Genomic DNA, 72,089 nt, shown 5'->3' with positions numbered 1-72,089 from the left:
AAATTCCATATGATGGTATAATAAAATCATTCAATATAAGACAATGGATACCCGACGACGCTGGTATGGACACTCAAAGCTGCACCCTTCATTTCAACTATAAATACTCCCTTCAGCTTGTCTGCTCGTCAATAAAGGCTCCCCTTTTCAGAATTAATAAATTTATGTGTTAAATGCATTTAATTGGTTAATCTCTAATGTAACTGAATATATTTTTCAGCCCAACCTATGCTTTTTTTCACCTTGGATATGAAATTTACTTGGTCCCTACAAGTTCGTTATAACCAACCTTGACCGTATTAAGTAAATATTCAAAATTTTAAGGTCTAGGTTGTTTTATAGTAAGACAGTTAAAAATATTACACTCAATCGTCACCTCATCTACTTCGTTTCCGCGAATAGTTTTTTCGGATGTTTTGACTCTCTGTGAATATTTATTGATATTCCAGACATGTAGATTGAATGTCCAAATCTACGCTATAACTACCCAAATGTTATTTCATTTAATAATTCTATTAGCCTAGACCAATTAGGCGAAATTTGGCATAGGTCACTTATATATCGGCCCAAGGACGACCCTTTAGAAATTGAACGGTCCATATTTCTATGAAAATCAGATTTAGATATAGCTCCCATATATAGTTTCGTCCGATTTCATGCAAATGGTGCACCAAAGTCCACATATATCTTTCGCCGAAGGCGGTCATTTCATGTAAATGGTGCCGCTTTCCAATTTCAAGTACAAAAGCAACTGTGCATTTAATGATACTTTTATTTTAAATTTGGTGATTTTTTTATAATAAACGTAATTCTTGAAATTGGAAAGCGGTCAAAATGACTGCCTTCGGCGTTCTAGTGTTAAAAACGTTGGGGTATGGGGAACTCTTTATTAGAGTTCCTTTCGATATCACCGTTTGCATTGAAGTATGAAGACGAATTTTTTATATATACCCAAACATTTTACCTATCATTTTTCATTTTATAATACTGTGTTTTTTATTATTTAGGGTGATTTGCCAAAGATAATGCCACCACGTGTACCACCATCTCCCGTGGTAACGGCTGGTGCTGTTCCCGCGGCTGTACCCACTGGTGATTGGACGATTCGTGTCATTGATCGTCTCAAATATGAACAACTTTTCGAATCATTAAAACCGGTTGGTGGAATGTTACCGGGCAATAAAGTCAAAGGTGTATTATTGGATTCTAAACTTCCTATGGAAACTTTAGGAAAAATTTGGGATTTAGCCGATCAAGATAAGGACGGCAATTTGGATAAACATGAATTTATCGTGGCCATGCACTTAGTTTATAAGACACTGGAAAAGCGTACGGTACCGGATGTATTGCCACCAGAATTACGTAAACCAGGTGTGCCACCACCAAAACCAGCACCACCTGTTATAGCTGGTGGACCGGGAATGCCACGTGCACCATCGAATGATGGATTTGGTGATGGTGGTTTTGTTGCAAACTTTCCCAAAGATATTGCACCACCACCGGCCATACCCATACCACCAGCCATACAGCGTGTTCCACCCGTTGGCGGCCCAGCAACAGTTGGACCGTTAATATCGACAGATCCATTAATACCCATCGGTGCTCCACCATCGGTTACTGCCAATGCTGATTGGGTTGTCGGCGCCGAGGAATTTAAGCGTTTCGAAGTCATGTTTAGGGAGGCTGATCGCGATAAAGATGGCTTAGTATCTGGCTTGGAAGTAAAGAATGTCTTCTTGCAATCGGGAGTGCCACAAAAGATGTTGGCCCATATATGGTATGCACACAAAAATTTTGAAATTATTTACATTTTGTTTTACATTGTATTGTCGTCTTAGGGCTCTTTGCGATACCAATCAATCGGGTAAATTAACATTGGAGCAGTTTGCTTTGGCCATGTGGATGGTAGAACGCAAACAGAAAGGTATTGATCCACCTCAAGTATTGACTGCCAATATGGTACCACCATCGATGCGAGGTATTGTGTCCGGTGTCGATATACAGCCACAGGTATGAACGTTGTAGCAAAACTGACAAATATTTTTGTTAATATAATTTGTTTGATAGGAACCAAAGCCTACATATACCAATCCAGAACTGGAAATGATTTCAAAAGAAATTGAAGAATTGGCGAAAGAACGAAGAGCTTTGGAAACTGAAATTGCTCAAAAGGAAGCTGATATACGCATCAAGAATGGTGAAGTTAGAAGCTTACAGGTGGGTACAAAAATTATCATACAGAATATCGTCAATATAGTTTTACCTGTCGATCGTCTAAAAATATTTCCTTTACGGATTTCCTACTACTGAGTCTATAAAGAGGATTCTTTTTAGCTAGTCTATAAAAAGATCCTGCTTCAGCAAAAAGTGGCTCCCTTCAGCTGGTCTATAAAGACTCTCGTCAGCTCGTCTATAAAGACTCCCTTCAGCTCGTCTATAAAGACTCCCTTCAGCTCGTCTATAAAGACTCCCTTCAGCTCGTCTATAAAGACTCCCTTCAGCTCGTCTATAAAGACTCCCTTCAGCTCGTCTATAAAGACTCCCTTCAGCTCGTCTATAAAGACTCCCTTCAGCTAGTCTATAAAGACTCCCTTCAGCTTGTCTATAAAGACTCCCTTCAGCACGTCTATAAAGACTCCCTTCAGCCCGTCTATAAAGACTCCCTTCAGTCCGTCTATAAAGACTCCCTTCTGCCCGTCTATAAAGACTCCCTTCAGCTCGTATATAAAGACTCCCTTCAACTCGTCTATAAAGACTCCCTTCAGCTCGTATATAAATTTTATACTTTATTTGTTTGATTTTATTTCAGAGTGAATTAGATACACTTTCGGCCACATTAAAACAATTGGAAAATCAACGTGGTGAAGCCCAAAAACGTTTGGATGATCTTAAAGCTCAGGTAAGTGTTGTAAACCCACCCTCTCCCTACATACACAACATATGTTTATTTTCGAGTTTTTATTGTTTTTATTATTTGATTACTTTTGCTAATTTTGTTTTGTTTATTTTTTAATATCTAAACCTTGGTTAATATCTCAATCTGCCCATCCTATTCCAAAACACCAACATCGTCTTTTGATTCCCTTACCCGGGAAAATAATTGTTTCAAAAAACATCCAAATCGAATTGAATTTCACTGAAACCCTTCCCCCCAATACATAATACATAGAGCCTTGAATATGAGAAGTCACTGCAAATCATAAATCTCGAAATTCCTAAAATGAGAAATCAGGTTGGTTTTGTGTTATTCCTTTGCAGATTTCTGTTGTGTATTTTTAATTGTTTTGTCTAATTTAAATTTTGTGTTTTGTAATTTAGTTTTTTACCACTTTTTTGTTCTATTTTCTTAATATTCTTCTTTTCTATCCAATTTGGTATACCAACCAAAGTAAACCAATGTGTTTGTATTAAAACAAATATGTTTGTGTTAGTATTAACGTGTGTTCGCTGTAATCACATAACATTCTGCTTTCTGAAACGTCGTTGTAAAATAAAAACCTTGTGCATGCGTCTCTACTCTCTAGCTAGCTAAACGGACAAACTAATGTGTGAAAACTGCGGCAAAATCATCTCATCGTTTACATTCATACGAATCATTGTTCACTACTAATCCCTTTTTATTCCTAATTCCTGTTTTATTTCAGGTTAATAAGATTCGTGAGCAGTGTCAGAAGCAGGAAGAAACTATCAACGAACAGGAAGGCGAGTTAAATGCCAAACGTTCAGAGTTACAAAAACTCAAAGATGAGGAGAACTCATTGCAAAAAGAATACGATGAAAATAATCGTGAACTACAAAAGCTTACCAATCATTTGCAGAATACACAATTACAAATTAGTTCGGTTAGTATTTATTCCTGACATTTTAAATTAAAAAAGTAACTAACTAATTTCATTTTTTTATTCAGATACGTTCCATGGTAACACAACTAATGGAAACCCAACGTCAAATGACTGATGCTTTGCTTATGTGTCGTGCTGCCATCGATTCTGAAAATGCTGAACTAGTTTCGGAATATCAATTGAAAATTGAACCTGACTTTAGTGAGGCACGCATTCAATTGGAAAAAGAAATTGAAATACCAAAAGATGATCCATTTAATGATACAAACAGCACCACCACAGCAATGAATAATAAAAATAATGGCTTTACCAGTAATGGCTTTGATAGCGATCCCTTTACCAGCAACACAACAACTGCAGCACCGGCGAAAGGTGGTTTTGATGATAGTTTTAATACAGGTTTTGATGCCAATTTCGATGCTTTTGCCAGTACCAATACTAGCGGATTTGGTGGGGATGCATTTGGCGGTAGTGCTTTTGCGAATAAACCAGCAGAGGTATGTAAAAAAGGCTGACGCATAAATGTTAATATTTTAATTTTTAATTGACTCTTTTTATACAAAAAAACTAGCCCGCGAAGGATACCTTTAACAACGATCCATTTGCTGCACTACACGCCCCAACGGGTCAGGGTCAAGTATTAAGCCCAAATACGCAGACACAAACACAAAATCTAACCACTGCAAAATCAGGACCTCCGCCAAGACCAGAATCGCCTAGTCCAGCATTACCTCCGAAGAAATCAAAGGTGCCCCCACCAAGACCAGCTCCACCCAGACCAATGCAGGTAGAGTATATTATTATTATTCAAAACTTGTACCCATCTAAAAATAACTTTAAAAATATTTATATGTCCTAAATACCATCATAAATCAAATGAGACCAAAATCGTACAATTGTAAACGTGTTCCAAAACAATGAACACTTGTAAGAATCGTAGTTCAAGGGAAAGCAATCACACAAACACTTTCAGCATTTCCTATTACTTTGAACAATTTCACACCAAAGTCTGGAAAAATATGAAGCCGCGTAAAATACACCAAGTGACATTGAAATACTAAAGTCGTAATTAAAATCCGGGAATCTATATTTTAAAGTAGCTGATGCAGGACAGGTGCATTAACTTGAATTTTCCCGTACAGCATTTCTCATTTTCACATCCTTTTACAACTAGGTTTGTTAACCTCTATTGTTTTGGTTTTTTTTTAACCTGGCACAATGTTAAACATTCACTGGGGATGGTATGCAGAGCTGTTGTTATGTTGTTGTTGTTGTAGCAGCCCTATTGCTTTTACACAATGGGCTGAGGTGATGTCGTGGAAACGAGAGCTGTTGTTATCGTTGTTGTTGCTGTCCATTACTATTAACTACAATTTCTTATTTAGTTGACCCTTTTCCGAGCGGTTTTTTTCGGCTGGGAGTTAAAAAATAATGGGGAGTAGATCGTGATTTTAATAAATTACATGAAAGATGAAGATTTGCCTAGGGGAAAGGAAATACTTTTTCGAGATCTCAATATGATTTTCGATGTGAAAACATACTATACAGGTGGTAAGGTAAGAGGAACTTAATAGAGGTTCATATAGGTGGTGAGAAGCTTTATATAGGTCCGTATAGGTATTGATAAGCTCTATAGGGGTCCGTAGAGGTGCTGCAGTACCACAAATGTTGGTATTGCTGATATGAAGGTCAATAGAGGTGCTGAGGAGCTCTATAGTTGTTGTTGTTGTAGCAGCCCTATTGCTTTTACACAATGGGCTAAGGTGACAGACGTTGCCCGGGTAAGACTCGGGTCGTTTCGGATCGTAGACCCCTCTGTCGTGGAAAACCCTCTATAGTGCTTCGTATAAGTGCGGAGGAGGAATATAAAGGTCTGTGTAGGTGCTGACTAGCTCTGTAGACGTCCATATGAGAGCTGAGGAACTCTATATGTAGTGAAGAATTCTATAGATGTCCGTATAGGTAATCAGGAGCTCTACAGATGTCGGTATGGGTGCTGTGAAGCTCTATAGAGAAAATTAGGAGCTTTATAGTGGTCCGTATAGAACTAGACCTTATCTTTCAATCAATATGTTATTTTCCAAATTTAATTTGACGGCTAACATGTACTACTTAAGAAGCTATACATATTTCAGTACACCTTAAAAATCTATACATATTTCACAACGGCTAAAGTTTTTACAGTCCTTGAAAATTCGTATCAGATTCCAAGATATTTTTCTAAATCTTTTATTTTATAATTACTTGCCTTTGCACTTACTGGTATAATTTATCAGCATACATCGCTCATTTGCTGCAAGAGAGGCATAACTCAAAAGTTAATGATGCACGATTGTTCGCTATAATAGACCTCATGTTGTGTAAAAAAATCATATGAATATCTCTTACACACTCTAATTGAGAAGCTGTAGAAGTTCCTCTGTCCCATATAAAGTGTGAGTAAATTGAAAGCTTAAAACGCATTTTCTACAAAATCGCTTTTTGAGTTATGCCTGTCTTGCAGCAAATGAGCGATATGATCTGAATTGTCGCGAACAGGCCTCAAACATCCCTCATGTCTCATGACGAAGTAATTGAACTATTGGTTGAACATATTGGCGGGTTTGATAGTATAAGTATGGTAAGGGTTTGTTAATATGATTACCAGATAATGCTAAATGTGGCATTTTAGAACCGTTTTAATTTCATTACATATTTTGTCTTAAACACATTTTGTCTTAAATACATTCAACATTGTTTTATTTTTCTTCATTAAAGGCTCCTAATCGTCCAGCTCAACCAGAAGGCTTTGGCTCCACCACAGGATCAGGAGGTTTTGCTGATTTTGCCGATTTCGATACTAAGGTTGGTAATTTTTCAGTACGTTGGGATCGGTGGTAATGCATGCACACCGCTTATTACATATTTCGTTTGTAGTTTCAAAAACAAAAACAAAAAGACAACGAAATGTTTTGTTTTTATAATTTTTTATATTGTTTTTATAGAATTTTGTTCTGTTTTATTTTGAAATTATATAGTATTTGTTTTTCTGGCTTTTTTTTTCTTTGTTGACTAATTTTACTAATAAATTTTTATGTTCGTTATATCCTTCATTCAATAATGGCTTTAAAAAAACCATTAATCATACATTCTGTTTTTCATTTTGGAGTTTCTTTTTGTTTACTAAAAATATACATGATTTTTTATTACAAAGCTCAAGAAAGATTCCCTTCCCTTACTCTCTTTCTATGAGAAGAACTCAAACTAACTAACCGTATGCTTTTTCATATCTTTTCTCTTGAAACCAATTTTCTATTTTCAGTGAACGCCATAAACAAAACATAGTATCATTAAAACAAACCACATCTCATTGTCGCGTATCTAATCTAGTTTTATTTTTCTTTATATAGTATAATTATTAACAATTAACACACACACAAAGAACATATACCATCAAAATTAAAGAAGAAACCAAAAAAACGTTAAAGGAAAATTAACTCTTTGAACAAAAAGCAAACAAATAAATTATAATCTATTTATTATAAATGTTACAAATGTTTTCTCTTGATTTTCAAATCATTAACAAATAACAACAAAAAACTAATCCTCAACTTACGATGTATGTAATTCAAATAATAAGTAAAAGTAATTCAAACATATTTAGCATCAATTAATCAAACCTACTAGTCATAACATATTACAATTGTAGCTTCAAATGTTCGTTTCGAATTGCAAATACTCAAATTTCGTAATGGCGTTGATATGTTTCCCATCTACTTTTATTAAATATTTTATTGAAGTTGTAGCAGAGAATTTAATGGTTTTGAAAATAACGTTAAAGAATATTGCAGAGGTGACAAAGTAGGAAAAATATATTCAGAAGTTCGTGATTATTGTGATTTTCCCCATGAAAAAATAGTGAGGAATATGTAGAAAGTGTGATGTGTCCAGGAAAGTTTGGACCATTAGTCCATTAAACAAGTGGGAAAAGTATTGAGATTCGGAATTGAGTGATTTTATTTGATTCGGTTTCATAAACGAACAAGCATGGAACAATGGGTGTTCAAACGTTTTCGTTATTTCGTTATCCTCTTTTAAATTTAGATTCGGGCTTCGTCGCTTTCTTGCCCCCCTCCACGTATTTGTATACCCTCCATAGTAGTAACACATCGAAATAATCATTTCCGATCCTATAAAGTATAAAGATTCTTGATCGGCGTACAAAAAAATAATGTCATTGACTATTGGTTTCAGTCTGGATATCACATTATTTGTGCACGGGACACAGGATGCTGAGGTTCCAATCATTGGGCATGCATTCCTCTAGCCAAATTGTACAAATCAGCTGGTGCACGCTCCTTACCAGTTTCTGACCACCAGACATGCATAGTTCGGCTAATAACCCATCGGCACCTGCTGCTTTGTTATTCTTCAGCCGATTGATTGTTATTCTGATCTCATCTGGGCTACACACTATCCCGTCATCTCTTATTGGTTCTGGGGTATCTTCTTCACCGCCACTATTTGATACCAGAAGATTTTCAAAATTCTTCCTCAACACGCTGTCTGTATCTGTCACCAGTTTTCCTTCTTCATCTCTACAAGAGGATGTGCCTGCACCAAACCTAAGGTTTTTCTCTTGAAGAGATGGGGGGATAGTCGTTACTCGAAATTGTCTGTTTTCACCCTACAAAGTATAGAATTCTAAAACGATTTAACCATATGTTGTAATCATTCCGCCCTCTTAGGATGTATTAGGAATAGCCCTCATATAATGATAACCCCAAAATATTCTCTAATTCCTACACTATGTAATATGATCGCAAATATTCAAATATTATTTATATAAAACACATCGCCCCGAGTAACATTACATTCAGCTTAGTCCGGTATAAATTCTCTGCTAATTTCAATAAATGCTCATTCCATTCCTGCAAAATAATTAATTTGTGTTTATTATAACAAAAATGTGACTTAACAATATTTAGTACATTAAATCATAATAAAAAATACTATCTAATATAATAAAATTGAATACAAAATGCAATATTATTAGCCTTTACATACATCTGAACACAAAAAGGAAACTTAATCAAATCCTAATACATACTCATTATTCAACTTGGATATACCTTTAACACTTTAACGAATACATACCAATATATCAATTATTAGTCTTCGTGTACCTTACATAACCTATAAACCGTTATACAGTATATTTTCGATATGGCAGACAAAGAAATTTAAATAATATTCCATATTCGATTCAAACTGAAAGCGACGATTTACAAATTTCATATAATATTTCAGTAACACTTTATTAAATTTGTTATGAAATCACTTCCCATCTTGTCAATGTATCTAAAATTTTCCGTGTGTCTTGTGATTAATATTATTCTCTCACTTGCGAGTGTCCTGTTATTATCGAAATAATATTGTACTTTTATGCTCTAACAACTATTATTTCCCCCCTAAAAATATTTGTTTTATAATTGTGAGGAATGCAACAACAATTATCCAAACAACCTATCCAATTAACAAAATAATATGCAATAGGAATGTTAGTAATTAAATACCAAAAAAATACACATGCTGAACAAATACTGCTAATTAGAACAACCATCCATCCAAAATATAACAACAACAAACAAACAAAAAATATAACTACATCTAGTCAAATTAATTTCTGTTCGTTCAATTGTTTGTGAATCAATCAAACTCTAATACATTTCATTTTGTTATAAAAACTATAAATTTATTGAAGTTTTGAAATGTTGAATTTATTTAATTGTTAGCCAAAATTGTTTTCAGTTTCGTATTAATCCTTACATATATCATATAACTTACATATGTTCCATTTAATCTCGTGTAATATGTAATTCCATATTCAAATACTACGATGCGCTGCTCTACATGTACATGACGAATTAGTTATTCGACAATAACACAGGAAATTCTTGAGTGTGCGAAAAAAAATTATGTTTGAAAGCCGTAATTGATGGTTAGCTAGACGTTTTTGGTGTGTAATTTCAACATAACGAAAACCGGTAGCGTATGTTGTACATGCCATATTTTATAAGATATTCAAATGTAGGCAGTACAATTGAAAATCTATATATTGATTTCTTTCTGTGTAACTGTTTTAACTGCAAGGGAAGAGTTCATTCTCTGTGGCCATTTCCTCTGCCAGTACTGAAAAGTCTGACAGTAGCTGATAGTTAACGTCTATCATGACGTCCTAGGGTTCAAAGTTCGCTGTCAATAATTGTTTGTGTCCGATGAGGTGACGATTTCAATTTGTATCTGGGCAGCAGAATACACTGGCACATTATGTTGCTTTATTTGTATCATCCTGATCTTCTTATGAAACTTATATTCGACGGAAAACTAGTTCAGAACAGTCATTTCGCTCGATAATTCCGCAGCCTGTTATAGGGCTTAACAATTGTTTTAAAAAATAAAGGATCATAACAATTTTCTGTAGTTCGTACTGACAAAAGTTGACCAAATAAAGGGTATAATTAAGCTGATATAGGTATTGACCATACATTTTAGCCGACCTTAAAATTAGTCGCTGCAGCTCGATACGTTGGACAATGCCGATGTCAGAGAATAGATGGTACAAATCATGGTTCATTCGTAGACGACATTCACTGTCGACGCAGGTCGGCTCATATATCTTCCGGATAATTTTTCTCTCAAACACTGCAAGAGCTGCCTCATCTGCTAGCGGAGAATTTTTCTCTCAAACACTACAAGAGCTGCCTCATCTGCTTGCGCAAATACCCATGCTTCAGATCCATATAACAACACGGGTAGTATCAGCATCTTGTAGAGTGTGAGTTTGGTCTGGGGGAGGTGACTCTGTTTCTAAACTGCTTACTTAGACCATGATAGCATCTGTTGGCCAACACATTCCTTCTCCGAATTTCAAAACTGATGCCATGAGTTCTTTTTTATGGCGGTGCCAAGGTATATCAAATCTTTGACTACCTCGAAGCTGTAGTTCTCAAGTTCCACAGCTGGTCCGAGTCTACTGGACGTCTTGCGCGTTGTTACCATCAGCCAGACCCACTTTGGCAGATTCCTTCTCAATTTGTTCAAAGTTGGCTGTTAGGTTAGGGATTGCAACCGTTCACTCAGAGGCATTTGTCCATTGTGATCATCCTTGGTACCTGAAAAGAGAGGAAAAAAGAGATTAGAAGAGTGAAAAATAGTTTAGAAAGTGGTTATTTTAGCCATGCCAGAGTCGTAACAAAGCTTAGGATCTGCTTGGAGTCTATTCCGGAGAAGAATGCTAGATTATCAATTTGCCAAAACTGTCTGTGTCTTCTGCCACTTAGCGATGGACAACTACAAAGGATATGTTCAATTGTTACTAGATCTGTTACCGCTCGCAATGCTCGTACCATTATATCGTATATATCCTGCATAGCCGTATTATGCAGGAATGTCAAACGCAGACATGGCTTTAAACAAAAGGGCTGTCGAATGTAGCTTTATAGTCGACAAAAATTTGGAATGTGTCGATGTGTTTTTTTCGTGGATCTTTTACAGGATCAGTGTGCAAATCTGAAAATCTGGTCAATGGTGGAATTGACAGGTCTGAAGCCGTATTGGTATGGTCCAATAATGTCATTATGTCAAATTGTACAAATTCACCAGTCTTGAATAGACCGGCTGATAATCCATCGGCACCTGCTGCTTTATTATTCTTCAGCCGATTGATTGATATTCTGACCTCATCTTGGCTAGGTGGTATACCCCCTATACCGTCATCTCTTATTGGTTCTGGCTTATCTTCTTCACCGTCACCATTTGATACCAGGAGCTCTTTCCAGATCTTCAAAACGCTATCTTTATCTTGACCAGTTTTCCATCTTCGTCTCAACAGGAGGATGTGCTTGCACCAAAGCTTTCGCATTTAAAACATTTTCACTATAGTGGGGGATTATAAGTCTAGGTTCGGTCATCTAGGATGAATTAAATAAATTTGTAGCTTAACGTCACAGCTGTTACATTTACATCAAATCCCACTACTAAATTTGCAATGTTCACATACCTTTAGGCGCTAACATAAACAAAATTCATTATTATTTTCAAAAATGGTTATTGATTGAATTTTTTATAGGGCTTTGTAAGTTGACTGTCAATAAATCGATCAATCGATCTCTTGTAATGACAATATCATAGCAAAGCTAGAGAATGTAAAGTTTTATTGACACAAGACCAAAGTACATATTTTTTCTAGAAGGCTATAAATAACATTTAATGAGAGTATAGAAAATATATAGAAAACCATATGTAAGACGTTTCTATATATACAAAACTAAAGCAACTGAAATTGCAAACCGAATAAATGATCTGTAACTTTTAAAAATAATGTTATAGTGAAAGTTTTTTAGAAATAAATAGATAACTTATTAATAAAAAAAAAAACACACACACAATTTATTTCGAAATAAAAAATATTTTTTGGAAAACTAAATTGACCCAATTTCTGCTTGGTCAAAACTAAACAACTTTTTGATTTTTTGACAGCATAGCCATTATTTTTGATTACGGCAGCACACCTAACAGACATTGAATAAATAAAATGCTCAATTTGATCCTTGGGTATACTTTTCTCCGCATCCTGAAAATTTGAGAAGAGGTTATGTCTGTTTGTTTCACAAACAAACATCGTAATATTTCTCCAATAAGTCGGATTCCAATTAATATGAGCTTTTGGTTTTGCGATTCTTTCAGAAATAAAACGGCTTTATTGATGATTTCAGGGCAAGTTGACCTGCTACCATAGCTCGTCCACGATCTGTTCTTGAGGTTATATCTAGACATCATTTTCTGTGATAATTATTTTCACAATCACTGATAATTAGCTGTTTTATCGGAGTAATGTATTTGTTTCTAGCATTTAGACAATTCCCTTATCCATAAATTACTATTTATTTCATAATGAATTTTGCATTTGTTCTTTTGCTTTTTTTAAGTGAACAAATGACCAGTTTTAAAACTTAAAAAAAAAACCCAACACGATGTCTTTATTTTTGAAAAAGTTATGCGGCATTTATTATGCTTGCAATTTTAGTTGGATTCGTTTCGGCCACCAGTGTATCTTCCAAAGAAGACTGACCTTCATATGTCGTCTTTCTATACTTCGAAAGCATTTAGAAAACGTTAACAATATTTGTGGCCATAGGACTGAATTATTTTTCTATGAAATTGTAAAATGAATCCAATTTTAAATCTAAACGTTCAAAATCACTCCATGTAATTGAAAAAAAGATAACAACTAATTCGAAATACAAATGGTGGAAAAAAGATAACTGTAATTACAACATACACCCACTACCATAATAAACTGACAGTGCACACAAACTCTCATTTAAGTGATCGTTATAATTCAATGACACTCTCGTATTGTTATCATTAATAACAAACAGAAAAAAGAAACTAAACAAAAATATGGAAAAATATTTATCAATTGCAAAAACGACAAAAGCTATAGTTAAATTTATTAACATTCTGCAAATATAACATTATAAATATATGCATACATTTACATTATTATTAATATATATAAACCAAATTATAACAAAAAACATTAATTTTTTCTCAATTTATATTTAACAAATGAATGGAGAAAATATTTAAGCGAAAACATAAATGCATAAATCAATTGCAAAAACAATAAATGAAATAAATAATAATAAAAAATAATTATGTATTAAAAGAAAACAAATTGCTTTTATTAAATTTCTTTTCAAGGTATTTTTAAAAACACTGGGAGTTATTTTTTATTTATATGTTTTTTTTTGTTTTTTTGTATAAACTGTTTTATCGTTTGAATAATATTATTAATCCCTAATTTGTGTGATGTCTATTTATTTATTTTGTTTGTTTATTTCATTAGTTTGCTAATATTCAGTATGGGCTCAATCACCGCAATACTATTTAATTTCTTTAAAATGAAACAAAAGTGTAACCTTATGATTTCGTTTTGGTTTCCATTGCGAAAATTTAATTCCGAGAAAGCATGAGAATTGTAATAGGAAGAACATTAAAATTTGGTACGATTCCGACCAGATTTGCATATATCTTTTATACATAATTTTGTCCGATTTCTTGCAACGACTTTTGGTCTCTGAAATCTAAACCAAATTCGGTATACAAATAAAATTAACACGAATAATATGTATCCCTAGGGCAAATTCTACGTATCCCCTGAGGGTAATAGGGTATCGTATAATTTGTTTTTACCTTAAATACATTTCTTTTTAGTGTTTTTTTATATAAAAACCAAAAAAGTTTTCCTGTTGCAAGTCTGGAATCCATACGCTATCTTGTTTGTAAATTTATATTTTTATTTGCATAATTTATTTATTTTTATATTATTTCTATCATTTTTTTATTTAAATAGATTTTTAATTTTAACATTTTGATTTTCTTTTATTTCTTTTTTATTTTCCTTAATATCAAACCATTTAAAATAATCTCTAGGCACCCATAATACCACCACCCCTGCCAACGATACCCTATAAATCAGCCATAAATTCCTCAAAGACAAAAACATCCAACATCTCATCATCGCCATCGTCCACATCAAATCTATCGTTATTTGAAAATTTCACACTAACTCCACCAGTCACAACGAACAGCATTAGCTCGCTTGCTGCTGCCACCATTTCGACAACCACTTCAAACAACAACAATATTTCATCAAGTTCATCGACAACTATAGGCTCGAATATCTCCTCCAGTAGTACAACGAAACAATTGGATGACTCATTTTCTGATTTATTTAAAAATGTCAATACCACTACAACCAGCACGAACATCACATCATCCATTGACACGGATACGAACACGAACATTTCAACATTATCATCATCATCCACATCATTTGATGTCACAAATAGCAATAATCCATTAACACGTTCCCGTTCCAATACACCAAAGCAGCTGGCTGCAAATACAACGGTGACTATGGTAGCAGCAACAAGTCTATTTGATGCCTTTTCGGCGCCGGCAACGACATCAACAACGGCAGGAACAAAGGTTGTGGATCCCTTTAGTACCATAAAGTCTACATCTTCAGTAATAAGTGGACCCACCGACTTTAATGATGATCCATTTAAGGATTATCGTTACGAGGATCCATTTAATATTAAGGATCCATTTGCCGACGATGAAGATGAGTTTTCAACGGATCCTGAAAAAGTATTTAAGGATGATATAAGTTCAGATGGTAAGTTATAGTTATTCATCTTCAATGATACGATAATTTCTATTTTTATTTGGAACTAATATCTGCTCTGCACATTTACATGGACGACAATAGTCGTTTATCCAATATGGAGTGGGAATATATATATATATATATATTATCGCGATTTCTATACGGAAAAATATTTTTCCGGAACATATTTAAAAAAATCCAGATATGAAGCGAATTTCAGTAAGTTTTGTTCCTATCGGTCTTTGGTGCACCACTTACTAAAAATCGGACGAAAATATATATGAGAGCTATATGCACACGTTAGGCTATACTAACTTCAGTACGTTGTGCAAAATTTTGTGTCAATCGGCCTAAATTTGACCCTTTGGGAGCTATATGAACCGATTTTCACGAAGCTTAACACACATAATTCTAGACTCAATTCAAAATTTCGTACAAATCGTACACTGTTTACATAAAAACGGACGAAAATATATATGACAGATATATCTAAAACTGAACCGACTTTCACGAATCTTAGCACACAGTACACTAGACTTAAATCAGTACGCTATGCCAAATTTCGTGCAAATCACAAGAAATATGAAGACTTTGGTGCACCATTTACATTAAATCGGACGAAAATATATATGGGAGCTATATCTACATCTGAACTGATTTTCATGAAATTTAACACACATAATTCTAGACCTAATTCAGTACGTTGTTCGTAATTTCGTGCAAATAATAAGATATATAGGGACTTTGGTGCACCATTTACATTAAATCGGACGAGAGCTATATCTAAATCTGAACTGATTTTTTTTGCCAATTTCCATAGGGTTCGTCCTTGGGGCAAATAAATGATATTTGCCAAATTTCATCTCATTCAGATAATAAATTCGACCTGTACTTTGTTTACAAGAATACATGGACAGACGGACAGACATGCATAAATAGACTCAGAAAGTGATTCTATGCGCATTCTTAAAAGGAGCCATGTGTCTACCTCGTTTCTTTTTGTCTGTTACAAACATATGCACAGTGTGGTGAAGGGTATAAACATGCAGAGCTTCACATGTCCTTTACAGGTCACATATTTCCCCCCTTTTATTCCCCTCACCCAGTGTAACAACTAATGTTCAACTAAACTACAACATTATCATTTCCCTCCCCGATTTAAACTACCTAATAATTGCTTTTTGTCATTTCTTTTAGATGATAAACATAAAACGAACACTAACAATACCACACAAGATTCCATGCAAACCATATCAACATCAACCTCCAATATTTATAGCACGGCCAAATCGAATTCGACCGTTAGCAGTGATTTCCTCAACCAATTCGAATCTTTCAATCTGAATAACAATCCAAGTCCAGTGCCATCACATCATTCAAGTTCATCAAGTGCTTTTACCGGCATGGGTGCCATGGATGGCATCAATAACAACAATAACAAATCGAAAAGTAATACACCCTTACCAACCACCACCACCACCACCACCAGCAACACAACAACATCGAATTCATCAAATCTATTTGATAATTTTGCCGATTTTGATGCATTCTCCACGAAATCATCTACCTCAACAATGGAATCGAACAAAAAGACAACGACGACTAAGATTAGTAAAGCCGATCCATTTCTAGATGCTTTTAATGATAACTTTGATACGCATTCGAACAAAAGTTACGACTCAATTAGTAATCCCAAGAAAACGACTGGAAAATCGATGACATCTTTGGATGCATTTGATGATGCTTTTTCGGTACCGGATACAGCCAATAAATCACGCCAATCACCATTTGATGCATTTGGTGGTGGCAGTGTTGGTTTTGGAGGAGCCGGCGAACAAATAACAGCCACGGCAATGTTTGATGCCTTTAACGATAATAATTTTGAAGATGATTTCTTTAAAAATTCCAATACCACAGTCAAAGAAACAAATCTAAACAAAGGCAAATTACAAAACAAATCCCCAATATCATTCAACAGCAACAACAACGATACTAACATTGACAATTTTGCAAAATTTGATGCTTTTTCCAATGACAATTTTAATAATACCACCCCATCAGACATCACAAATTTGAACAATAATAAACAAAAATACTCATTGCCATCATCAGCTGCAACAACAGCCACTACAGCATCATCATTAGGTTTAGCTGCAATACCAAGAACTGAAAATCTATTAAAAGTACAAAATCAAACTTTACTCACAGCTGTGTCGAACACAGACAAAGCAGCAGCCGCTGCTGCGGCGGGTAACAACACCTCTGCCCTAAATGAAAATGGTGCTAAATTACCAGAGAAATTCACAGCAGATTATTCTAAACCGGAAACATTTGATGATGATCTACAGGAGGCCATTAAACGTAGCATGATTGAACAGTAAATATATGTGTATGGAGCATCATGGTATGATGATTATGATGATAACCAAATGGGCAATACTATATAATCAACTATTTGGGATTTCTTTTTTTATGATGCCAAAGGCAAACACTGACAAAAGTACATTACTTAGTAATAGATGAACAAACATGAACGGAGTTGAGAAAACTCTTTAACTTATATATTATATCACTATATATACTATATACATACATTTCAAAGATATTATCCATATTGATATATATATAAAAATAATTCAGTAGCGAAAGGAGTTAATTTTTGTTGATGATATTGTATTATTATTTTTTGAAAATAAGATAATTGTATTTTCAAGTCATTCCAAAACAAACGATTCAAATATATTGTTGTTATAATTACCAATGAGAGATTTTTAATTGTTATTGTTGTTACAGTTACAGTGATATTCGATGATAGTAGCAATGATTATGATATGATCTCTTCCAAGAAAAAAACTGTAAAATATTTGAGATCACGTTTCGGATCAAAAAGGTTATATGTGGTTTAGTATTCAGTATTCATTTCTTTTCCTAAATATTCTTAAACAAAATGTGTGATCATTATTAAAATATTTTTTTTCTTCAAAACATATTTCATTTTTCAAAAGCTATTCTATCAAGAAAGTGTTTTTTATATTCAAAAGAAGATTGGAGAATATAATTCTAAGATTGTTTTTGGAAATTAAAAGATATTCGGCATAGCATATATAAGATTTTTATCTGCAAATTATGGTCTTCTGGAAAATATCGCTTAAAAACTTTATAGAAAACACTCTCCTTTTTTTTAAGAAAATATAACGTGAAAGACCAAAAATATATGCAAGATTTTAAAGAATGGACAATATGGAATGAGGAATTTATTTAGAAGGGTTTCTATTCGTACAACCAATTTGAAAGCCGTATCATCTATACCGATTTATATATTAAAATTTTTCAAAATGTCTCTCTACAGGAGTTTTATCAATCTTTCTAAAAAAAGCTTTGCTAAGTAAGCTTCCCTTGTATTTTTGGGGTGGGTTTTCATCCCATTTTGACTTTCACAATATATAAATTTTTCGAGGAAAATATTTTTCCATACGAACTAGGTTTAGTACAAGTGGGATAAGTGAGACTTGTTTAGAATAGAGAACATTAGGTTAAAGTCAAAGTCATTTCGACCACGGTTCAAATATTTTATATTTATTTCAGAACTTTCCTCCTTCTAGGAATCTTCTAAAGTTGTTTCTAAATCGTTTTGGCGAGTAGCTTTGCTTTCAGCATGTGATAATCTTTTCTAGCCAATTCCTAGATCATCTTTGTCATAGAGAAACTGCCATAGTTGTAGGCTGTAATGGTCTCCTGATGAATTTAATGCTAAAAGGCATTCCTACCCCTAACCAGTGATTATTAGAAAGAATTTATAGTTGTCCATATTAGATTATAATGTGGTAAAAAGTATTCACATGACGTATTTCAAATTATCCTTCATTAGATGACAACAAAAGTTAAACGATTTTTTTAAATCTCATATCGTCATTAAAATCCGTGGAGAGGCTGAAATCTACCATGATATATCCACTTTACAATTGTAACGACTTGGCAATTAAGCAAAATAATTGCACACAATTCCAGATTTCAAAAAGTCTCCGTTTGAAAAGATAGTTGATACACAATTGGCTGAGGTAAATTCGTTCGTTTCGGATCGTAGGTCCAACTACATTATGCTGCTAACACCCCAGCATTAGGGAATCATAGTAAAAAGTTTGGTTACCAGAAAACCCATGTAAATGGATTATTAAGGGACGTCATTGAATATTTAAGTACGTTTGCTCCGTTTTAATGGAAATTTAATTTTATTTTTAACCCAATTATAGCTATTGAAAAATTTTCCGAGACTACACCTTTTTCACATGTTATTCAAAACATATCAATGTTAATCGAGAATTCCATTTGTAATTCACAACATATAATTTGCAATTCGATAATTCCATTTGTAATTCACAACATATCAGCTGTAATTCGAGAATTTCATTTGTAATTCCTAGAATACCTTTCGAAATTCATAGAATTCCATTTGAAATTCATAAACTTCCATTTAAAATTCCAAGTATTTGCGTTTGAAATTCATAAAATTCCACTTGAAATTAATAAAATTCCATTTGAAATTTATAAAATTCCATTTGAAATTTAAATAATTCCTTTTGAAATTCTTAACATTTGATTTGAAATACATAACATTCCATTTGTTTTTCATAACATTTAATTTTAAATTCGAAAAATATTATTGGTAACACAAAAGGAATATGTATGAATTTGAAATGAATTGTTATGAATTACAACTGAAATTTTATGAATTACAAGTGAAATGTTATGAATTTCAAATTTGATTCTTTGATTTCTTTGAATTTTAAATGAAACTCTACGAAATTCAAATTGAAATATTCGAATTACGAATGAAATTTTTTAAATTTCTAATGTAAATTGTAAAGTGTAAATTACATACTCGATTACAAGTGAAATGTTATGAATTGCAAATTGAGTTTTCGAATTACAAATGACATTCTCGAATTGCAATTGAGATGTTTTGAATAACATCTGAAAAAGATGTAGTTCAAATTCAATTAATTACATACCTTGACAAAGATCAGAGAAATAGTACAATTTTATCTACATTATATTATAATCAAAGCAATGCAATATCAATAACAATAAACAACATAAACAAATACTCCTTTTGCTTATAAAACCCTAAATGAATGCAAAACAAATGTCTAAAAATCTTACTTAAAAAAACTGTGTATTTTTTTTAAATATTTTTTTGTTTAAATATTATTGCATCTTTGATTTTTTTTTTAATATGAAATCTCGTAAAAGAAAATGTGTAATTTTATTTTGTTTTTCTTTTCATAAAAATAAAGGCGAAGCGTGTTTTTTTTGTTTACGAATTTTTCCCCCAATCCTTATCAATTATTTTTATAATTCCATTAAAATAACATACCTTCTGCTATTTGTTTGTATGTATATTTATTTCCATGTACATACATTATACCATATACATATATGGTGTAAGCATGTATAATCTTGTATTTTATTCCATTATATTTTTAATAATGATTAAAGTCACCTTATAACAAAATAATGTAAACAATTGTTGAGGTTGGGGGAAACAACTTATCATAAAAAGGATTGCGTTGTTGTATGTCATATTTTTTCGCAACCTGCATAGAATGGATTCTATAATATCTATATATAAAAATTAATATTATATTTATAGTAATATGCTTATTATATAATTATTTTATTGTTATGAACTTTAAATGTATTATTTACGATATTCGATATATACGATATACATGCATTATTTAAACACGTATACAATAACAAATATACTATAATAAAAAAACATAATATAATAAGGCTTTATTATTATTTTTTTCGGTAAGTTAAGCCTATTGACCCGCATTTTTTGTTGTTGTACTTGATTTACATTCATTTATTATTCAAATAAAATCTGCCAATAAAAATCCATGAAAATTTTGCAGATAACCAACAGCTATATAATATTTCACAATGTATTAAAAGAAAGTCACTCTTGTAAAACCTTTAGTATAACTCAGACATATAAACGCTTAATTTATATAGCAAAGTTAAAATATGTATTGTGGAAAATAAAAAAATAGGTATAAAAGTTGTATAGAAACATATATTGTTGTTTATTACAAATACATATGATTTCCTATGCGAATGATTGTACGATCAAATTTTACGGACATCTTCGATCGATATCATTAGGTTCAATCTTCTTTAAATTTTGCTTTGATATTATATTCGCATCATTTCAATTTGTGAGAAATTCAGCTAGTATTTCAGATAAAATATTTTAGAATTTGCTTAAAATGACTAAGCCAATTCTCTATATGAATCCTCTTTGTGCTCCATCCAGAGCAGTTATATATCTGGGTAAATGCATTGGGTTGGAACTTGAATACAAGTAAGTATTAAACACATGACAAAAAGCGTTAACTATTAATTTCGAAATTAAAATAAAATCTTAATTTTCCAGAGAAATAAATCTTGACACAAGGGAAACACTAACACCAGAATTTCGCAAACTAAATCCACAACATACTGTACCCACTCTGATTGACGAACAAAATGTTATCTATGATTCACATGCCATTTGTGCATATTTAGTGGATAAATATGCTCCAAATGATAAATTGTATCCAAAAGATTTGGTTCAACGGGCATTGATTGATGCCCGATTACATTTCGATTCGTGTGATATATTTTCGACAATGCGTTTTATGTATGTGCAAATATTATATGGTGGACTACAAAGTATACCCGAGGAGGTAATCAGCTGTTTACAAGAATCTTGGATGATATTGGAGGATATTTTAAAAGGAAGTAGTTATCTTTGTGGTGACGGTATGACAATTGCTGATATCTGTTGTTTTGCCACGATAACGGCAGTTTTGGAGAATGTCCCAATTGAGGAAGAGAAATTTCCAAAATTATTCGATTGGTTAAGGAGAATGCGTTTGATGCCGTTTTACTGTGATGACGGAGCTGAAAGATTGCAAAGGAAAGTACAGAAGAAACTTCAAGAGAATCGTTTAACAAAATAATATATAATAAAATGGAAATTATTACATATTTTCTAATTGAAAACAATTGTAAAGAATAAATGTAATGATATTCAACTATATTGAAATTATGGAATATTATAATATAGGCAGTCGGACAAGACAATGTATTAATAATTTGAATCAAAAATAATAATAAATAAGTTCCAATTAATATAATTTGATATCTTTGAATCCCGGAATTGGTTTTTTATCAGGTATTTGAATCTTCGATTTATTTATACCATAAAGTGGAGAGTATATTAAATTTGTCATTTCGTTTGCAACACTTGAAATATTCTTGATCAGAATAAAATTCTATGTCGATTTGTACATGTCCGTCTGTCTGTTGAAATCAGAAAAGAGATCGCAACATTTATGATAGAGCTTTAGTATTTTGCACATACATTGCTATTACTCTTAGGTAATATGTTTGCTATTGTAAACATCGATCCACGCTTTGGAATAACCACCATATTACGGCACCAAAAAACAACATATTACCATATAACGGTAGCCTCAATTATTCCGTATTTTGGGGATTTAAGTCGTGTTTTTCAATTATTTTTGCAACAAATCTTCGAAAATTATGCAACAAAAGTTCGAGTCTGCCAGGACTGGACAGCGACACAGGAGATGCTCAATTGTCTCCGTCTCCTCCTCGTCATTACAGTGTCTGCAGTGGATAACAGAGTCTGCCAGATAGATTTGGACACATTGCATCTAGGTTTTTTGTGCCAAAGTTCATTGGTGACAGATGGGTGGTTTGATTGAGTCATCGATTGTTAGATCTGTGTATTGAGATCCTCGTCTAGCTAATTCGCCTTCTTTTCCATTACCAATGATGTCACAGTGTCCTGGTACCCAACACAGCCGACAGCTTGAGCACAGTAAATTTATGTTTGCAACAGCGATTTTTTTCATTTTGTACTACCGGGCCCCCCCCGAAATGAAATCCTGTGTACGTTGCTGCCCATGATGTCACAGTGTCCTGGTATCCAACACAGCCGATAGATGTTAGTAATTGTTTTCAAAACTGCTCTACACTCGAGGACGACTTCAGACTTGATGTTACAGGATTTGATGGCTTTCCCAACATCTGAATTTATAATTCTGCTATTTAGCATTTTATCTATCCAACAAGTAAGGGTTTCAGGAATGCTAACATTTTTGAGTGATGCTATGTCTATTCTATCTACAGGATATTGTACATATGAGCATCTCACGTATGTACCCAAAGTGGTGAAGGGTATCATATAGACGGCCTAGTCCGACTTTTTAACTTTCCTTACTGGTTTGAAACCGAGAATGGTTTCACAAAACAAAAACATATTTCAGTGTAGAGTTAATATTTTAAAAATAATACTAATTTTTAATGATAAATACGTTATATTCCATAATTAGTCCAGAAATATAAACTAGCTCTTGTAATAACACATTGTTGTCCTGTACGGCTGTGTGCTCTCAGAAGATCAACTTCTATGTCCATTGCGTTTTCGTCTGTTTAAATCACGATAGAGATTGCAATATTTGAAATTTTACACTGACGTTGCTATTACTCCAAGGATGGCTGGTATTGCAAATGGGGTATATCTGTACACGTTTTGGTATAGCCCCCATATAACGGTATCTTAAATATTCGGTATTATGGGGATTTTGTACACCTTTTACAACCGAACTGGCTGTAATTTGGTTCGTTTGGCTCTCATTGGGTATTAAACCTTCTTACCGAAAATGATTAATATTAGTACACTTTTTAGGGCGATATGTTTTTCGCCGAGTTGGCTGTGTTTTAGAATACACGTTGGGAATCAGATCTGCCGACGAAAATCCATAGACCAATATTGGTCCATGTTCCGGGATATTGGAGGTTAAAAAATTTGTGTGAAAATTATCTATTTACGTCCAAGTTTTTATATAATCCCCACATAAAAGTCCCGATCGAATAAAGCAATTTTGAATGTCCATCACGTGATTGAGGGTATAAAAAGTTGGGCCCTGTCGAATTTAACGACTTGATGACTTTTTTTCTCTGAAATATATTCCATCATTCAGGTACACATTTGCCAGAAATCTGTAAAAATCTACCAATTATAATAACAATCACATTTACCAAAAGATGATCTACATATCGCTCATTTGCTACAAGACAGACATAACTAAAAAACCAGTAAGGAAAGTAGTAAAGTCGGACGGGGCCGACTATATGATACCCTTCACCACTATGGGTATATTAAACAGGACTATTAGCATGAACTTGAATGAAATAAAATATGTGATATTTATCTAAATGTGAATCTACGTAGATCTATCCATAAAGTATGTAAATCGACTTCAAACAAATATAAATAGGTCATCCGTTGGGCTATGTCTGTACTTCTAGAAAACGAAACTACATAATTCTATGCTCAATTTTGTACGTTGTGCAAAATTTGATGTCAAACTGACTAACATGAGGAGTTTGATGCGCAATTTACTTGAAATCGGGCCAAATATTAAGCGATTTCAAACAAACTTGTCACAGGATACGTTATACTAATTTCAGAACGTTTTGTTCCTATTGGTTCCTTGGTGCGTCAAGTACTTAAAATCAAACTATAATAAAATGGAGCTATATCTAAATGTGGACCGATTTTCACGAAACAACGCAGACATCAATCTAGGCTCAATTCAGTACGTTATGCCAAATTTCGTGCAAATCGAAAGATATATAGGGACTTTGGGGTACCATTTACATGAAATCGGACGAAACTATATATGGGAGCTATATCTAAATCTGGACCGATTTTCACAAAACTTTACATACATCATTCTAGACTTAAGTGATTAGGCTGTACCAAATTTCGTGCAAATCGAAAGATATATAGGGACTTTGGGGAACCATTTACATGAAATCGGACGAAACTATAAGTGGGAGCTATATATAAGTGGGAGCTATATAGAAATCTGGACTGATTTTCATAAAACTTGGCAGACATCCTTCTAGGCTCAATTAAGTACGTTATGCCAAATTTCGTGCAAATCGAAATATATATAGGGACTTTGGGGTACCATTTACATGAAATCGGACGAAACTATATATGGGAGCTATATCTAAATCTGAACCGATTTCCACGAAAATTTACATACATCATTCTAGACCTAAATGAATAGGCTGTACCAAATTTCGTGCAAATCGAAAGATATATAGGGACTTTGGGGCACCATTTACATGAAATCGGACGAAACTATATATGGGAGATATATCTAAATCAGGACCGATTTTCATGAAACTTGGCAGACATCATTCTAGGCTCAATTCAGTACGTTATGCCAAATTTCGTGGAAATCGAATGATATATAGGGACTTTGGGGCACCATTTACATGAAATCGGACGAAACTATATATGGGAGCTATATCTAAATCTGGACCGATTTTCTCTAAACTTGGCAGAAATCACTCTAGGCTTAATTCAGTACGTTATGCCAAATTTCGTGCAAATTAAAAGATATATAGGGACTTTGGGGCACCATTTACATGAAATCGGACGAACCTATATATGGGAGCTATATCTAAATCTGGACCGATTTTCCCGAAACTTGGCAGACATCACTCTAGGCTTAATTCTGCACGTTATGCCAAATTTCGTGCAAATCGAAAGATATATAGGGACTTTGGGGTACCATTTACATGGAATCGGACGAAACTATATATGGGAGCTATATATAAATCTGGACCGATTTTCACAAAACTTTACATACATCATTCTAGACTTAAGTGATTAGGCTGTACCAAATTTCGTGCAAATCGAAAGATATATAGGGACTTTGGGGAACCATTTACATGAAATCGGACGAAACTATAAGTGGGAGCTATATATAAGTGGGAGCTATATAGAAATCTGGACTGATTTTCATAAAACTTGGCAGACATCCTTCTAGGCTCAATTAAGTACGTTATGCCAAATTTCGTGCAAATCGAAAGATATATGGGACTTTGGGGTACCATTTACATGAAATCGGACGAAACTATATATGGGAGCTATATCTAAATCTGAACCGATTTCCACGAAAATTTACATACATCATTCTAGACCTAAATGAATAGGCTGTACCAAATTTCGTGCAAATCGAAAGATATATAGGGACTTTGGGGCACCATTTACATGAAATCGGACGAAACTATATATGGGAGATATATCTAAATCAGGACCGATTTTCATGAAACTTGGCAGACATCATTCTAGGCTCAATTCAGTACGTTATGCCAAATTTCGTGGAAATCGAATGATATATAGGGACTTTGGGGCACCATTTACATGAAATCGGACGAAACTATATATGGGAGCTATATCTAAATCTGGACCGATTTCTCTAAACTTGGCAGAAATCACTCTAGGCTTAATTCAGTACGTTATGCCAAATTTCGTGCAAATTAAAAGATATATAGGGACTTTGGGGCACCATTTACATGAAATCGGACGAACCTATATATGGGAGCTATATCTAAATCTGGACCGATTTTCCCGAAACTTGGCAGACATCACTCTAGGCTTAATTCTGCACGTTATGCCAAATTTCGTGCAAATCAAAAGATATATAGGGACTTTGGGGCACCATTTACCTGAAATCGGACGAAACTATATATGGGAGCTATATCTAAATCTGGACCGATTTTCACGAAACTTGGCAGACATCATTATAGACCTAAATTATTAGCCTGTACCAAATTTCGTGCAAATCGAAAGATATATAGGGACCGTTTACATTAAATCGGTTAAATATATATATGGGAGCTATATCTAAATCTGAACCGATTTTTCCCAATTTCAATAGGGTTCGTCCTTGGGCCGAATTTCATCAAATTCGGATCATAAATGCGACCTGTACTTTGTTTACAATTTAACATCGACAGACAGACGGACGGACGGACGGACATGCATAAATCGACTTAGAAAGTGATTCTATGCATATTCTCAAAAGGAACCATGGGTCTATCTCGATTATTTTTGCCTGTTACAAACATATGCACAAAGACATAATACCCTGTACCACAGTGTGGTGAAGGGTATAAACATTTTGTAGAAAATGCGTTTTAAGTTTTCAATTTACTCACACTTTATGTGGGACAGAGGAACATCTACAGCTTCTCAATTCGAGTGTGTAAGAGATATTCATATGATTTTTTTTTACACAACATTATGTCTATTATAGCGAATAATCGTGCATCATTAACTCGAAAATAACGATTTTGAATTATGCCTGTCTTGCAGCAAATGAGCGTTATGTAGAATCAATGATAAGCCAAAACGAATAATCAAAATATAGGTTCACGCCTTGACAAATTTATTTTGACTTCAGCGGCTGTTGTGTGGAAAAAAGTGTTCATGTTTAGATTATTTAACAGATTTATAATTTTAAGAAATTTATGTACATATAAAACTCAAACAAGATTTTGATTATTAAACCACAAGGAATTGTCTGATAACAAATGCAATTGTTTCTTGTTTTAAATACAAGAGACATTAGTTAAATTAATTATGTTTATATTAAGGTGGGTAATATATTTCTAATTATCACATAGTCTGAATCGTACATTTTATTTATAAAATTATAATCATATATTGCCGGCTATTAACCAGTAATGTATAAAGGTCGGTTGTTGCTACCATATTTTAATTATTCTAATTAAAATGATAAATATTTTTTTAATTGCACGATTTTGGAAGATATAAATCTGATGACACATTTAACAGTGACAAATGTTGTGGTACTTTATTTAAAAAGTAGAATTATAGATATGATTATGAGTTATGGCATTTCATTCAGGAAGAGCACTTCTAACATGGATAAGAGAAGTAAACTTGACTAGGCTCTTTGGTCAGATAAGATTCTAATCTAGACATTTGTACGTGGGCTATTTGAAAACACTAACCTAAATTGAATAATTTTGTGAAATTTTAAATATTCAAGATTTTCAATGGGCTGGTAAATCAATAACAATGATTCTTAAGGTGTGTAATTTTGCACATATATATTTGAAGATTTAAAATTTATTAAAATTTATTTATTTTTGATGGCGGCCATGATAACTCCTCACTGGAACATCGGTATCCGAAAATTCCAACGGTGTTAGAAAGAGTATATGTCTAGCTCTCGTATGAACTAGGATTATGACTTCGCTCAAAAATTAACCAAATGGCGGACCTCTGAAAATATATTTTTGAAAAATCGTATTTTTTTGACCACAAACCAATTTGAATAATAAGGAAGATCTTCACCGGTTGGCTTTATCCTAGCTATACACTCACAGAGAAACGTCTCAAAATTTGAAATTGATTGGGTTATTAGTTTTTGAGTTATAGAGCCCGCCATTCCCAAAAACGTTGTTTGGAGTAAATGCTTTTAAAGTTTTAATTGAGTACTGATATAGCTCAAATTCGAAACTAAAATGTTTGCATCACAATAACTTCCTTTGCGCCAAATATTAAAAATACCGAAAATAGGTAAGCATTATATGGGGACTAGACTTAACTGCGGGCCGATATAGTTTGTTCTCGAACCGCAGGTAGAATGATAACAACAACGTCTTAGAACCAAACCCAAAACTCGGAACAAATCATATAACTATTTTAATAATTTTTGGGAGGGAGATTTGTTACCATATACGACTACAAAAAACCAAATTACCAAGAATTTGGTTGAAAACGCGTTCAGGACCCCAAAATACCTAAAATTGGGGGGTACCCTTTTATGGGGGCTACCCGAAAAAATTGACCTATATTTATAATTTTTTGTGGAGAGATTTACTACCCAATAAGAACTCATAGCTCCCTTATATGGGAGTTATAACTAAACGTGGACCGATATAGCCCATCTACGAACTTGACCTGCCCGGAGAGAAAATACGACTCTATACCTTCCATACTATGGTGGAGGGTATAAAAACGATGATAACTTCGCCCAATCAAAATATCTAAAATTAATGGGGGCTCCTAGGAGAAAACTCATTGTTATGATATGACCTTGAACATGCCGGAAAATACGTGAGAAAAAGATGATTGAAATTTTCAAAATATCTAATAGTGGGGATACCGTTATATGGGGCTATAATAAAACGCAGATCAATATTGATGTTTTTGGCAGTGAGATGAGACAGCCATTGAGAATATAAAATAGCAAATTACAGCCAATTCTGTCCAAAATTTTCAAATTGCCGATTATCAATATTAACAATTTTTTGTGCGGTTTGATTACAGCCAGTTTGATTGAAAAACGTGTAAAAAGTCCCCATATTGTTGGGTCTCATATTATGGGGGCTACCCTTAAGTCAATATTAAAAATTTTAAATACGGAGATTTGCTATACTATGAGAACCCAAAATGCCGGATTACAGCCATTTCGGTTATAAAACTTGTCTAAAATCCCCAAAATATCGAATATTTGGGGGTACCGTTATATGGTGGCTACACAAAAAACGTGGACCGATATGTGCCATTTGCAATACCAAACATCCTAGGAGTGCTTGCAATGACAGTGCAAAATTTCAAAGATCTATCTTAAATATTGCTACCTCTTCGTGATTTCAACAGACGGACATGCGTAAATCTACAGACAAATTTATTCTGATCTAGAATATATATACTTTGAGAGGCCTCCGGTGAATATTTCGTGATGTTGCAAACGGAAGGACAAATTTAATATACATTCCATCTTATGGTGTAGGGCATAAAAACGGGGTTATTTGAGATCTACCCTAAAAGGGGGCGAATATTAATAATTTTTGGAAGGGAAACTTGTTATCAAGTACGTCTACAAAATACCAAATTTCAGCGAATTCATTAAAAACCAGTAAGGAAAGTAGTAAAGTCGGAAGGAGCCGACTATATGATACCCTTCACCACTACGGGTATATTAAACAGCATTATTAACATGAAATTGGATGAAATAAAATATGTGATATTTATCTAAATGTGAATCGGACTAGATCTATCCATAAACATGGCATTCGTTTGGGACAAAAGTATGAAAATCGACTTCAAACAATTATCAATAGGTCATCCGTTGGGCTATGTCTGTACTTCTAGAATACGTAACTACGTTATTCTAGGCTCAATAACGTAGTTACGTATTTGATGTCAATCTGACAAACATGAGGAGTTTGATGTACAATTTACTTAAAATCGGACGAAAATATATATGGAAGCTATATCCAAATATGAAACGATTTCAACGAAACTTGTCACAGATTATGTTAGACTAATTTCGGTACGTTTAGTTCCTTTCAGCCATATATTGGTTTCTTGGTGCGTCAATTACTTCATATCAGCTATATCTAAATCTCAACCGATTTTTACGAAACTTGACACACAAAATTCTGGACTAAATTCAGTACGCTATGCAACATAAGAACTTTGGCATTTAAATTAAATCAACCGAAATATATATATATATATATATATATATCTGAACTCACGAAACTTGGCAGACATCGCTCTAAGCTCAATTCAATACGTCATGCCAAATTTCTTGCAAATGGAAAGATATATAGGGACTTTGGTGCACCATTTACATGAAATTGGACGAAACTATATATGGGAGCTTATCTAAATCTGAGCCGATTTTCATGAAACTAGGCAGACATCATTCTAGGCTCAATTCAATACGTTATGCCAAATTTCGAACAAATCTAAAGATATATAGGTACTTTTGTACACCATTTACTTGAAATCGGACGAAACTATATATGGGAGCTATATCTAAATCTGGACCGATTTCCACGAAACTTGGCAGACATCATTCTGGACCTAATTCAGTACTCTGTGCCAAATTTCATGCAAATCGAAAGATATAGAGGGACTTTGGTGCCCCATTTACCTTAAATCGGACGAAACTATATATGGGAGCTATATCCAAATCTGAACCGAATTTCTTGAAACTTGGCACACATCATTCTGGACCTAATTCAGTATTCTGTGCCAAATTTCATGCAAATCGAAAGATATAGAGGGACTTTGGTGCCCCATTCACCTTAAATCGGACGAAACTATATATATGGGAGCTATATCTAAATCTGAACCGATTTTTTAAAACTTGGCACACATCATTCTGGTCCTAATTCAGTACTCTGTGCCAAATTTCATGCAAATCGAAAGATATATAGGGACTTTGGTGCACCATTTACCTTAAATCGGACGAATCTATATATGGGAGCTATATCTAAATCTGAACCCATTTTCTCGAAACTTGGCACACATCATTCTGGACCTAATTCAGTACTCTGTGCCAAATTTCATGCAAATCGAAAGATATAGAGGGACTTTGGTGCCCCATTTACTTTAAATCGGACGAAACTATATATGGGAGCTATATCCAAATCTGAACCGATTTTCTTGAAACTTGGCACACATCATTCTGGACCTAATTCAGTATTCTGTGCCAAATTTCATGCAAATCGAAAGATATAGAGGGACTTTGGTGCCCCATTAACCTTAAATCGGACGAAACTATATATATGGGAGCTATATCTAAATCTGAACCGATTTTCTCGAAACTTGGCACACATCATTCTGGTCCTAATTCAGTACTCTGTGCCAAATTTCATGCAAATTGAAAGATATAGAGGGACTTTGGTGCCCCATTTACCTTAAATCGGACGAAACTACATATGGGGACTATATCTTAATCTGAACCGATTTTGGACACTTCATTCTGGGCCTAATTCAGTACTCTGTGCTAAATTTCATGCAAATCGAAAGATATATAGGGACTTTGGTACACCATTTACCTTAAATGGGACGAAAATATATATGGGAGCTATATCTAAATCTGAACCGATTTTTCCCAATTTCAATAGGGTTCGTCCTTGGGCCAAATAAGTGACTTGCGCCAAATTTCATCCAAATCGGATTATAAATGCGACCTGTAATTTGTTTACAATTTAACATCTACAGACGGACAGACGGACGGACATGCATAAATCGACTCAGAAAGTGATTCTATGCATATTCTCAAAAGGAACCATGGGTCTATCTCTATTATTTTTGCCTGTTACAAACATATGCACAAAGACATAATACCCTGTACCACAGTGTGGTGAAGGGTATAAAAACGCACCCAAAACCCTCAAAATATCGGTAATTTGGGGGTATCATTATATAGGGAGAAATTTGGTACCCAATAAGAACACAAAGTACTAAATCTCAGCAAATTCGATTGAAAAACGTGCTCAGGAACCCCAAAAATACCGAAAATTGTGGGATATGCAAAATGTTGACAATATATACCAATTCGTACCGTTATATGGGACTTAACCTAAAAAGACAATACCAACCATCCTACGAGTAATATGAAGTTATGTATGTAAAAATTGTCAAAGATCTATTTTACTATCCAGATTTCTACAGATGGATGGGCATGACTAAATCGACATAGAATTTTATTCTGATCAAGAATATACAGAAGTGACGCTTGACAAACAGATCCAAATATTTCCTGGTTAGTTGTTCAATGGTGTTACAAATTCTTGGACTAAAACAAATTCACAACATAGTAGTGTATGGTATACAGTAAACAGGTCTGTATTTTAAATACATATGTAGGTCCCAAAGGCAAGGATTTATTGCTCGTGTTCAAGTTAGAATAGATGATTACAATTAATTAAATAATAGACCAACAATAAATTTCCAACAACCACATAAAAAACTCTTAAGGAAGTGCATTGTTGGTGCGGCAAATCTTAAAACAAGTTTGACTATGCACCTCATCTAAATAATAAATACCAACAAAAATGACCATCTAAAGTTTAGTCAACGTTCAGCAAACGAAACAAAGTCATGAATATCTACCTTACGATAATACCTCTTATTTTCGCTTTACTAAAATTTGGACAAACGGATATTGTTGATGACAAGCCGTTTCACAGTCCAATGCAAATGCCGACAATGCTTAGCGGGCAGATAACTCAATTTGATTTTAATCAAAGACCGCCCGATGCGGAGAGAAGACCAGAATTTTGGCGTGGCTTGGCACGACAGGAGCTTGTTCGGAATGTGTGGAAACAGAATTTGAATGTGAATAAGGCGAAAAATATTATTATGTTCCTGGGTGATGGTATGTCCTTGAGCACCGTTGCAGCAGCAAGGATACTTAAGGGTCAGAAGATAAATCACACGGGAGAAGAAGAGGTATTGAGTTTTGAGAAATTTCCTCACACAGGATTGAGTAAGGTAAGTGAGATTATTATTTTCCATAATTTTTATTATAGCTCCAATGATTTCAGACCTATTGTACCAATGCCCAAGTAGCCGACTCGGCCTGTACAGCCACCGCCTATTTGTGCGGGGTAAAAACGAATATTTTCATTATTGGAGTTACTGCCAATGTGGAGTTTAATAATTGCACCGCCAGTATGGATGCCAGCAATCAGGTGTCCTCCATAGCAGCCTGGGCACAAGCTGCAGGCAAATCCACTGGTTTCATAACCACAACCACCTTGACGCATGCCAGTCCTGCTGGGACCTATGCACATGTGGCCAATCGTTTATATGAAAGTGATGCTGATGTTTTACAATTTGGTCAAGACAATGCGACCTGCATTGATATAGCCCAACAATTGGTGCGGCAAGAACCAGGTCGCAATTTTAACATTATGATGGGTGGTGGCATGGAAAAGTTTATACCCTTCTATCAGCGTGATGCTCATGGCAACTTTGGTATGCGTCAGGATGGTAGAAATTTAATCTCCCAATGGCAGGATGAACATCCTCGTGGTCAAGTGGTAACAAATCGAGATGAATTATTGAAAATAAATACCTCAGAGATTACCCATCTAATGGGGGTATTTCAAAGTAAGGCCTTGGACTATCACATCTTGGCAAATCATAGCAAACAACCTTCGTTATCGGAAATGACAGAGGTGGCCTTGAAGTTATTGCAAAAAAACGAAAATGGATATTTCATTTTCATTGAAGGTGGTCACATCGATACCGCTCATCATGAAAATAAAGCTGCTGTGGCTTTGGAGGAAACTTTGGAATTTGAAAAAGCAATACAATTGGCTCGTGATATGACCGATGTCAAGGATACACTAATTGTTGTTACTGCGGATCATGGCCATCCTCTAACAATGGTGGGCTATCCAAATCGTGGTAACCCAATATTGGGATTAAATAAACATGATCGTGCCCGGGATGGTTTGAAATTTTCCACACTTAATTATCCTTTGGGTCCTGAACAGTATGTGGATTCGAATGGTAGGCGTTTGAATTTGGATCGAATTCCCAGAACAATTGGTAAGAATTGATGGGCTGAAGGTTTTTTTTTGTTGGAAATAACTGATTTGTTGTTGTGTGTATCTTTAGAAAGCGTTTTCCCGAGCTACATAAAAACTTCTGCCGGTCATCATTCAGGAGAAGATGTTGGTATATTTTCTTCTGGTCCGTTTGCCCATCTATTTACTGGAGTATTACAACAGCATACAATACCTCATTTAATGGCCTATGCCTCATGTATGGGTGATGGTCCAACAATGTGTAACGATAACTATGATGATCGAGTGAAGGCTGATAATAGTGTTTATAATTATAAGAATTAATTGTCCGTGAAGAACTAGTTCCTTTATTTATAATTCTTATAAAGTATGTATTATCAAATGTATTATATAAAACTTTAAGCTTTAATATTTAAAATCAGTCTTCGTTATATGGGATATTTTATACTTTGGTTTCAACAAATCGCTATTGAATCCAACGAATAAATTGATAAGCCACAACTATATACATTGAATATAGAGTGTATTAAATATTCACTGGTGAACTATTTGGGCATGTTTTCAACCGAATTCGCTCTAATTTGATTTGTGAAAGTTTTATGGGGTGCCAAATTTTCCTTCCAAAAATTTTCGGTATTAATATATTTTTTTTCCGAATTTTCTCATCGTAGTGGCTATAATTTGACATATCGGATTCCTGTTAAAGCTTTTCAACTAGAGTGTCTGTAATTTGGAACACATTTTTCGGATCAAGAACAACCTTCTATCACATAACACCATAACATAGTCCCCATATAAATATCCCGATTGACATAAGGAATGTTGTATGTTGAAGTCATGATTTCTGACCTCTTGAACTTTCGAATACAAAAAAATCCCAACGGAATTCGAAAGAGTACATGTCTGGCTTTGATACAATATTTGGGTTTGGTACAATATGTTATCCCTTATTTCGTTTGGAATATTTCACTTAAATTTTCAAATCGCCGCGAAACCCTTCTGAAAGTCAAATAGGATTGCAAGATGTTTTTACATCATACAAGTTCGCAAATATTTTGTTTCAAAATATCAAGACTATTCCCAAAGTCTTTTAAAAAGCTGTGCAAAAATATACACATATAGATTGAGACGTTGGGCGTCAACCATACGAATTTTCACAGTTTGCTGTGGCAAAATCAGAATTTTTGTAGTATGTTTTGATAATTTTTGTGCGTTGTGACATAGTAAGCCATACATTTTCGTCAATGTCGGACTTGCAACTGTAAAGAAAATAATTGGTTTTCCAACTTAGTTTCACAGATGTCGAATTCCAGGCACATACGTTTGAAACCACGAAACTGACAACCGTGTATTTCATTGCCAGTCTTCGTTATCACAATAACAAATACTTTTTATTATAAACTAGCGGGCCCGGCAAACGTTGTCTTGTTTATCAATATAGTTGATGTATAATTTTCGTCATTTTTGGTTGGTTTTTATACCCTCCACAGATTTTTGTAATAACTTGGTATTTGTTCGAACACACATATAATAACATTACAATACTGTATATATAAAATTTTATGTTTATGAGCGAGTCTTGTTGCTATTTTGGCCTTCTAAAGTTTGGGTAGATATAAGTTGATTAATAATTGAATTCGTGGGAAATAAATTTAAATTATTTAATTACATTTGACCCAATATATTTAAAAGACTTCCATATAACGGTAACCCAATATTAAATTAGCTTTTTATACCCTGCACGATTTAAGATAGAACTTTGAAATTTGGATATACATTATTATTAACACACATACATTTCTACTACTCCTAAGATATTTGGTAATGAAAATGTTAAAAACTTTAGGGTAGCAATCAATATTCAACAGAACTATTTCTAATTTAATAATAGGGATACTACTACTAATACTGCATAATTATAATGATCAACATTGACCCAATATTTCGAATATCCCCCATATAACGGTATCCCTTAATATTCAGCATTTGGCTGTAATTTTATATTCGCCCAAGCCAAATATCGCCTATATAATAGTACTCCACATTTTTTGATGCTATGGAGGATTTGGGCACGTTTTTAAATATAATGGGCTGTAATTTGGCATTTGTTTCTTTTAGTTGGTAATTATCAATATTGGTCCACTTATTGAGGTAGCCCCCATATAACGGTACCCACAATATTCTGTATTTTGGGGAGTTCGTCAAGTATTTCATGGAAGGGAACGATATATTTAATTTTGGATGATCTAAACGTCTTTACCAAAAATTATCAATATTGGTCCAAGTTTCCGGGTATCCCTATATAATTATATCCCCCTTGTTCGGTATTTTATTATGTGGTGTCAAATATTTCTATCAAAAATTTATATATATATCCATTCCCATTGTAGTAGCTGTAATATATCATTCCAGGTTATTGAAGGGTAAACACATTTTTGCACATTTGGAAACACTTCTATTTAGGACCAAGATTTAATATAGCTCCATTTCCAGTGTTGTAAAGACGTTGGCCTAACATATTAAAAGGGCACCATAAATATTTCCCGTATAATTATCGGTATGTCTGTAATTTTGAACATTATTTTTTCAGAACATGGACAACCTACTATTGTCCCCACCGATTTAGGGAATCTACAAAGTTAGACCTTAACAAAATTTTTACATGTTATTAGATGTCCTCATTTAATATATCAGAAGTTGACATATTGAGGTATTTGACATTTTATAATCACGTGTTTAATACGAATAGGTAATATTATGTTTTTTGATAATTGTTCTATTTCCATAGGAAGTTAATGATCGAATTTTGCAAAGATATTAGTATATTAGTTTTCTCTGTGATGTGCAAAGTATTGTGTTTATAAGTTCAAAGATATTAACCAACTATTAGGGATATAACAACCATATAATGGTAAAACCTGATTTGATATTTCTCGTGACATTTTAGGTACTTTAAGGATCAACATATCTATTTTTATTATTTTCAAGAAAACAGTTATTATTTTCCAATGTTTCAAGAAAACTAATCTAGGGCATGTATCTTAGAATCCGAAATCTATTCCGAATGTCTACTGATTGTCTGCATTCTCACAAAAGAAGTTTCAATACAATTTTCAATAATTGACAAATGATGGTTAAAAGGAATAATACCATACCAATTATGGCCCAAAATATCTCAAAATAAAAACTACGACGTGGTGCAATCAAAGTAGCTTGCTATTAAATTTGTGGAAATGCAAATGCTTCATAATATTTTTGCGATTTTAAATTTTTTCACATTTCAAGCCTTCTTTAGACCTCCGCAGACATTCAAAGATTAAGATAAGATAAATCCATTCAACCGTTATTCAGATTTAATTTTTATATACATAGATAGATATGAATGGAATTTGAATCCTGCGCTGTGAGCACAATGATCAACCTCCGTATCCAAAATACCCATAAAATAAATTTGTAGAAATTTATCTGCAGCAGGTAGTGGTAACAGTGCCCCCAGTAATTGACAAATATTTCCTTGTATCTGTAATATTTAAATTTTTGTCCATCATTAACTTCCGATGTTTATTTAAGTACAAACTGGAATATTATAAAAAATATTTATTCAGATTTTATACCTTGAAAGTGGGCATGAAATTGTCCTGTATAATATGTGTAGCGGCAAATAATGTCATCTGGAAACAGTTATTATATTTCTGAACATTGACCAAGAAGTGCTTATAATTAATTTCCAGTGTATTTTAACGCCTCACAATATTTACAAAATATTTTCATTTCCCCAATTATCGCAGAAGCACTGCTTCTGCGGATTCGTTCTATTTCATTACGTCGTGTTTGCTGTTGATGAGTTGCATTTTTAGCCTATCTACTTCATTGGTATTCTGACATAGCAATACGAATATTTTCTGTCCCTTTCTGGTCATCATTGCACGTGAGATAGCTCTTCGCATATTCGATTCACTGCGACGACCTGGGTTAGGTCGTTTTCTGCTCGACATCTTACCGTAATTAATCAAAATGAGGAAATTTCGCACTCACTGAACAATAAAGTGTGACTATCACAAATCACTATCTCAAAAGATAATTGTCACTCACAAAGTTAGAAGTATGCATTCATAGAATATCGTAACTAAAATCTTTAAGCCATCAATCTCCGGGTTCTGAATTGCAAAAAATTATTGAAATATTAGTTAGTTGACGAATATTATGGTTGCTTCCAGAAACTTAAACATTTTCAAACATAAAATAATAATTTGACACAAAATCCAAATTGTCTCTATGACTCTACCCTTTAATTAGAAGGCATTTGTATGGGAAATATAAAATCCAGTTTTTAGAGGTTTCGCGGTATTTATTCCATATTTTCTCACCTTTTAAACCTTCCCTGAACTTCTACGAACATTTCAAGACTAAGTTAAGATATATCCGTTTAGCCGTTCTCGAGTTTTAGCGAGACTAACGAACAGCAATTCATTTTTATATATATATAGATAGATAGATATAGAATATAGATAGATAGATAGATTTGTGTAAACTTGAAAAAAAGATTGATATTGTATCCCGACACAAGATCCAATACATGTTATTCTAGGTTCCATTTGGTATGTTGTACACTAATTCGTCCTAAACAAATTTTAGTTATTATGGTACAACATTAGGTGAAATCGGATGTAAATATATATATGGAACCTATATCTAAACCTGAAACGACTTCAATCCAAAACACTATGTAAATTGAACAGACATAGGCTCTTCTATTTCCTCAATTTGCATCATTATACAAGTGGCAGCTATACCTACATCTGAACCGATTTCAACAACAAAATATCGTGCAAATAGGACAGGATCTATGGTGCATCATTTACATAAAATGTGAGCTATATTAAAATCTGAACGTATTTCAACAAAACTTCACCTGTAGTAACTTCAATACGCTATGCAAAATTTGGTATCAATCGGACAAACATTGTAACAGTATGGTGCACCATTTACGTCAAATCGGACGAAACTATATATGTAAGCTATATCTAAATCTGAGCCGATTCCAACAAAACTTCCCATACATCAATACGGACCTAATTCAGTACGCTGTGCGAAATTTTGTCTCAATCGCTCAAATATTGCCAGTATGGTGTACTACTTACATAAAATCTGACGAAACTGTATATGGGAGTTATATCTAAATCCGAACCGACTATATATATATGTGAAGGATGTAACCGATGGAGGCGTTCGATGTTAAGATGTGCAAAATAGTTATTTGTCGTATTAAGTGCCACTATCTGTACTGACAATAACAACCAGTTCAGCAATTCAGCTAAACTCCTTCTCTTCATTTTCATGCTTTGTTGATAAAAATTATTGAAATAATAATTTTTAAATTTTTGTCACTTTGCGAAAAAAATCTGTTTTTAGGTTTCAAGAAAACAAAAATTACCACCATTACAGAAACAGTGATAAATTCAAAAACTACTACACAACAATCATCAGTTACCAATCAGGAAGGCAGGAGAACAATAATCTAAAATAAAAAATAAATTAATTTTTACATTACAAGATTTATTTTTAATTGTTTCTTTTAACATTGTCATTGCAAACTGTAAGACCATCACCAAGACAAGCAGCGTAGGCAATAAGATGAGGTATTGTATTCTGTTGAAGAACACCACTAAAGAGAAAATCATGAGGGCCTGAAGCATATACCTAACATCCTCGCCAGAATGAGAGCTGCGAGAATAAGGTATGTAACTGGGATAGGTGCTGTCTAAAAAGAAGACAAAATATTTACATTTATTTTCGTTGCTATTATGAAAATTTAACTATATTACCAATTTTCCTTGGCAGTTTTTCCAAATCCATACGTTTACCATTGCGCTTGTCCTGATATTGCTTCGGTCCCAATGGATAATTCAAGGTGGAAAATTTCAATCCATCCAAAGAACGTTCATTTTCATTTAGACCCAAAATGGCACTACCACGTCGTGGATAACCAGCAATAGTTAAAGGTTGACCATGATCAGCCGTGACCACAATAAGGGTTTCCTTTGGATCGGTCATATCACGAGCCAATTGTATGGCATTATCAAATTCCAACGTTTCATCTAAAGCCAAGCCGGCCTTGGTGTCATGATGGGCTGAATCGATTTTACCACCCTCAATGAATATGGCATAACCTTGATTTTTATTTTTTAAAAAATCCAAGGCTACCTTGGTCATTTCCACTAAAGTGGGTTGTGATTTCTTTGCCAAGGCATGATAATGCATGGTCTTACTTTGAAATATACCCATAAGATGGGAAATTTCAGAGCCGTTGATTTTAAACAATTGTTGGCGATTTGTAACCAGAACTCCTTGAGGATGCATTGTTTGCCAGAGTGAGAGTAGATTTTTACTATCCTTTCGAACACCCATATTGCCATGATAATCTTTGAAAGTTTCGGGAACAAATTTAGCCATACCACCACCCATTATTACATCGAAATTCCGACCTGGCTCTTGAGTAATCAATTGTTGGGCCATGTCCGGGCAAGTGTTGGGATCGATTTGTCCATTAGTGTATTTCAATATATCATAATCACTTTCCCATAAACGACTCGCCACATGAGCATAAGTTCCCGCCGGACTGGCATGCGTCAGCGAGGTGGTGGTAATAAAACCCGTTGCTTTCCCTGCCGTTTGTGCCCATGTGAATATAGAAGAGACTTGATTTTGAGGATCCATGCTTGCCGTACAGTTGTCAAATTCTACATTAGCACTTACACCAATTGTGCCAATATTGCCCTTCACACCGCAAAGATAGGCGGTGGCGGTACAAGCTGAGTCGGCTACCTGGGAATTTGCACAATATGTCTGCGAACAGTGGAAGAGATTTAATTATAATTTAGCTCACAGAAAGTCAATAAGTTAGGGTATATTTACCTACCTTACTTAAAGCCACATAGGGGAAACTTTCAAAACTCAATGCCTCCTCCTCACCTGTGTGATTTTTTCGTTGACCTTTCAAAATTCTGGCAGCCGTTATGGTACTCACAGACATACCATCACCCATAAAGAGGATAACATTTTTCGCTTTATTTCTATTCAGTCGTGTCTTTTGTATATTTTTCAACAATTCCTTTTGGGCCATTGCATGCCAAAATTCTGGTTGTCTTTCTTCATTTGGAGTAAAACGATTTTCGTGGAAAATCATTCGTGGATTTTTAACCATTGATTTCGTATCAATTGTGTGTGTTCCATTACCAGCCGTGTGCAATAATATCCAAATTATCAGAACAATTATTATGAAACTTGCTAAAATTTTATACATGGCACGGAAGTGACCGAAGCTTTGAAGTGTTTAAATCCGACTAAATTTGTGAAGTGTTAAAAATTCGGCATTTATCAAAGTTCTCATGTTTGTTTTTGCTTTTGTTTGGCGTATAAACTTGTTTTAATGATTTCGTAACATTGCACTAAGGGCCATAAGTTACAATTACACCATTTCGCAAATTATAAAAATCTGGATTACAGCAAGTAAAATCGTCTATTAATCGACTATTTAAAATCGATGGGAATTTTCTATTATTTAACATTTTATAAAAAAACTCAATATCTATCGAGAATACCATAAAATTAAATGTGATTATGGTCAGTTTAGCCCGTATGTTGGAAGTTCTGTAGATGTTCATATGCCAAATATCGAAAGTCGTAATTAAAAATTAACTGCCGACGTGTGTAGAAACAAAGGTCAATAATTTTAATCGCTTTCTTCAAAGAAGTGACAACAGTGTGTTATGTTAATGCAAGTAATTTGTCAGGTGTTTTGATGTTATGAAATCGATATTCATTATTTTGAATCTTGAAATTACAAGAAAAAATAAACCGTTACCAAAAATGATATGAACTCTAAAATGTACTCAACATTGAGGATTAAGATTGACGGACATATTTTTATACCCTACACAACTATGTTGTCAGGGTATTATAGCTTTGTGCAGTCCCAAAAGTTTGTAACGCCGCGAAATATTGGTCCTAGACCCACCTTTAAGTATACCGATCGTCATATCTCGACTAGCTGAGTCGATCTAGACATGTGTGTCCGTCCGTCCGTCCGTCTGTCCATTATAATTTGTAAACACGATTCAGGCCACAGTTATGGACCAATCTTCACGAAATTTTGCATGTAGGATGGGTTCTGGCCAATGAAGACCCCTATTGTTTTTGGAAAAGATCGGTTAATGTTTAGGGGATGAAATGGACCAAAAACTTTATTTTTGTCGGTTTTTCTGGTCGCTCCAGAGGCCGCAATTATGACCCAAACATCTCGAATTTTTGCATGGAGAAGGGGATCGGGCCAAGGAATAAGCATGCCTGTTTTGATAAAGATCGGTCAATATTTAGCGGGTCAAATGGACCCTAACTTTTGTGTGAAAAATGACAAAATTTGTATTCTATGGCGTATATATTTACCACCGAAGGGCATAGACCCGAGAAGTTGATAGTATATCCAAGAGGAGTGGTTGACCTTTAAATTGATACCAATTTTATTGTCGTAGGTACTCGGATGCGGGAGTTACACTTAAATATTTACAGGTGCTTACGTATTCATATATTATTTAGTAACCTATTACCACACTGGAGGGCGGATATATAACGCTGATCGCTTTGAAATGTGCCATGAGGTTCCAGTGATGGTCAAGGACAAATGTTAGGTGATGATCAGATAATAATTTTTCGGATGAAGTGGACCGAAAACTTAATTATTTGTACTTTTCGAGTCGAAAGCCGAACATCACAACATAACCCACGGTAAAGAGAACCTGGACAAATATTAAGAGGGGCTGTACTGATTATTAGTAACATTTGTTGACCTCTAGCCAGTCAACAGTGTGCAAATATCGCGAAATATTGCCCAATCTCAGAATATAGAACCACAGAAAGTTAGATTATCATGGAAGTTGTGTAGGGTATCGTATGGTCGGCCCCGTCCGACTATACTGCTCCGCTCACTGGTTTTTTAATTCATGTATTTTTATAAAAAATCTGAAACGAGGAGCATCAAATTAAAACAAGAGAATCACCTTCAAAATACCTAAAATCTATCGGGTATTTATACCCTACACAACTATGTTGTCAGGGTATTATAGCTTTGTGCAGCCCCAAAAGTTTGTAACGCCGCGAAATATTGGTCCTAGACCCACCTTTAAGTATACCGATCATATCATATCTCGACTAGCTGAGTCGATCTAGACATGTGTGTCCGTCCCTCCGTCTGTCCATTATAAATTGTAAACACGATACAGGCCACAGTTATGGACCAATCTTCACGAAATTTTGCATGTAGGATGGGTTCTGGCCAATGAAGACCCCTATTGTTTTTGGGAAAGATTTAGGGGATGAAATGGACCAAATACTAAATTTTTGTCGGTTTTTCTGGTCGCTCCAGAGGCCGCAACAATGGTCCGAACATCGTGAAATTTTGCATGGAGAAGCGGGTCGGGCCACAGAATAACCATGCCTGTTTGGAGAAAGATCGGTCAATATTTAGCGGGTCAAATGGACCCTGACTTTTGTGTGAAAAATGAGAAAATGTGTATTCTATGGCGTATATATTTACCCCTGAAAGACATATACCCGAGAAGTGGATATTATATCCAAGAGGATTGGTTGACCTTTAAATTAAGACCAATTATATTGTTGTATGTGCTCGGATGTGGGAGTTACGCCTAAATATTTACAGGTATCTCCGTATTCGTATATAATTTAGTAAAACATTACCACTCTGGAAGAGGTGCTGTTTACCTCTAATCGGGCAAGAGGGTACAAATATCACGAAATATTGCCCAGTCTCGGAATAAACATCCGCAGAAAATTTGAGTTTCGTGGTAGTTGTGTAGGGTATCGTATGGTCGGCCCCGTCCGACTATACTGCTCCGCTCACTGGTTTATATATGCGATATGCCAATATATAATTTCCAAAATACTAGAATGTGGATCGATATATCCTATTATAAATATCAAAGATTCTAGGCATGTATTTGCTTAAAAAAAAACCAGTAAGGAAAGTAGTAAAGTCGGAGGGGCCGACTATATGATACACTTCACCACTTTGGGTATATTCAACAGATGAATCTACTAACAAAACAAGTGAAGAAAGCTGCAAGGAAAGATAATAGAAAGTTCCTAGAAAATCTAGAAAAAACGGGCTAGGAAACAGGAATAATATGAGAAAGCTATATCGTCTCACAAATAGAAGGTATACCAGGAGCCAAGCAATTAAAGATTGTAAGGTTAGGCTACTAACAAACAATTATGAACAAACTCAGAGGTGGAGAGAATATTACAAAGAAATCAGTAACGTCAGAAACACCACTGGGCGTAGGGGTTACACCAAAACAAACATCTATATATCCCCTTATTCGTTTACCCACAATGTACTTACGTTAGAACCATGTCGTACACTTATAGTCCATGTTTGATATAGGTCCGCCCCAATTTCGATATGTTATTTTATGGGGAGTAAAGTAGAGATGAAGAAGGAAACCTGGGACAGATAAAGATAGATAGAAAATACCCCAGAACCAATACGAGATGACGGTGTAGATTGTACACCACCTAGCCAAGAGGAGGTCAGAATTGCAATTAATGGGCTGAAGAATAATAAACCAGCAGGTGTCGTTTGGTTACCAGCCGCTCAATTCAAGACCGGTGGTCAGATGCAGATCAGGAACATATACAATTTGGCTAGATGAATGCATGGCCAATTATTGGAACCTCAGCATCCTGTGTACCTTGCACAAAAAAAGGACACAAGACGATATGTGCCAACTATTGAGGAATTAGTCTCCTTCCCATCACATATAAAGTAATATCTAGCATATGATGACATCGACGTAATGGGTCAAACATTACGAGTTGTAACAGCCACCTTTGAACGAATTGAGAAGGAGTCTGCCAAAGTGGGACTGTCAGTAAATGGCGAGAAGACCAAGGTATTCACGCGCAAGTCGTTCAGTAGACTAGGACCAACTATGGAACTTGAGAACTACAGCTTCGAAGTAGTCAACGATTTTATATACTTTGGTGCAGTCATAAATAAAACTAATGACATCAGTTTTGAAATTTGGAGAAGGATAGTGTTGGCCAATAGATGCTACTATGGATAGACTCTACAAGACGCTGATACTACCCGTGCTGATGTATGGATCTGAAGAAAAAGTTCGGCACAGCCGAATTTAACGACATTTCTGTTCATAGCTGAATGTCATAAGTCCCCGGCAACCCACTACTCTTTTGGCAAACAATTTTGAAATTAGTTCACGCTTTGGTGTAGCCCCCATATAACTTTACCCCCCAATATTCGATATTCTAAGGATTTTTAACACTTTTTCAACCTAATTGGCTGTAATTTGGTATCCTGGAGATTTTGGACACGTTTTCCAACCAACTCGGCGGTAATTCTGTGTTTTGTTTTCTCATTGTATAGCACATTTCCTTACTAACAATATTTTATAGTGACCCACGTTTAAGAGTAGCCCCAAAATATGGTACCCCTCAATATAGGGAGTTTTGACACTTTTTTCAATCAAATTGGATGTAATTTGGTATTTTGGGTTCTCATAACGGTACCACATCTCAGCATTAAAAATACGAAAAAAGTTTGTTCAAGGCCCTATCATAACATGAGTTTTCCCCAAGGAGCCCCCATCAATTTTAGATCTTTTGGTTGTCATCCTCTTGGTGGATGGTAAAAGTTCGGTTGAATGTAAAACTGACTCTGAGTATAAATAATAAGTCCTTTAAATAATATTATCTTTATTTGTGATCATTTTACAAATTCTTCCTACCACTGCAAGCTGTTCGACCATTACCTATACCCGCTGCACACGCCATTAGATGTGGCAATGTATGTTGTTCAATAACACCGCGGAATAAATGCTCATAAGGTCCAGAGGCATACACACCCACATCATCACCACCATGAACACCCAGTTCCGATTTGATATAACTTGGATGAACGGCCCAATGATTGTTATCCAAGAACTGTGATAAATCCAAACGTTTTCCTTTGTCATCTAGATATTGATTGGGCCCCAAGGCATAATTGAGCGTGGCAAAGTATTGACCGTTGGCATCTGGAAAAGAATAGTCTATGCCCAAAATATCATTGCCGCGATTCGCAAAACCGCCCATACTTAATGGATGGGCATGATCGGAACTAACCACAATTAGAGTATCATTTAGATTGGTCATAGCTCGGGCTTTCTGTACAGCCTTATCGAATTCCAAAGTTTCCGAAGTACTTAGACCTGGATTCGTCATATGATTGCCATAATCAATGAGACCCCCTTCGATGAAAATGAAATATCCCTTGGGATTTTTACTCAACAACTTTATGGCTACTTCGGTCATTTCTGCGAAACTTGGTTGTTTCTTGTGATTGGCTTTGGCATGGAAATCCATTACACCGGGTTGGAATAGGCCCATAATATGCTCCAGCTTATTTATGTCAAGGTTTAATAAACTTTGTCTATCAGTTACCACCACACCCTTGGGATGCAAAGCTTGCCAGGTGGAGAGTAAATTTTTGTTATCCGACCGCTCGCCCATCTTTCCATGAAAATCCTTTATGTGTTTGGGTAAAAATTTACCCATACCACCACCCATTAAAACGTTGAAATGTTTGCCTGGTTCTTGTGTGATTAGCTGTTGGGCAATGTCCTTACACTGGCTAGAATCAGTGATACCAGTCCATTTGGTTACATCACTATCACACTCCCAAAAACGATTTGCCACATGAGCGTAACTGCCCGAGGGACTGGCATGAGTTAGAGTGGTTGTGGTAATGAATCCCGTTGATTTGCCAGCCTTTTGGGCCCAATCAACAATGGAGGATACATGATTTTCAGGATTCATACTTTCAGTGCAATTGTTGTAGTTGACTCGAGCACTTACACCCAGGGTGACAATATTAGCCTTAACGCCACACATATAGGCTGTGGAGGTGCAGGCGGAATCGGGTACTTGAGCATTGGCACAATATGTCTGTGAGCAAATAATAAAAATCAGTATTTTTTAAATCCTCATTATCACTTCATGGCTACCTACCTTACTTAATCCCACATAGGGAAAATTCTCAAAACTCAGTTGTTCCTCCTCGCCTGGTCTACCCTGCAATTGACCCTTCAATATCCGTGCACTAGTCACTGTGGTCAACGACATACCATCACCCAAAAAGAATATCACATTTTTGGCTTCATTGGTATTCAAATTGGTTCGGATACGTTGCTGTAATTGCTCCCGGGCCACATTATACCAATATTCCTTATTCTGTTCATGTGGTGGTGATACTTTGCCAGCGGTTAGAATATCTCCAATGTTGGAATTTCGTAAATTTTCTGCATTTGTACTCTTGGGACCTGAATGAATATCTTGAATATGCCTTCCAGCTGTTAAGGCCAATAATGAAATGCATATTAACAATGCTTGCATCTTGGGAAGTAACTCAAAAATTACTGAGAATAGAGAATGGGATATGGGGTAATTATATACTTTTATTTACATGATTTCATATTTATTTTTTATTGTATTTACAATTTTTTGGCTATCATAAAATTCGACAATAAAGCAGATGTTATGGATTTATCGCGCCATCCGCTTTGTTTTATGACAATTTGTATTTTATTTAATTTAGAATGCTGTCTACAAGAAATAAGCAATGTTAAAAGACGGCGTAAAGTTCGAGCGGGCTGAACTTTTTATACCTTATTCAAAATCACTTCATTGAAAAAACGTGTTTAAGACCATCAAAATTATTAAAATGGGGGACTTATATTTGGATACATGGACTTCTGTTGATAATTTACTGTAAATATGATTTTCACCTCTAATAACGTGGTGTTCAACTTCGGTTTGAAAATGCGGTTCAAACATTCAAAATGCTCAAAATGGGGCGGTTCCGTTACATTGGATGAGTACCGGGTCGAACTTTTTATACCATCTACCATGAGATATACATTTAAATATCTTTTGTCATTCGGGCCTCTATATATATATATATATATGGCGGATTATCCCCTGGCAAATTTTTGGTAGGAAGATTTGAAACCAAATTAAAACCAATTCGAATATAAAACTCCCCAAAATATCAAATACTGGCTACGACGATTTGCTACCGAGTTAGAACTCAAAATACTTAATTATAGCTTATTTGGTTGAAGAATGACTAATATGAATAATTTTTAGTGGGAAGATGAGAAACCAAAATACCAAATTTCGGAAAATTCGGGTGATTGTGCGACACTAAGTATGGTGCTGTCGGTTCTTATACTTCTGAATAGGCTCACCATATCCGTCTAAATATATGATACTCAGTTGGACGCCATTTTATCTGGCAATACATTTTTCCACGTCCGCTGTTATCACATACGGATGTATTCGGTCCCGTAGATTCAGGCTGCGACGTAGCTTCTTTTCTGTGGATAGGAGCTTTGCTGTTGCTAGACTTTTAGAATCACCGATGATGCCACTATTCTTCTATCATCTTCTATTACTGTCGATTCGTCATACCTCTGCATACACCAGTCACCGACGGACTTGATAGCGTTTCTATCTCTCCGAGCTTCCAAAATCTATCGAAATTAGTCACGGCAAATTGATATTTCAGGGATTTATTTTTCAGCTGCATCTTGCCAGACAATATACAACCCATTTTAGTTTCTTGGACAAAAGGACTATTATCTTTTCTGTGGCCTTCTTCCACTAGCTCGGAATACAGATCGCCATCTATGATCAAGTCCACTCGGTCGGAGTGGCCAATATACAGTTGTTTCATTCTTCTACAATGGCTTCGAATGATTCCTTTGGTTCAGAACTCATCACTACTGGCAATACGAACGCCTCTGTGCGGAAGATTTTCTTGCTTAGAAATCGAGGTTTTACCTCTATTTTAATCTTGTGTTTGGATACTCCAACTGGTGTTCTGCCCAGTCCATGAATTATTTTATTGTTTTTAATTCCTCCAAAAATTTAAGCTGTTTCCTTTGATATTGATGTAATTTGAGATCCTTGGTCGATAATTGTCCTCATCGTGACATCCTCTCCGGTCATCGAGCGCACATTTACTTGTGCCGTAGCGAGCAGTACAGTCGAAGTACTTTCCTGCTTCACCATCGTTGCTTTCGCTCCCCTTTAATCCTTTTTCACGCCAGTATTTTTGTAATTCTTTTGCTCATCAACGTGTTTGCCTAATGGCGGTTGCTATTTCTATTTTCTTCAGCACAACTTGTCCCCATCGTATACCAATGGCTTCAGCGTTTTTTTACTTTCCATTGTGCGTTCTTCACCAAGTCTTTCACATACTTAATGCGGATTCCAGATCCTCTAATGTATGTAGGCTATACATCTCTCTGTCTGGTTCATCTTCTAGGGGATACGACTCCATAGCCTCACCCCTTCTATCTGCAGCTTCCATGTCGTCTTTTGTCTGCAGGCAGGTCAAGTTCGAAGATGGGCTTTATCGGCCCCCGTTTAGGCATATCTCCCAGAGCGCGTTTTCAACTAAATTCGCAGAAATTTGGTACATTGATTTCTTATAGGGTAGAAAATCTCTCCACTAAAAATTATAAATATGCGTCCATATTTTCGGATAGCCCCCATATAAGGGTGCCCCTAATTTTGCGGTATTTTGGGGTATTTGATCGCATTTTCGACCGAATTCTAAAATTCGGTACTTTGAGTTCTTATTGGGTAGCAAATCTCTATACTATAGAAATATAGGTATTTTTTTTCGGGTAGCCCCCATGAATATAGGTCCACTTTTTCTGGTAGCCCCCATATAAGGGTACCTCCCAATTTCCAGTTTTTGGGGGGTTTTGACCGGATTTTTCACCGAATTGGCTGGAATTTAGTAATTTGAGTTCTTATTGGGTAGCAAATTTCTTCACAAAAAATTTATAAAAATAGATCAATTTTTTCGGGTAGCCCCCATATAAGCGTACCCCCAATTTTCGATATTTTGAGGTTCTTGGGCGCGTTTTTCAACCGAATTCTCTGACATTTGGTATTTTGTAGTCGTATATGGTAGCAAATCTTCCCACCAAAAATTATTAATATTCACCCCTTTTTAGGGATAGTCCCCATATAACCCCATTTTTATACCCTTCACCACACTGTGCTACAAGGTATTATGTCTTTGTGCATATGTTTGTAACAGGTAAAAGGAATCGAGATAGACCCATGGTTCCTTTTGAGAATATGCATAGAATCACTTTCTGAGTCGATTTATGCATGTCCGTCTGTCCGTCCATGTTAAATTGTAAACCATGTACAGGTCGCATTTATGGTCCGAACTGGATGAAATTTGGCATAGGTCACTTATTCGTACCAAGGACGAACCCTATTGAAATTTGGAAAATCGGTTCAGATTTAGATATAACTCCCATATATAGTTTCGCCCGATTTTAGGTAAATGGTGCAACAAAGTCCCTGAAAATCATTCGATATATAGTTTCGCCTGATTTAATGTTAATGGTTCAACAAAGTCCCTATATATCATTGGATTTCCACGACATTTGGCATATCGTGATGAATTAGGGCTAGAATGATGTGTGTAAAATTTCTTGAAAATCGGTTCAGACATTGGCCCCATATATATGTTCGACCGATTTAATATAGATGGTGTACCAAAGTCCCTATATATCCTTCGATTTGCACGAAATTTTGCATAGCGTACTAAATTAAATCTAGAATGAAGTGTGCTAAGTTTCGTGAAAATCGGTTCAGATTTAGATATAGGTCCCATATATAGTTTCGTCCGATTTAATGTAAATGGTTCACCAAAGCCCCTATAAATCATTCGATTTCCACGAAATTTGTCATAGCGTGATGAATTAGGTCTAGAATGATGTGTATAAAATTTGTTGAAAATCGGTTCAGATTTAGACATAGGTCCCATATATATGTTCGACCGATTTAATATAAATGGTGCACCAAAATCAATATATATCCTTCGATTGGCACGAAATTTGTCGTATCGTACTGAATTGAGTCTAGAATGATGTGTGTAAAATTGCCTGAAAATTGGTTCAGATTTACACAAAATTTTGCACAGCGTAGTTGAGACAGTTTAGCCAAACGTGTGTCACGTTTTGTTGGAATCCGTCCATATTTAAATATATCCCCCATATGGTGTCGTCCGATTTTAAGTAGGACCCAAAATATGTCTATTAGGAACAAAACGTGCATAAATTAGTTTAACCTAAACTGTAACAAGTATCGTTGAAGTCCGTTCATATTTGGATATAGCTTCCATATCTATTTTCATCCGATTTTATTTATATGTTGCACCATACTCTTCATGTTTTCTTTTGTCAGAATAGAATGACGTAGTTGCGTGTGGAAGTACAGCTGTAGCCTATATATATATATATATATATATATATATATCGAACCGACTTCGTGTTCCAAGTATTGAACTCGTTCACGATTGATATTGGCTTTAAATCGATTTACATAATTTTGTCCGATTGTAACAATGGACGACATGTTTATGGATTGATCTATGTCCATTCACATTTAGATAAAAGTCACACATTTTACTTCACCCACTTTCATGTTAATGGCCCTTCTGTTAGGATGCATCTTTTAAATCACACATATTGGTGAAGGGTATCATATAGTCGGCCCCGTCCGACTTTACTACTTTCCTTACTGGTTTATATTAAAATAGTTATCTGATTTGTTCCGTGTGTTGCGGTTGGGTAGTCGTTACGGGGAATAGTCAATTTTTACCCTACAAAGACTATTTAGCCATCTGTTGTAAGCATTTCGCCTTCTAACGATATTGTGTATGCAAAGTTCGGCCCGGCCGAACTTAACGCTTTTTCACTTGTTAATTTATGATGTGGTCGTTAGAAATGCAAAGTAAGTGTGAAGTGGTTATTTGTTGTGCGATTGACTGTTTCAATTCCTAATTTGTTTTCACTATTATGAAATAATATAAGTTAATAAATTGTTTTGAAGATTGTTTGTGCAATTATGATCGTCTAATCGTTATTGTATTTGTTATTTTGAAGAGGTGCGAGGGTTAAGGGTTAAGTTTTGGCGGGCAAGTGTGTTTCAATTCCTAATTTGTTTTCACTATTATTCACTTGTAAGTAGCTACTGAGCTAGCTGTCACAAAAAAACCATAGCGCCGAAGTAGATGGCACGTAACATCACTTATCCGTGAAGAGGAATGACAAATTTAATATACACTTCACCTTATGGCGAAGAGTATAAACATTATGCAGAGAAGTTTTTTTACTAACAAACAACCCGGAATGTTAAATTACCTGAAGGAGTGGATCAATGAGTCTCATCTTCGGATATGATTTAGGTTTGATAAAAGTATTACGATTTACAAAGTCTGGATCAAATCGGATATTATATTCCATGATATTACAAAATTGAAATGAAATCGGTTACTCCCTTTGAGAGTTATCGTGCGCACCAGCCAGACCCACATACGGAAGGACAATCAACTCCAAATTGTCTGAAACGGAGTTGGTCTAAAAGAAACATGGCGTGAGGCACATTTTTGCCGTATCAAAGTGTATATACCGTCATTAGCCATAAGGCTGATGTTGTTGGCTTTACGTCTTATAATTGATTGACTAAACAATCAAAAACATAAAATATACTCCAATTGACCTTCATGGAATGTTTGTAATTTTTTTTCCTTCAAATTGGCTTTAGCTTTGGTAAAATAGGTCAGGAACCTTACGTATGTGTTTGGTTATCTAAAATTTGTCAATAAAAATGGAGCTTATAAAAGAGATTTCAGTAATTCCATTATAGAGACATAATAAAGTATACAATTTCGAATCGGTATGTAAATAAATTATAAAAAAGATAAGGGAAATGCCTCTTGAGAATTTAAAGTTAAAATTCCATTCTTACGTTTTAATTTTTGTCAACGTTTTTTTTACAATTCCATATAAATTGCCAAAATGAGAACTCACAAAGAACAGTTGTTTTTGATGGACACTACGATGAATAACCTACTTCTAGTCTGTATTTCAATAGGAATTATTCCGGGTCTATTATCTATAGATGTTGAATTTCATCATACACAAAAGCTGGCTGGTCGTGGGATTACATCCAATACAGATTTTTTTAATGATATGGGTAAAAATAAACCCACACTTGAACGTGAAAAGGATCCGGAATATTGGTATTCATCGGCCAAGCGGGAAGTGAATAAATTATTTGAAGAAAGTTTCTACAACTACAACAAAGCTAAAAATATAATTTTCTTTATTGGTGATGGCATGGCATTGAATACCCTGACAGCTACACGTATACGTAAGGGTCAATTAAAGGGTAACCCGGGAGAAGAGGAATCACTTAGCTTTCAGAAATTTCCCCATACAGGATTGATAAAAGTAAGCAAGGGCAAATAAAAAAAAATTCTCGATAAATAACACTTATTTTTTTCTATTTCCAGACCTACTGTACCAATTCCCAGGTACCCGATTCGGCGTGTACAGCCACAGCTTACCTGTGTGGTATAAAAACATCCATTACCTCCATTGGTGTAACGGCAAATGTGGCTCCTAACAATTGCACCATGAGTATGGATCCTGCCAATCATGTGGAATCAATTGCTGATTGGGCTCAACGGGCTGGCAAGTCCACGGGTTTTATTACCACCACTTCCCTGACACATGCCAGTCCTTCGGGTTTATATGCCAAGGTGGCTAGCCGTTTTTGGGAATGTGATGCAGATATTCCTCGAGATGTCCATCGGCAAGGTTACTGTATGGATATGGCTCAGCAGTTAATTAAACAAAAACCTGGAAGTAACTTCGATATAATGATGGGTGGTGGCATGGGAAAATTCTTACCTCGAACAATGAAAGATGCCCATGGGAATCCAGGAGAACGTTTAGATGGTCTGGATTTATTGCAACTTTGGAAAGAACTACATCCAGAGGGGACTTTAGTCACGAATCGTGACGATTTGTTAAATATAAATATCACACAAGTAACAAAAATTATGGGCATCTTTGCCTCCAAACTTATGAATTTCCATGCCCTGGCAAATCCGGTCAAGGAACCCACATTAGCTGAAATGATAGAGGCCGCATTGAAATCTTTTCGTTACAATGACAAGGGTTATTTTCTATTCGTTGAAGGTGGTCTAATCGATTATGCCAATCATTTTAATAAACCCTTTGTTGCTCTAGACGAAACTTTGGAATTCGAAAAGGCCATCGATGTGGCATTGTCGTTGACAAATCCGGAGGAAACATTGATTGTGGTATCTTCGGATCATAGTCACCCCATGACAATAGCTGGTTATCCTGGACGTGGTACAGATATCTTGGGTTTAAATCAACACGATGTCGATAGTAATGGTGTGAAATATACAACGTTAACTTATGCCGTTGGTCCCCAGCAGTATTTGGATGAAAATGGTCAACGTGTCAATTTGGAAGGAATCATCAAAGAGGATGCAAGTAAGTCATTTGTATGCATTCTGTAATGTAGGGATATATATTGATGTTCGGAGGGATATATCTTCGTGATATATTATTTAATTAGATTTAGTCATCTGTCTGTTTTTTAAACTTTGTAGACATTGGTACTACTCTTAGTATCTTAGGTATTTGGTATATTCCCCATTTAAAAGTAGCGTTCTATTTTTGGTAGTGTTTAGTGTTTTAGTCTCATTTTCCAACAGAAGGAACTGTAATTTATTATTTCGAGGTGACAACATATCTGAAAAAATGCTCAATATACGACCATGTTTTGACATATAATCTATATAAGGATCCGGTTAATTTTTTTTTTGTATTTTAGATTTATTTCATACGTTCAAAAATATGCGTCATTGAAATATAGGTTTTAAGCCTGAAGTGGCTTTGGTCCGTCCGTCCCCATGCTTACTAAAGGAGTATGTCGTGATAATCCTTTCAAGCTTATCGCCCTCCTCTCCTGATACCTACACCACAATATAATTAAAAGAAAAGTGATCAAGACCGAAGATGAAAAATATCATTTCACTAGGTCTTTTGCTGCCCCACAAAGTTCCCAAATTTTGAAAATTTTAAATTTGTTAAGGATTTTTTTGCAAGTTTTTTCAACTGAATTGGGTTCTCGTAGGTTATAAAACCTTCCTATTAAAATTTATCAATATTGGTTCACTTTATAGGGTAGGCCCCATATTGGGGGTGCTTTTCAATAAAATTGGTTGTAATTTAATATTTTGAATTTCTATTGGGTAGATACTCTCCCCACCAAAAAAATCAAAATCTGTACAAGTTGTAGGGTAGATCCCATACAACGGTACATCCAATTAGATTTGAGGATTTCAGAGATATTTTTAAAACGTCACGCGTCTTTTTGGGATTTTTTCAAGGTCAAGCCAAAATTTCCAACCTGGTTGGTTATCTATTGATCCCAATTTTCCAAGACTCATTTCAACTGATAGCTGGTGAATGACACTCTTGATGTTTTGCTCCAAAATCTGAATCACAATCTTACTGACAAATCGTGTGGCGCCGTATTGTTGAAATCAAATGTTTTTTTTATAATATCCTAAACATATTTAAAATCTGGAGGAAGGCACCTTTAACAATTTGTGCACTGAAGCTACGATGTGAATATAGTATGCCTGCCGTTAAAACGTTCCATGTTTTTATTTATTTTTAGGCTTCACACATCCCAGCCAGATACCTTCATCTATTGGAACGCATGCCGGAGATGATGTTGGAATTTTTGCTACTGGTCCCCACGCACATTTATTCCGTGGAGTTATGGAACAACATACGATACCACATTTGATGGCATATGCAGCAGAACTTGACAAATTCATGAATACAAATTCATAAAAAGTAAAACGAATTTTAAATGTTCGAACATTAAATTGAAATTATAACAAGTAAAAAATTGGTTAAGGCCGGTCCGGTCGAACTTTTTATACCCTCCGCCAATTCGGTTGGAAAATACGGTTACAAAACTCAAAATTGTTCGGGACCTTTGTATGGGAGAAACCTGGTGGTATTGAAAGTCTCAAAATACCGAATATTCGACAGGACTTTTGTGAGGCTAAGGGAATTAATCATGTGGGATCATTTTATGGAAATATAATAATTATATACCCATTTATGGGAGTATGTCTTTATGTTTTACCGGGCTGAAATTTTTATATTATTCACCACATGGGGTGGATTCAAAATTCCTTAAGTATTTCGGGACATTTGTAGGTTGTTCTTGCTTCGAAAAATGGTGTTCCAAATTATAGATACTCTAGAATTGAACGCGACTTTTTTATTTATTGTTTATTCGGCAGGAATCCAGGAATATGTCAAATTATAGCCACTCCAATGAGAAAACTCCGTAAAAAATATATTAATACGGAAAAAGGTGCGGATCTTATAGGTGAGCTTATACCCAAACTTAATATTAATAATGGTTAGTATGAAGATTTGACACCCCAAAATATATTAAATTAAAACAAATTCGGTCAAACAAAACTTGCCAAAATCCCATAATACCGAATAATGGGGGGGGGGGGGGGGGGGTTGTTATTTTATGGGGTCTACCCGGAACCACGGGCCAATGTTGATATTTTTTAATAAGGACATTTTCTACCCAATGGTAACTCGTATTAAATTTAGGTGGTACCGTTACATTGTGGCTACCCTAAAACCGTAGTAGAAAATTACGAAAAGTAGAAAATCCCCGTAATACCAAATATTTGGGGTACCGTTATATGGGAGCAATACTAAAACGTAGTCCGATTTATATATATATATATATATATATAATTATATACCCATTTGCAATGCCAACCATCCAAGGAGAAATAGCAATGCAGTGCAAAATTTCAAAGCTCTATCTCAAATTTGCTAATGGCGGAGAATATAAAAATATATATTTACTAGTCGCGTATTAAATATACTCTCTGTAAGTTTTTTTGTCTGTGTGGAACATTGAGCCGCAAAGGGTTACATCAGTGCACTGAAAGAGTAATTTAATTCTTCAGAGTTGGTACAGTAGTTCAGCTTATACAGTACACGAGAAACAATTTTAAGATGCCTTAGCATATCCACAAACAGTTTGAAAGAACTTTAGTTTGTCTATTCACCACTAGATGCCGCTTATATCAATGTCTAACAGACTTATTCTGGCTGTCATTTCCACGTGAATTTACACGCTCTTCCCCTTCGACTTATTTGAATAACATTTTCCTGTGAATTCTCGCTTTCGCCTTCTTCTGAATAATGTTCGAAAGCGAAAAAAATCGCTTTGGGGACAAATTAGGTATTCTGGATTACAGGTAGTAGGAGAATGAGATGCAATTTTGTGGGAGCTGACTACAAAAACATAAGTAATAAATATTTTTATGAAAAATATTTACACAATACTTATTCTATGGCGATTTAGAATGTATACAGGTAATAAGGAATATTTAAGTCGAGATTGATGCATTTTGGAGGCGAAATAGAGACATTTTGGGTGAGAATCTGTCTCTCAAGAAAAAAATTTTAAAAATTATGGAAAAACCAAATTTGCCTGATGAGCTGTTTAACAGTGAAAAACTTAAATAAAAATTATGAAAGAACAAAAAAAAGCACACAATTATGTAGTGAAATATTAAACTGTGAATTAATTAATTCAATCGCCGATTCCCATTATTCGTTGTGTTTTTGCCATCATAAAAAATTTTCTTATATTGTAGTTGTTGCACCAAATTGCATCAAAACAATGAACAGCTGTTTCACATGCCATATTGTAGGTTGCCATATTTTTAAACTTTAATTTATTTTCTTTTAATTACAAAGCATTTATACAGCGGATTATTGATATTTCTCATTTGTATTGTTATATAGTTTAAATAACAATAAAAAGTGAATATTTTTAATAAAGAAATCAATAAAGAAAATATTGAAAAATATTACACAATTAAATTTCAATGGGGCAACACAAATTGCAACTTAAATTACAATATGGCCACACACATTACAACTTAAATTCCAATATGGCAACACAAATCTTTTTTAACCACCATTATTCATTCAAAATAAGGCGAGAATGTGAAAGCGGAAAAATTTGTACATGCGAGATATTTCCCAGCGAATATCCAGAATAAGACTGTATGTAAAATTTGATATAGGTTACACCATATATTGACATCAATAATAATAAATGGTTAACCCTTTCGTGGTTCCAAATCTATAGGAATGGAATTCAACAAACTTAGTTGTTAAACCAATTTTTTATACCCTGGAAATATTCACCGTAAACCCCAAAATGTATTATACAGTGGAGTACGCTTTTAACGACCACCGGTTATAACGAACTTTTCTTATACCGAACACATTTCCGGGTCCCGAAGTTTTAAGACATACACATTCAATTTTCATATATTTTAATTTGGTTATAAAGTACTTACTAAAAATATACGTAATACTGACGATGTCAATTATCACAAACGTTAATTTTTACTATAACGCTGGCAAGCTTTGCAAAAAAATGTCAGCTGTAATGTGAAATTCATTGAAGAAAAGGAGAAGTATCTTAAGAATTGTTAAAGAGGACACAAAAGCTACCAATATCTAAATGAAAATATATTTTTTGTACTAAGCCTATATTTTGCTTTACCTTGGATATAACGAGCTTCTTCTACAATGAACTAATTTGGTTGGTCCATACGAGTTCGCTATAACCATACTCGACTGTATATATACAATTCAGAATAAAACCAGTAAAGAAAGTATGTCAATGTCCGTAGGAGCATTGAAATGAAATTGAACGAATTTAAAGATGTTATCTTTATCTATAATGGAACGGACTAACATCAATCCATACACATGATATTCTCCAAACTATTCTAAATTTATTTCATTCGGGCAGATTTTGAGTTGTTTGCGTTCAATGGAACGAATGTATGTAAATCGATTTAAAACACACGTTATCCGGTATGTCGCACTGCTCAATATTTAATTTTAATCAGATACCCATTCGATATATATATATATATATATATATATATATATATATGAAAGCTATGTCTGCATCAGAACCAATTCTAATTTTGATACGTTGTGCAAAATTTCGTGTCAATCGAACAAACATTCGGTGTTGGTGGACCATTTACATAAAATCGGACGCAAATATGTATGTGGGAGCTATATCAAATCTGAACAGGTTTCAGCGAAAATTGCCCGAGATTTATTTATATTAATTTCAGTGTATTGTACAAATTGTGTGTCAATGGAATTAGTCCACAATTTATATAAAATCGGTACATCTCTATCTCTATATCTATGTATATAAAAATTACGTGTATGTTCGTGATCGCTAAACTCAAAAACTACTGCACTGATTTTTACCAAATTGTATATACAGCCTCTATGACGCATGAGGAGTGTTTCTGTGTAGTTTGATGTTCATCTGACAGATGGAGCAATATTTAGTTTTTGTGTTTTATTTTTGGCTCCGTAACTCAAGAACTACTGCTACTTTGACCAACGATACACGTAATTTTTATATAGAGAGATTTGGGATGTATATATATCTAAATTCGAATCCTACATGGAGACAATTGCGCATTAGATGCTCTAGGTTTCTATCTTATATGTGTTCCTCAAACGACTGCACCAATTTGACTCACATTTTCCTACGGTTGTTTTTAATTGCTGTGGGAAGAGTTTTGCCAAAGAAAATTTTAAGAAAAACATAAAAATCATAATCGAATTTTGTGTTACTTACACCTTTTAAAGAGTGATTTGTTAAGAGCTTGCTAAGTTTTCTTTTAAAAAAACGCATAAAATTTACAAAATCTCATGGGTTCTTTATTTAAAACGTTAGATTGGTCCATGAAATTTACTTTTTGAAGATAATTTCATTTAAATGTTGACCGCGGCTGCGTCTTAGGTGGTCCATTCGGAAAGTCCAATTTTGGGCAACTTTTTCGAGCATTTCGGCCGGAATAGCCCGAATTTCTTCGGAAATGTTGTAGACTTTAGACTTGACGTAGCCCCACAAAAAATAGTCTAAAGGCGTCAAATCGCATGATCTTGGTGGCCAACTTACCGGTCCATTTCTTGTGATGAATTGTTCTCCGAAGTTTTCCCTCAAAATGGCCATAGAATCGCGAGCTGTGTGGCATGTAGCGCCATCTTGTTGAAACCACATGTCAACCAAGTTCAGTTCTTCCATTTTTGGCAACAAAAAGTTTGTTAACATCGAACGATAGCGATCGCCATTCACCGTAACTCGAGAACGTCTGTACCAATTTTAATGATTCAAAGGACTTATGAATCGTATTTTATCAAAATAGGAATAGTAATTACGCCATCTATACTAAATTATCTTTTGAGATGAGAGTAGTTACATCAAAACTTGAGCATCTCCTGAAAAATGTTTGATGGAAAAACCTAAATTGATTCAATTTTGATACGGCAAAACAATGTTTGCCGGGTCTGCTAGTTCTATATAAGTTTTGCCAATGTTTATGCCGTATACCTTCTTTTAATTGTAAATGCCTGTTTTATATCTTAACTCTAAATCGTGAAATGTTGTAATCGGATATGTTATATCCTCACATTTTTTAACAACTTGATTTTAATTTAACATTTGAATAAGTTGTTGTTTAAGGTTACATAGGTCCACAAACAAATTTCAAGTTGTCGGCCAAAAAAAGAAACATTGTCGAAAAATAATACATTTTTTGACAAATATGAAAATGACGGGAATACTAATAATGCTATCATTACCATTATTTTCGTCGATGTTAATGATCGCATTATTAGTATTAGAACATACACATATTTTATGAAATTAGAGGTTTTGATCTAACTAACTAAAGAAACCATATGTTTTAAAAAACAACAATTTATTTAAACATTAAAGCTCGATACAAAAATTGGGGAATTCTAAATATTACATAATATATTTGTTTTGGCAGCATCTCACAATTATTTTGCATATTTTTGTTTTCTGACCACATACGATTTATAAGTCTTTTGAATCGTCAAAATTGGTGTAGACGTTCTTGAGTTATAAACGATGTAACTAACAAAACGTTCGATTATTAAAATTTCCCGACTTTTTGATGTTTTTCTCAATATTTTCTTCGTAAAAAACTTTCTAATGCAATTACAAACAGCAGAAGAAAAACGTGAGTGAAATCTGTCCAGTCAATACACCATGTAAACATTTTTAACATCTTTAAAAATACATTTGAGGAACCATAAAGGCACGTATAAGTTAGAAACAAATGCGGAATTACCTCCATGTAGGATTCGAATTTAAAGGCATTCTTACGAATATAAGAAAATGTTCAATAATACCTTCGTATTTTGTTGACGTTTTTATAATCGTATATAGCGAATTACTAACGTCATTGAACTGTATTGAATACTCTGATAGACGTTTTCATTTCTACTTAAACATAAAAACATATGTCTGTGTATTGGAAATTTTCTCAAAAAATATTCCTGGTGTTGTTTCCTATTAAGGACACGTTCAAGTTTCGGTCAGTGGCCTTTATATCACATGGGATATGTGTTGTATTTATAAATTCAAAACAATTTGTTCCATTATTGTGCGCTTTTAAGCATCCTTATCCTTAAATACTTGGAAAGTAGTAACAAAATATACATTTAATTGACTTTAATTCGGTATTCCCCATAGGATTAGAAACTTCCCTCATAATTGCCGGTATAGTTTTTGGGATAGGCTCCACATAACCTATACATACCATGCAAATAGCTTCACATAACATAACGTATATTTTCAAACTAAAAAAATCTTGATTTTATGGAAAAAATTATGATTGCGATTAATCTTAATCTCTCTTTTCGATTTCTTCTTATTAAATTTAACGGTAATGAAAATATAAATTTATTTTCATTTACAATAGTTTTTTTCAAGGCAATGAGAATTAACATATTTTGAGAATATTCCGCCCAAAATATGTCCAAAAAGAAGTACGAAGAGATGAAACCATAAAGGGTCGATATAAAGTGTGTGGAAATGCTAATATTTTTTAAAATATATTTTGCAACATTTTTGCGGATTTTTCTCAAAATGTTCTTTCATTCAAACCTTTCCACTTCAATTACAGACTACTAACAGAAACTTTAAGTCAAATCGTTCCAGCCGTTCCTTTAAAATAATTTTTGCAAGATTTTCGCGGATTTTCCTCAAAATTTTCTTTTATAAAAACCTTCCCACTGTAATTACCGACAACTAAAAAAAAATTAAGTGAAATCGGCCCAGTCGTTCTCAATTGATGCGTTAGTATACATTTGTGCTCCATTTTATATATATATATATATATATATATAGATGGGAGCTATATATAAATCTTAACCTAGTCAAACACTTAACACACATCGTTCTAGACTTAATTTAGTACGCTAAGCCAAATCGTCCAAAATATATATGGGAGCTATATCTAAATCTGAACCGATTTTTACGAAAGTTAACACACATTATTCTAGGCTTAATTTAATACACTGTGCCACATTTTAGCAGATCGAAAGATATACAGGGACTTTGGAGCACAATTTACATAAAATCGGACGAAAATATATATGGGAGCTATATCTAAATCTGAGCCGACTTCCACGAAACTTACCACACATCATTTTGACTTAATTCAGTACACTATAGGGACTGCGGTGCAACATTTCTATTAAATCGGACGAAACTATATATAGGAGCTATATCTAAATCTGAACCGAGTTTCACGAAATCGGAGAAAGTGATTCTATGCATATTCTCAAAAGAAACCATGGGTCTATCTCGTTTCCATTTGCCTGTTACAAACATATGCACAAAGACATAATACCCTGTACCACAGTGTGGTGAAGGGTCGATTTATGCGTGTCCGTCTCACGGTGGAAAAACCGATCTAGCGCGCAGAAAATAAAAAAATGAAGTTGAAGGAAACTTTAAAACAGTAATGCAGTTTTAAAATAGAGTGTTGAGTGTACTTAAGTCCGTATAAAATAATCCGAATTAATAAGTTAGAACGGAATAACGGTGCATTTAAAATATATATTTTTTCCAATGTTAAAAATTTTATGTTTTAGCTATAAAATTACGATGGTCGTGTGCATTCTGAATATATTATTATAGAATTTTGTCCATTTTTGATGTATAGTATTGGTATTTAATTAAATGGAATAGTTATATAACTCATAAGTTATTTTAATTTAAGTGTTTCGGGCTAAATATATGTAAGGTCCGTTTTTCAAAATACCTTCAATTCAAATAGGGGTTTCGTATGGAGTGTAGACGAGTTCGGGGTTAATTTTTTTATGTTTTTTGTGTGTCTATCTAGAACATCATACTAAATTTTTCCTGCGACTCTCGAACTTATGAAAAAATGAATGAAAATTTTTAAAAAAATGTCAATTTGGTTAGGAAGCTTTTTTAAGGTTTTGTTCAAATAAAATTAAAAATTTGTGAATTTTTTTGATATAATTGATCAAATATGACTTGGAATAGATCACAGCATAGCAGATATGAAAAAAAAGATCAAAATGTCCGTCCTAAGGTTCTAGAGAAATGTGTGTGAGTATGAAAATGAGGGTACACCAGAAAAACGAGTCCTGAGGAAACAATGAGGGATCTTGTCAATAGGTTGCTATTTTCTTCTGGTCCAAAAATATCAAGTTTGTCTAGTAGTACATCTCTTAGCCATCGATATAGTGCGCCACTATCTGGAGAAGTCCTTAAACTACTGGAGGATTCAATGCTACCAACTAATTCAAATCAAAACTCGAATTCTGTATGTAACTAGTATTTTTAACCTCCAAATGATTCGGAATTTTTAAAAGAAGCTCCCATTTTAGGAGTATTATTAGTTATAACGAAAACTGTTATTAAATGTATTAAAAAATGTTTAAAAAGCTTCAAAATAGTAATTTTCACCTACAAATTTAAGTTTTTCTAAAAAAATCGGCGCTTAGTGGGTTAATAAAAAAATAGCCAAATTTTTTTATAAAATAATTAAAATTGTCCATCTAAATCTATTCTAATCCAAAATATCGATAAACATACAGTAAAATATCTACTTTTATTTTCTGCGCGCTAGATCTGCATTTTTCCCACTGTGCGTCTGTTGAAATCACTATAGAGATCGCAATATTTAACATACAGATATGAAATTTTGTACAGACATTGGTATTTCTCCTAGCAGTGACGTAAGCAGGATGGGGGCCGTTCAATCCGTTCGCATGATATTATAAAATTAATTTATTGCATAATTTTGACCATTTTGTGGGGGAAGTACCTGAAGGAGTGGACCAATGGGTCCCATCTTCGGACTTTATCTAGGCTTGGTAAAGATAATAGGTTGTGCAAAGTTGGCTAAATCTACAACAGAAATCTTAATTCCAAATTTCAGGTTTTCAGTTCTATCCTTTCAATCAACATCCAAATTGTACTAAATTTAGTACCATATATACCTTTCGTACCAAAAAGTACGAATTTCATAATCTACCTCAGTCCTACACTCCAACTGTCATTTTAATTCCCAATTTGAAGACTTCAGCTCTATCTGTTCACCTAAATCCAACTTCCACCAAATTTAGTACCAATTAAGTACTTTTCATACAAATAAGTACGATTTTTTAAAGCTAATTCCGATTATCAAGATTCCATCTCTACACACTCAACTGAAGGTAAATAGTACGGAATTTAGTACCATTTTACACTTTTTATGCACATAAGTACGAATGTCTTAAACCATTTCCGTACATCAACACCACTTCCCAACATGTATTCCATTTAAAATGTCAAGATTTCAGCTATATATGTTCAATATCCAGTAGTGTTTGGCGGGTTATTTGGGATACCATTTGTATTTTGTTTTTGCAAAATAGTCAGGCTTAATCCCAGTTTGTTGTTTTTATAAAAAACAACTATTTATTAGTGGGGAATGTATGGCATTGTCCGCCGAGGGGTAAGGCAGGGAAGACTATAGTTTCGGATCTCGCCACTGATCCTCATCAGTTCCCTTAGTTTTTTGTTGGGATATTCTCCCCAGAAGCTATTAATAGCTTCTTTACAAAAAACCTTTCAAACCCAAATGTCTCTTGTGACAATTCGAAGTTCTTACGTTACCAGCGATACGACCCCAATGAGAAGTTCGTTTCGTTGGCGCCTGACTTCGTGGTCAACAAGGCATTTACAGACAACTACAATACATTTCCCACTGCTATGTGTCGTCACTTTGTGACGAATGCACATAACGTTGTTGTTGGTATTGCTAGTTAAAGCAATAAACCAAACAGTATGACCGTGCCTCGTCTACAACTTCAGTAGTGTTTGGCGGGTTATTTGGGATACCATTCGTATTTTGTTTTTGCAAAATAGTCAGGTTTAATCCCAGTTTGTTGTTTTTATAAAAAACAACTATTTATTAGTGGGGAATGTATGGCATTGTCCGCCGAGGGGTAAGGCAGGGAAGACTATAGTTTCGGATCTCGCCACTGATCCTCATCAATTCCCTTAGTTTTTTGTTGGGATATTCTCCCCAGAATGTCCTCGGCGGACAATGCCATACATTCCCCACTAATAAATAGTTGTTTTTTATAAAAACAACAAACTGGGATTAAGCCTGACTATTTTGCAAAAACAAAATGTTCAATATATATACAATAGGAACTAAATTCAGTAAAGTTTAGTACCTTTAGTACACTTATATGTCGAATTTCCAAAAACCCTTTTGCACATCTTTCTAACTTTCCATCAGTGACCAACATTCCAAATTTCAGAATTTTAGCTCTTTCCGTTCGCTAATAAAAAGGGTACCATATTTGGTATATTTTAGTACTTTTCGTATCCTTCTACTTCCAACAAAACTTCCGGCATACCCCGATCCTACACCCCCATAATGATAGTACGAAATTCCAATACTTCTTACTAAACCCACACCCCCACAGTTATCCTAAAACCAAGTTTCAGAATTCTAACTCTATCGGTTCATCCACATTTCAATTTGTACCAAATTTAGTACACTGTAGTACGGATTTCCAAAACTTCCTACTTAACCCAAACCTACACTCCACAGTGATCCTAATCCCAAGATTCCGAATTCCAACGCTATCGGTTCACTCACAATCCAAATTGTACCAAATTTAGTACACAGTAGTATGAATTTCCAAAACCTCCAACTTACCCTAACCCGACAACCCCACAGTGACCCTAAATCCAAGTTTCATGATTACAACTCTATCGGTTCACTCACAATTCAAATTGTACCAAATTTAGTACACAATAGTACGAATTTTCAAAACCTCCAACTTACCCTAACCCTACAACCCCACAGTGACCCTATATCCAAGTTTCAGGATTACAAATCTATCGGTTCACTCACAATTCAATTTGTACCAAATTTAGTACACTGTAGTACGAATTTCCTAAACTTCCTACAGACCCCAATCCTACACCCCCACAGTGATCCTAAATCCAAGTTTCAGGATTCCAACTCTATCGGTTCACCCACAATTCAAATTGTACAAAATTTAGTACATAGTAGTACCAATTTCCAAAACTTCCTACATACCCCAATCCTACACCCCCACAGTGATCCTAAATCCGAGTTTCAGGATTCCAACTCTATCGGTTCATCCACAATTCAATTTGTACCAAATTTAGTACGAATGTAGTACGAATTTCCAAAACTTCCTACATACCCCAATCCTACACCGCCACAGTGATCCTAACTCAAAGTTTCAGGATTCCAGCTCTATCGGTTCACCCACAATTCAAATTGTACCAAATTTAGTATATAGTAGTACCAATTTCCAAAACTTCCTAAATATCTCAATCCTACACCCCCACAGTGATCCTAAATCCAAGTTTCAGGATTCCAACTCTATCGGTTCAACTACAGTTCAAATTGTACGATATTAAGTACACGAATTTCGAAAACTTCTTACTTACCCCAAACAGAGATGCTAAATACAACTTTCAGGATTACAACTCTTTCGGTTCACTCACAATTCAAATTGTACCAAATTTAGTACACAGTAGTACGGATTTCCAAAACTTCCCACTTAACCCAAAATTTCACCCCCAGAGTGATCCTAAATCCATGATTTAAGATTCCAACTCTATCGGTTCACCCACAATTCAAATTGTACCAAATTTAGTACACATTAGTAAAAAATTTTAAAACTTCCTACATATCTCGATCTTACACTAAGTGATCCTGACTCCAAATTTCATGATTCCTGCTCTATTGGTTCGCATAAAATTCAAATTGTACCAAATTTAGTACCATTTAGTACCCATGAATATAAATTACTGAAACTGGGTAAAAAAATCCAAAACTACGTACATTCCCAATCCTATACTCCGACGGTAATGTTAATTTCAAATTTCAGGATTCCAGCTCGATTTGTATCTCCAAATTAAATTTGTACCAAATATAGTATCATATAGTACTTTTCGTACACATGAGTACACGCTTTCAAAACCATCTCCTTAAATGGACTCTACATCTCATCCCTAATTCGCATTCCAAATTTCAAGTTTTTAGCTCTATCAATTCACATGCTACGAAATTGTACAAAATTAAGTACATTTTAGTACTTTTCGGATATTTATAGTTCGAATTTCCAAAAACCCGTACATCTATCCTACACTCAGCGACCACCAATCCAAATTTCAGAGTTCTAGCTCTACCGGTTCGTCAAATACAAATGGTATCACATTTAGTACTTTTTAGTACTTTTCGTACCGTTCTAGTACGAATTTCCAAAAACGCTTTTGTACATCTTCCTAACTTTACATCAGTGACCCACATTCCAAATTTCAGAATTCTAGCTCTTCCCGTTCGCCTAATACAAAGGGTACCATATTTGGTACATTTTAGTACTTTTCGTACCCTTCTAGTTCGAATTTCCAAAAACCCAGCCTTATCTCACGCCTACACACCAACACCAACCCACACTCAAAATTTCAAGCTTCTAGCTTTAGCCGTTTCGTCTGGGCGATGATCTGTCAGTCACTCACTCACTCACTCACTTAACACTAAGCTCTTTTATATATATATAATAGATTTGGAATTAATTTTTTTAAACTATTTGCTAATTTGTATACTCAAAAATTGTAAAATTTCTTCATTTCCTTTGATCAACGCAGATCTATGTTTTTGTATAGCTGTTACAAGTTCACCGGGGGGGCAATTTTGTCGGCATAACTCGACGAATGGGGGCATATCTGATAAGTGGTTAATATTATCTGCCATTCATGCGTTGTACATATTTCGCTAATTTTCTATTTAGAATAAAATAATGTTTTTTTAATTACCATAAAAGCAGAACGATCGGAAACTAAATTCGTTCACATAAACATTACCCCAATGGCCAAAACAGATTTAATACCAATCTGTCCACGAGTTTGATAACTCTACAGTAATAAAAAACATTTATATTTACCATGACGCCATACCAACGTTTATTTCTGCTGATATTACTCTTAAATGGATTGGCTACAATTTTGGTGAGTTCTGTTTTCCTAACGGCAGGCGGAATTTTTTTCAAATACTTCATCTATATGTATTTAAATGTGTAGACAGCAAGACGGCGATTTAATTTGGAATTACACAATATAACCTGTGAAAAATATGGCCCAACCCTAGAGTTTTTCGATTGTGATTTCCGTAAAATCGACAATAATCGCTATCTTGTAAATGCCAAATTTAATATCGTACGTGATTTGGATCAAAATGCCGAAATACAAGTGTTGGCTTATTTTACACCCACCAATAATGTCCTTTCGAAAGCTGTGAAACTTTTCGATTTGAAATTGAAAGTTTGTGAGATTTTAGGTAAAAAGATGTCCGTTCCGCTATTGAATCAGATTATGAATGAAATTCGCAAAAGTGGTAATTATCCATACAGTTGTCCATTGAAGACGGTAAGTATTCGAATGTAGATATATTGACGTTTTGAATAATATGAATTATCTTCCTATTTGCAGAATTATATATACAGTATAAATAATTATTCATTAACTGGAGACATGATACCGGCATACACACCAATTGTAACATTTAATTTTTCATTGATATTCTATGAAAAAAGCAAAGTATTTTCGAAATTTGCATTGTATGGAGCTACGGTCGAAAAGAAATGATGAATTACAAATATTTATGTTTATATGTTAAAAATGAATAATAAAAATGTGATAATGTTGATATCAATATTTATTCTCGCATTCATAGAATTTAAATAGGGCTTAACACCCTTTACCACATTGTGGTTTGTAACATGCAAAGGAAACTAGATAGACCCATAGTTCCATTTGAGAATATGCATAGAATCACTTTCCGAGTCGATTTATGCATGTCCGTCCGTCCGTCTGCCATTTGTTCATGTTAAATTGTAAACAAATTATAGGTCGAATTTATAATCCGATTAGGATGAAATTTGATAGAGCTTATTTATTTGGCCCAAGGACGAACCCTATTGAAATTGGTAAAAATCGGTTTAGATTTAGAAATATATATTTTCGTCCGATTTAATGTAAATGGTGCACCAAAGTCCCTATATCTATCTGAATTAGGTCTAGAATGATGTGTGCTAAGTTTTGTGAAAATCGGTTCAGATTTATATATATAGCTCCCATATATAGTTTCGCCCGATTTTAGGCAAATGACCCTCCAAAGTCGCTATATATCTTTCGATTTGCACGAAATTTGGCACAGCGTAATGAATTAGGTCTAGAATGATGTGTGCTAAGTTTCGTGAAAATCGGTTCAGATTTAGATATACCTTCCATATATGGGAAATTACAAAAATCCTTTAAAATTCCATAATTATACCCTTCACCACATTTTGGTACAGGGTATTATGTCTTTGTGCATATGTTTGTAACAGGCAAAAATAATCGAGATAGACCCATGGTTCCTTTTGAGTATATGCATGGAATCACTTTCTGAGTCGATTTATGCATGTCCGTCCGTCCATGTATTTTTGTAAACAAAGTACAGGTCGCATTTATGATCCGATTTGGATGAAATTTGGCACAGATCATTTAATTGGCCCAAGGACGAACCCTATTGAAATTGGAGAAAATCGGTCCACGTTTACGCATAGCTCCCATATAAGGGTGCCCCCCAATTTTTGGTATTTCGAGGTTATTTAGCGCGTTTTTTAACTGAATTCGCTGAAATTTGGTACTTTGAGTACTTATTGGGTAGCAAATCTCCCTACTAAAAATAAATATAGGTCCATTTTCTCGGAAATTCCTTTCGTTTTATAACTGAATTCTCTGAAATTTTGTACATTGGGTTCTTATTGGGTACCAAATTACTCCACTAAAAATTATAAATATAGGTCCAGTTTTCTGGTAGTCCCGTATTTGATCGTATTTTTCGACCGAATTGACTGTAATTTAGTACGTCGAGTTCTTATTAGGTAGCAAATCTCTCCATTATAAATTATAAATATAGGTCCATTTTTTTCGGGTAGCCCCCATATGAGCGCGTTTTCAACCAAATTCTTTGTAATTTGGTTTTTTGTAGTCGTATATGGTAACAAACCTCCCTTGTGCATTTGTTTATACCAGAAAAAAATCGAAATAGATCGATTTATGCATGTCCGTCCGTCCGTCCGTGCATGTATTTCTGTTAACAAAGTACAGGTCCCATTTATGATTTTGATATAGCTCCCATATATATTTTCGTCCGATTTTAACTTATTGATGCACCAAACTCCCAATAGTGATCCGATTGCGACAAAATACTGAATTAGGTCTAGATAGTTATATGACAAGTTTTGTTGAAATCGGTTCAGATTTAGATATAGCTCCGATTTATAGTTTCGTCCGATTTAATGTAAATAGTGCACCAAACTCCCAATAGTGGACGACTTAAGCAAAATTTTGCACAGAGTACTGAATGTATGTAAAATTTGTTGTAATCGGTACAGATTTATGTAAATGAAGCTCCATACTACCAATATTTATCCGATTGCGACAAAATTTTGCACAGCGTACTAAATCATAGATGAATGCGAAGTTTAGTTGAAATCGGTTCAGATTTAGATATAGCTCCCATATATAGTTTCGTCCGATTTAAAGTTAATTGTGCACCAAAATCCCAGTATTGTTCCGATTGAAGCACAATTTTGCACAGAGAACTGAATTAGGTCCCGACTGATGTATGCGCAATTTCTATATCTACAGGATATTGTAGATATTAACATGTCTTGCATGTACCCATAGTGGTGAAGGGTATCATATAGTCGGCCCCGCCCGACTTTTGAACTTTCCTTACTGTTTTTTTTTATTTTTTTTTTAAATTTCATGATTTTTGGTACATAGGTTAAGGAAAATATGCTGATTCAAAATCGTTCACAAATTCGGATGCTGCGCACAAAAGTTATAGCGGTTTTAAATTATGTATTTCAAATATAAATTAAATTAATTCCTATTTGTTGTAATTCGCGAATTTCTTCACAAATGGTTAAACATTTGTTTTCTTTGCAGTACTAGTCAAATCACTTTGAAATACGGATAAATTGTGGCGAAAAACAAATAGAAGCATGAAGATATCTGAAAATAAAATAAATTTTGTTTTTTGCAAAATAGTCAGGCTGAATCCCAGTTTGTTGTTTTTATAAAAGAAACAACTATTTATTAGTGGGGAATGTATGACATTGTCCGCTGAGGGGTAAGGCAGAGAAGACTATAGTTTCGGATCTCGACACTGATCCTCCTCAGTTCCCTTAGTTTTGTTGGGATATTCTCCCCACAAGCTATTTATCGCTTCTTTACAA

The 72,089-nt window shown here is 34.6% G+C and overlaps 6 protein-coding genes and 1 pseudogene across 6 annotated transcripts in view; 5 read left to right on the top strand and 2 right to left on the bottom strand.

The window, feature by feature from the left end:
* LOC133321413 (epidermal growth factor receptor substrate 15-like 1) overlaps nt 1–17,441 on the top strand; it is a 19,210-nt gene extending 1,769 nt beyond the window's left edge. Inside the window, exons 3-13 of the mRNA XM_061530499.1 lie at nt 1,008–1,777; nt 1,839–2,010; nt 2,068–2,217; nt 2,810–2,899; nt 3,645–3,842; nt 3,908–4,339; nt 4,414–4,629; nt 6,600–6,686; nt 14,322–15,073; nt 15,263–15,279; nt 16,258–17,441. Of these exons, the coding sequence (XP_061386483.1) occupies nt 1,008–1,777; nt 1,839–2,010; nt 2,068–2,217; nt 2,810–2,899; nt 3,645–3,842; nt 3,908–4,339; nt 4,414–4,629; nt 6,600–6,686; nt 14,322–15,073; nt 15,263–15,279; nt 16,258–17,441 (4,068 nt within the window). The remainder of the gene's footprint in view (nt 1–1,007; nt 1,778–1,838; nt 2,011–2,067; nt 2,218–2,809; nt 2,900–3,644; nt 3,843–3,907; nt 4,340–4,413; nt 4,630–6,599; nt 6,687–14,321; nt 15,074–15,262; nt 15,280–16,257) is intronic.
* A 3,891-nt stretch (nt 17,442–21,332) lies between these two features.
* On the top strand, nt 21,333–22,067 carry LOC133321415 (glutathione S-transferase 1-like). The gene is made up of 2 exons (XM_061530501.1): nt 21,333–21,427; nt 21,500–22,067. The coding sequence occupies exons 1-2, from the start codon at nt 21,333–21,335 to the stop codon at nt 22,065–22,067; spliced, it is 663 nt and encodes a 220-aa protein (XP_061386485.1).
* Nucleotides 22,068–32,986: 10,919 nt separating this feature from the next.
* On the top strand, nt 32,987–34,638 carry LOC133321411 (membrane-bound alkaline phosphatase-like). The gene is made up of 3 exons (XM_061530498.1): nt 32,987–33,271; nt 33,325–34,336; nt 34,406–34,638. Exons 1-3 carry the CDS (start codon nt 32,987–32,989, stop codon nt 34,636–34,638), a joined length of 1,530 nt encoding a protein of 509 aa, XP_061386482.1.
* Nucleotides 34,639–39,876: 5,238 nt separating this feature from the next.
* On the bottom strand, nt 39,877–41,500 carry LOC133321410 (membrane-bound alkaline phosphatase-like; annotated as a pseudogene).
* A 4,619-nt stretch (nt 41,501–46,119) lies between these two features.
* LOC133321409 (alkaline phosphatase-like) lies at nt 46,120–49,123 on the bottom strand. The gene is made up of 3 exons (XM_061530497.1): nt 48,859–49,123; nt 47,398–47,804; nt 46,120–47,334 (listed from the first exon to the last, which is right to left on the bottom strand). The coding sequence occupies exons 1-3, from the start codon at nt 49,121–49,123 to the stop codon at nt 46,120–46,122; spliced, it is 1,887 nt and encodes a 628-aa protein (XP_061386481.1).
* Nucleotides 49,124–53,453: 4,330 nt separating this feature from the next.
* On the top strand, nt 53,454–56,165 carry LOC133321408 (membrane-bound alkaline phosphatase-like). The gene is made up of 3 exons (XM_061530496.1): nt 53,454–53,714; nt 53,777–54,791; nt 55,987–56,165. Exons 1-3 carry the CDS (start codon nt 53,454–53,456, stop codon nt 56,163–56,165), a joined length of 1,455 nt encoding a protein of 484 aa, XP_061386480.1.
* Nucleotides 56,166–68,745: 12,580 nt separating this feature from the next.
* On the top strand, nt 68,746–69,354 carry LOC133321407 (uncharacterized; the record flags this gene model as incomplete). The annotated part of the gene is made up of 3 exons (XM_061530495.1): nt 68,746–68,808; nt 68,881–69,225; nt 69,289–69,354. Coding segments are annotated over exons 1-3 (474 nt in total), but the record flags the coding sequence as incomplete, so codon positions are not given.
* Nucleotides 69,355–72,089: the final 2,735 nt, after the last annotated feature.

This window comes from Musca vetustissima, unplaced genomic scaffold (genome assembly GCF_032173495.1).
Source record: "Musca vetustissima isolate MV318-11 ecotype Yass unplaced genomic scaffold, APGP_CSIRO_Mvet_v1 utg24682, whole genome shotgun sequence".
In the NCBI taxonomy this organism is placed as follows: domain Eukaryota; kingdom Metazoa; phylum Arthropoda; class Insecta; order Diptera; family Muscidae; genus Musca; species Musca vetustissima.
The sequence above is the reverse complement of the archived record's forward strand: the minus strand, read 5'-3'. Positions and strand labels throughout refer to the sequence as shown.

Coding starts and splice junctions, on each gene's coding strand:
- LOC133321408 (XM_061530496.1), top strand. CDS start 53,454: ATGGGTAAAAATAAACCCACACTTGAACGTGAAAAGGATCCGGAATAT. Junction 53,715..53,776: donor CCCATACAGGATTGATAAAA/GTAAGCAAGGGC, acceptor TTCTATTTCCAG/ACCTACTGTACCAATTCCCA. Junction 54,792..55,986: donor AATCATCAAAGAGGATGCAA/GTAAGTCATTTG, acceptor ATTTATTTTTAG/GCTTCACACATCCCAGCCAG.
- LOC133321411 (XM_061530498.1), top strand. CDS start 32,987: ATGCTTAGCGGGCAGATAACTCAATTTGATTTTAATCAAAGACCGCCC. Junction 33,272..33,324: donor CTCACACAGGATTGAGTAAG/GTAAGTGAGATT, acceptor CAATGATTTCAG/ACCTATTGTACCAATGCCCA. Junction 34,337..34,405: donor TCGAATTCCCAGAACAATTG/GTAAGAATTGAT, acceptor GTGTATCTTTAG/AAAGCGTTTTCCCGAGCTAC.
- LOC133321409 (XM_061530497.1), bottom strand. CDS start 49,123: ATGAAACAACTGTATATTGGCCACTCCGACCGAGTGGACTTGATCATA. Junction 47,805..48,858: donor GGTGACTGGTGTATGCAGAG/GTATGACGAATC, acceptor CTCTATTCTCAG/TAATTTTTGAGTTACTTCCC. Junction 47,335..47,397: donor CCTATGTGGGATTAAGTAAG/GTAGGTAGCCAT, acceptor ATTTGCTCACAG/ACATATTGTGCCAATGCTCA.
- LOC133321415 (XM_061530501.1), top strand. CDS start 21,333: ATGACTAAGCCAATTCTCTATATGAATCCTCTTTGTGCTCCATCCAGA. Junction 21,428..21,499: donor GGGTTGGAACTTGAATACAA/GTAAGTATTAAA, acceptor TTAATTTTCCAG/AGAAATAAATCTTGACACAA.